Source organism: Salmo trutta, chromosome 7 (assembly GCF_901001165.1).
Source record: "Salmo trutta chromosome 7, fSalTru1.1, whole genome shotgun sequence".
NCBI classification, from domain to species: Eukaryota; Metazoa; Chordata; class Actinopteri; order Salmoniformes; family Salmonidae; genus Salmo; species Salmo trutta.
In genome coordinates this window covers 51,208,474-51,280,562 of record NC_042963.1, presented here as the reverse complement: position 1 = coordinate 51,280,562, position 72,089 = coordinate 51,208,474, and the positions used below count along the sequence as shown (strand labels likewise).

Below are 72,089 nucleotides of genomic sequence, written 5' to 3'. Positions count from 1 at the left end.
GAGAAGATTAATTGTGTGTCATCTGCGTAGCAATGATAGGAGAGACCATGTGAGGATATGACAGAGCCAAGTGACTTGGTGTATAGCGAGAATAGGAGAGGGCCTAGAACTGAGCCCTGGGGAACACCAGTGGTGATAGCACATGGTGCGGAGACGGATTCTCGCCACGCCACCTGGTAGGAGCGAACTGTCAGGTAGGACGCAATCCAAGAGTGAGCCGTGCCGGAGATGCCCAACTCGGAGAGGGTGGAGAGGAGGATCTGATGGTTCACAGTATCAAAGGCAGCAGATAGGCCTAGAAGGATGAGAGCAGAGGAGAGAGAGTTAGCTTTAGCAGTGCGGAGAGCCTCCGTGACACAGAGAAGAGCAGTCTCAGTTGAATGACCAGTCTTGAAACCTGACTGATTTGGATCAAGAAGGTCATTCTGAGAGAGATAGCAAGAGAGCTGGCCAAGGACGGCACGCTCAAGAGTTTTGTAGAGAAAAGAAAGAAGGGATACTGGTCTGTAGTTGTTGACATCGGAGGGATCGAGTGTAGGTTTTTTGAGAAGGGGTGCAACTCTCGCTCTCTTGAAGACGGAAGGGACGTAGCCAGTGGTCAAGGCTGAGTTGATGAGCGAGGTGAGGTAGGGGAGAAGGTCTCCAGAAATGGTCTGGAGAAGAGAGGAGGGGATAGGGTCAAGCGGGCAGGTTGTTGGGCGGCCGGCCGTCACAAGTTGCAAGATTTCATCTGGAGAGAGAGGGGAGAAAGAGGTCAAAGCTTGCGGTAGGGCAATGTGAGCAGGACCAGGGGTGTCGTTTGACTTAACAAACGAGGATTGGATGTCGTCAACCTTCTTTCCAAAATGGTTGACGAAGTCATCCACAGAGAGGGAGGAGGGGGGGAGGAGGATTCAGGAGGGAGGAGAAGGTGGTAAAGAGCTTCCTAGGGTTAGAGGCAGATGCTTGGAATTTAGAGTGGTAGAAAGTGGCTTTAGCAGCAGAAACAGAGGAAGAAAATGTAGAGAGGAGGGAGTGAAAAGATGCCAGGTCCGCAGGGAGGCTAGTTTTCCTCCATTTCTGGTCAGCTGCCCGGAGCCCTGTCCTGTGAGCTCGCAATGAGTCGTCAAGCCACGGAGCAGGAGGGGAGGACCGAGCCGGCCGGGAGGATAGGGGACATAGAGAGTCAAAGGATGCAGGAAGGGAGGAGAGGAGGGTTGAGGAAGCAGAATCAGGAGATTGGTTGGAGAAGGATTGCGCAGAGGGAAGAGATGATAGGATGGAAGAGGAGAGAGTAGCAGGAGAGAGATAGCGAAGGTTGCGACGGCGCAATACCATCTGAGTAGGGGCAGAGTGAGTAGTGTTGGAGGAGAGCGAGAGGGAAAAGGATACAAGGTAGTGGTCGGAGACTTGGAGGGGAGATTAGTAGAAGAACAGCATCTAGTAAAGATGAGGTCAAGCGTATTGCCTGCCTTGTGAGTAGGGGGGGACAGTGAGAGGGGGAGGTCAAAAGAGGAGAGGAGTGGAAAGAAGGAGGCAGAGAGAAATGAGTCAAAGGTAGACGTAGGGAGGTTAAAGTCACCCAGAACTGTGAGGGGTGAGCCATCCTCAGGAAAGGAACTTATCAAGGCGTCAAGCTCATTGATGAACTCTCCAAGGGAACATGGAGGGCGATAAATGATAAGGATGTTAAGCTTGAACGGGCTAGTGACTGTGACAGCATGGAATTCAAAGGAGGAGATAGACAGATGGGTCAGGGGAGAAAGAGAGAATGTCCACTTGGGAGAGATGAGGATTCCAGTGCCACCACCCCGCTGACCAGATGCTCTCGGGGTATGCAAGAACACGTGGTCAGACGAGGAGAGAGCAGTAGGAGTAGCAGTGTTTTCTGTGGTAATCCATGTTTCCGTCAGCGCCAAGAAGTCGAGGGACTGGAGGGTAGCATAGGCTGAGATGAACCCCTGCCTTGTTGGCTGCAGACTGGCAGTTCCAGAGGCTGCCGGAGACCTGGAACTCCACGTGGGTCGTGCACGTTGGGACCACCACGTTAGAGTGGCAATGGCCACGCGGTGTGAAGCGTTTGTGTGGCCTGTGCAGAGAGGAGAGAACAGGGATAGACAGACACATAGTTGACAGGCCACAGGAGAGGCTACGCTAATGCAAAGGAGATTGGAATGAAAATTAACTAAACAACTGGGGAAGCGAGAGAGCACTAACCATTCACTGAAACACTCAAATATAACTTTTCCAACTTCCACTTTAGAAATTATAATTGATGTAAACTACAGTGGTTCAATGTTTCCAGGAATAGGCTCAAACTTAGTTTATTCAGCTAGATAACTTGGTACAGTATTCTTCCGTGAAACCCACCCAGTGCACTGTATCCTATGACGCCGTAGCTAACTAGCATGCTAGCATCCAATAACACACGGTTAGCACCAATACTTGGTTACAACAAACTACCAATGGATCATTCGTGTCCGTGTCTAGTTCCTTTCATAACACAGAAGTAATTAAACGTTGGCTAGCTAACACAAAGTCAGTCCTGCTAGCTACACAAGTGGGCTACACATCTCAAATGTTCAGAAAGTTAACCTTTCGTTGCAAACATCTTATTGACTAGAAATGATACAGTACTGCTAGCTGGTAGAGTTGGCTAGCTAGCAATGGCTGCGTTTACCTTTATCTTTAATACAAAGACAACTATGTAGCTAGCTAACATTACACTAATCAAAACGTTCCGTTGTAATGTATTTCGTTTCTACAGTACTGCTAGTTGGTAAAGTTGGTTAGCTAGCAGTGGCTGTGGTGTTGTGGTGTTCACTGCGAATGAGTACAGCTGGCTAGCTAACCTTGTTAGTTTCTCAAAGCTACACCTTTATCCTTGATACAAAGACAGCAAAGACAACTATGTAGCTAGCTAGCTAGCTAATCAAATCAAATCGTTCCGTTGTAATGTAATGAAATGTAATATTACCCGCGAAGCGAAGTACAGCACGACTACTCACTCCAGCATCCAAATGGATGGCAAGGGAGAGCTTTGTACGCGTCTCAGTGTTTTGGAGTTAAGGTGGTCTAGAGTTTTTTTCCCTTTGGTTGCACATGTGACATGTTGGTAGAAATTATGTAAAACGGATTGAAGTTTACCTGCATTAAAGTCCCTGGCCAGTAGGAGGGTCGCTTCTGGATGAACATTTTCTTGTTTCTTTATGGCCTTATAAAGCTGGCTGAGTGCGGTCTTTGTGCCAGCATCAGTTTGTGGTGGTAAATAGACGGCTACGAAAAATATAGATGAAAACTCTCTTGGTAGATAGTGTGGTCTACAGCTTAACATGAGGTACTCTACCTCAGACGAGCAATACCTCGAGACTACCTTAATATTAGACATTGTGTACCAGCTGTTATTGACAAATAGACACACAAACCCACCCCTCCTCTTACCAGACGTAGCTGTTCTGTTCTGCCGATGCACGGAAAACCCAGCCAACTGTATATTATCTGTGTCGTCGTTCGGACACGACGCAGTGAAACATAAGATATTACAGTTTTTAATGTCCCGTTGGTAGGATAGTCTTGAACGGAGCTCATCCAGTTTATTCTCCAGTGATTGCATGTTGGTCAATAGAACGGATGGTAGAGGTCTGTTACCCACTCGCCGAAAATTCTCACAAGGCACCTTGATCTCCGCCCCCTGTATTTCCTTATTTTCTTAATGCGAATGACAGGGATTTGGGCCTTCTCTGGGAGCAACATTATATAATTTGCGTCAGACTCATTAAAGAAAATATATTTGTCCAGTTCGAAGTGAGTAATCGCTGTTCTGATATCCAAAAGCTCTTTTCGGTCATAAGAAACGGTAGCATCAACATTATGCACAAAATAAGTTCCAAATAATGCAAAAAAACACTCAATAGCCCATAAGGAGCCCGTAAAACGGCAGTCATCCCCAGTCCAAAGCCATTCTTTCAATTTAGTCTTCTCAACTTGTTCAACATTCACACCATTCATTTCCAGATTCAGCTGAGGTCTAGAACTTGGGTTATGATTTGTACCAAATACAATGCTCTTAGTTTTAGAGATGTTCAGGACCAGTTTATTACTTGCCACCCATTCCAAAACAGACTGCAACTCTTTGTTAACTTCATTAGCTGTGGTTGCTGATGCGTATATGTGTCACGCCCTGACCATAGAGAGCCCTTGGTTCTCTATGGTGTAGTAGGTCAGGGCGTGACTAGGGGGTGATCTATCATATCTATTTCTATGTTGGTGCTAATGTGGTTCCCAATTAGAGGCAGCTGTTTATCGTTGCCTCTGATTGGGAACCATATTTAGGTAGCTATTTCCCCACCTGTGTTTTGTGGGATATTGATTGTTTGTTAGTGTGTTTGGGCACTACGTCCTCACGGTCTTTGTAAGTTTTGTTATTTTGTTTTGTTAGTTTCACTTAAATAAATATGTGGAACTATACTAATGCTACGCCTTGGTCCGCTCATTTCCAAGACCGTGACAGAATATCCCAGCCACGCAGGACCAAGCAGCGTGAAAATGAGGTAAAGGAGTTTTGGTTTTGGGAGGACATGAGAGGACACGAGACCCTTCCTTGGCTGGAGTCGCCAAGGAGCATAAAGGGACAGCAACGACGCCGGGGACCGCGGCCGCAGAAACCCTAAGAGTTTTTGGGGGGTCGGCACATGGAGCGGTCGGCGGAGCAGCGGGGAGTGACAGAGCCCGAATGGCAAACTCTGGAGGAGTTTAACGAGGGATACCGGAGAGAGATTTTGGCGAGGAGTATGCTGCAGCGCAGGCGCGCTGAAGAGCGCCTTCTCAGCCCGGTACCATCTGTGCCGGCTCCACGCACCAGGCCACCAGTGCGCCTCCCCAGCCCGGTACATCCTGTGCCTGCTCCCTGCACTCGACCTGAAGAGCCAGAGACCGTCAGGGAGGCAATGGAGAAGTTGGGAGAGAGAGATGAGAGAGATGTTGTGCAAGTGTGTTCTGCTCAACATCCGACCAGAGGATCCGGTTAGCAGACTGGTGCAACCTGGGCCGGCTCCACGCATCTGGCCTCCAGTTCGCCTCCCCTGTCCGGTACGTCCTGTGTCTCCTCCTCGCATTCGCCCTGAAGTGCGTGTCCCCAGTCCGGTACGTCCTGTGCCTGCTCCCGGCACTTGCCCTGAAGAGCGTGTCACCAGTCCGGTGCAACCTGTGCCGGCTCCACGCATCAGACCTCCAGTGCGCCATCCCAGTCCGGTCCGTCCTGTGCCTGCTCCCCGCACTCTCCCTGAAGTGCGTGTCACCAGTCCGGTGCCACCTGTACCGGCTCGACGCACTAGGTCTCCAGTGCACATTCAAAGTCCAGAGCTTCTGGTGACGGTTCACAGTCCAGAGCTTCCGGCGACGGTTCACAGCCCGGAGCTTCCGGCGACGGTTCACCGTCTGGAGCTTCCGGCGACGGTCCACGGTCCGGAACCTCCTGCGCCGGTCCACGGTCTGGAACCTCCTGCGACGGTCCACGGTCCGGAACCTCCAGCGACGGTCCACGGTCCGGAACCTCCAGGGACGGTCAACGGTCCGGACCTTCCAGGGACGCTCAACGACACGGAGCTTCCAGGGATGCTCAACGGTCCAGAGCTTCCCGGGAAGGTCAACGGCCCGGAGCTTCCAGTGATGGTCAACGGTCCGGAGAGTCCAGGCATGTTGTCCAGTCCCGCTTCATGGCAGGAGCTTTCCTCTGCGCCGGTGCCCAGTCCAGGCACGGTGTCCAGTCCTGCTCCATGGCTGGAGCCTTCTTCTGCGCTGGTGCCCAGTCCAGGCACGGCGTCCAGTCCAGCTCCAGGGCAGGAGCCTTCCTCTGCGCCGGTGCCCAGTCCAGGCACGGCGTCCAGTCCAGCTCCAGGGCAGGAGCCTTCCTCTGCGCCGGTGGCCAGTCCAGGCACGGCGTCCAGTCCCGCTCCATGGCGGGAGCCTTTCTCTGCGCCGGGGCCCAGTCCAGGCACTGCGTCCTGTCCAGCTCCATGGCCGGAGCCCACCTTTGCGCCAGTGCCCAGTCCAGGCACGGCGTCCAACCCAGCTCCATGGCCGGAGCCCTCCTTTGCACCGATGTCCAGGCACGACCTGCACCGGAGCCGCCACCGACACTAATCACCCCCCCCACCCTCCCCATTTGGTTTCAGGTTTTGCGGCCGGAGTCCCACCTTTGGGGGGGTACTGTCATGCCCTGATGATGTAGTAGGTCAGGGCGTGACTAGGGGGTGATCTAGTATATCTATTTCTATGTTGGTGCTAATGTGGTTCCCAATTAGAGGCAGCTGTTTATCGTTGCCTCTGATTGGGAACCATATTTAGGTAGCTATTTCCCCACTTGTGTTTTGTGGGATATTCATTGTTTGTTAGTGTGTTTGGGCACTACGTCCTCACGGTCTTTATAAGTTTTGTTATTTTGTTTTGTGGCAAACTCTGGAGGAGTTTAACGAGGGATACCGGAGAGAGATTTTGGCGAGGAGTATGCTGCAGCGCAGGCGCGCTGAAGAGCGCCTTCTCAGCCCGGTACCATCTGTGCCGGCTCCACGCACCAGGCCTCCAGTGCGCCTCCCCAGCCCGGTACATCCTGTGCCTGCTCCCTGCACTCGACCTGAAGAGCCAGAGACCGTCAGGGAGGCAATGGAGAAGTTGGGAGAGAGAGATGAGAGAGATGTTGTGCAAGTGTGTTCTGCTCAACATCCGACCAGAGGATCCGGTTAGCAGATTGGTGCAACCTGGGCCGGCTCCACGCATCTGGCCTCCAGTGCGCCTCCCCTGTCCGGTACGTCCTGTGTCTCCTCCTCGCATTCGCCCTGAAGTGCGTGTCCCCAGTCCGGTACGTCCTGTGCCTGCTCCCCGCACTTGCCCTGAAGAGCGTGTCACCAGTCCGGTGCAACCTGTGCCGGCTCCACGCATCAGACCTCCAGTGCGCCATCCCAGTCCGGTCCGTCCTGTGCCTGCTCCCCGCACTCTCCCTGAAGTGCGTGTCACCAGTCCGGTGCCACCTGTACCGGCTCGACGCACTAGGTCTCCAGTGCACATTCAAAGTCCAGAGCTTCTGGTGACGGTTCACAGTCCAGAGCTTCCGGCGACAGTTCACAGCCCGGAGCTTCCGGCGACGGTTCACCGTCTGGAGCTTCCGGCGACGGTCCACGGTCCGGAACCTCCTGCGACGGTCCACGGTCCGGAACCTCCAGCGACGGTCCACGGTCCGGAACCTCCAGGGACGGTCAACGGTCCGGAGCTTCCAGGGACGCTCAACGACACGGAGCTTCCAGGGATGCTCAACGGTCCAGAGCTTCCCGGGAAGGTCAACGGCCCGGAGCTTCCAGTGATGGTCAACGGTCCGGAGAGTCCAGGCATGTTGTCCAGTCCCGCTTCATGGCAGGAGCCTTCCTCTGCGCCGGTGCCCAGTCCAGGCACGGTGTCCAGTCCTGCTCCATGGCTGGAGCCTTCTTCTGCGCTGGTGCCCAGTCCAGGCACGGCGTCCAGTCCAGCTCCAGGGCAGGAGCCTTCCTCTGCGCCGGTGCCCAGTCCAGGCACGGCGTCCAGTCCAGCTCCAGGGCAGGAGCCTTCCTCTGCGCCGGTGGCCAGTCCAGGCACGGCGTCCAGTCCCGCTCCATGGCGGGAGCCTTTCTCTGCGCCGGGGCCCAGTCCAGGCACTGCGTCCAGTCCAGCTCCATGGCCGGAGCCCACCTTTGCGCCAGTGCCCAGTCCAGGCACGGCGTCCAACCCAGCTCCACGGCCGGAGCCCTCCTTTGCACCGATGTCCAGGCACGACCTGCACCGGAGCCGCCACCGACACTAATCACCCCCCCCACCCTCCCCATTTGGTTTCAGGTTTTGCGGCCGGAGTCCCACCTTTGGGGGGGTACTGTCATGCCCTGACCATAGAGAGCCCTTGGTTCTCTATGGTGTAGTAGGTCAGGGCGTGACTAGGGGGTGATCTAGTATATCTATTTCTATGTTGGTGCTAATGTGGTTCCCAATTAGAGGCAGCTGTTTATCGTTGCCTCTGATTGGGAACCATATTTAGGTAGCTATTTCCCCACTTGTGTTTTGTGGGATATTCATTGTTTGTTAGTGTGTTTGGGCACTACGTCCTCACGGTCTTTATAAGTTTTGTTATTTTGTTTTGTTAGTTTCACTTAAATAAATATGTGGAACTATAGTCACGCTGCGCCTTGGTCCGCTCATTTCCAAGACCGTGACAATATGGTTGAATCATCTGCATACATGGACACACATGCTTTGTTTAATGCCAGTGGCAGGTTATTGGTAAAAATAGAAAATAGTAGAGGACCTAGAGAGCTGCCCTGCGGTACACCACACTTAACATGTTTGACATTAGAGAAGCTTCCATTAAAGAAACCCCCCTGAGTTCTCTTAGATAGCTTTGAATCCATGATATGGCAGAGGTTGAAAAGCCATAACGCATAGGTTTATGGTCAATAATATCAAAGGCTGCACTGAAATCTAACAGTACAGCTCCCACAATCTTCTTATTATCAATTTCTTTCAACCAATCATCAGTCATTTGTGTCAGTGCAGTACATGTTGAGTGCTCTTCTCTGTAAGCATGCTGGAAGTCTGTTGTTAATTTGTTTACCGAGAAATGGCATGATAGGTCTGCTGTTAGAACCAGTAAAGGCCGCTTTACCACTCTTGGGTAGCGGAATGACTTTGGCTTCCCTCCAAGCCTGAGGACAAAGACTTTCCTCTATGCTCAAATTAAAGATATGACAGATAGGAGGGCCTATAGAGTCAGCTACTATCCCTAGTTGGAAGAATGGATGGATGGTGGATTGGAAGAATGAATGAATTGTGGAATGGAAGAATGGATGGATGGTGGATTGGAAGAATGGATGGATGGTGATTGGAAGAATGGATGGATGGTGATTGGAAAAATGGATGGATTACATTTACGTCATTTAGCAGACGCTCTTATCCAGAGCGACTAACAGTAGTGAATGCATACATTTCATACATTTATTTTTATTTTTTTTCTCTTCGTACTTGGCCCCCCCGTGGGAATCGAACCCACAACCCTGGTGTTGCAAACACCATGCTCTACCAACTGAGCTACGGGGAAGGTGGATGGTGGATTGGCGATTGGGTTAGGGTTACTTGCAGTGAGTGAGCAAATTGCTATAAAAAAACAACAATGCCCATGGATTTCAGTTCAACTGAGAGAGAGAGAGATTGGATTGAGAGAGAAGAAAAGGAAAGAGAACGACCAGAAGAAACACCAGTCCTTTTACTGTTCCCCATAAAGCAGCAGGGAGGGTTTAGCTCAGGAAGGCTTTCAGCTCCTGTGCTGTGCATCCTTCAGTGGCAACAGCCTGATAGCCTGCTGAGATGAGCTACGGTCTGACTAACCGACTGACTGACTGTACGGCTTCCTTCCTCTCTGTGCCATGTCCCAGTTCACTGCACAGTACAGTGTGAACCGCCACTGACTGGGTGGAGGCTACATTAAGCATTAGTCAAAACAGGCTACTTTTTAAAATGAGCTTGTCTGATGACAAGCTTGGACTCATTGAACGGCTGGCATAATTTTCCAATCCAAGCCATGTTGTTGGTGATTTTTTTTTCTCCAACAAAGTGGTTGACCTTGCAAAAATGCATGGGTGGATGGGTGTTTTTGACCGTACAGGTGCAAATGTAAATATTCTAATCTTATAACATTGATAATACTTAATACCAGCTAAATAGAGTTAATAACAAAACGTTTTAGACTACTTGTAGGAATCAGAGGAGAAAGGAGGAGTATTCTAGGCAGGAATACTTTTATCTTAACTATAGCCTATTCATTCATAACCAAATGTTTTACAGGCAAAATGTCCCATGTCAGATATTTCCAGCATAGAAAATAATGATATAATGTACCTGCCTGGGTTTCCTGGGTTCTGGACTGGTTCTGACTCTGAACAACATGCTTTTGTCCCACTAAAACCTCCTTGGATCACTGTCTCCAATAGCCTGACATTTATGACAATTTAAAATAAATTCATCTACAAGTTAGACATGAGGGATTGGCCTTCGAGGATTGACTTACATACAACTGATCATTTATACATCAAATGGCAAAGACAGAAATGGAGAAACCGCAAAACTCATTCTCAGCTACCGCAGATCAGTAGAATGAGTTACAGAGGAGTGCATGGATATGTCTCAAATGGCAACGTATTCCATACATAGTGCACTACTTTACAGAGGGCCTTGGTCAAAAGTAGTGCACTATATAGGGAATAGGGTGCCATTTGGTATGCAGCCCATGTTATGGTAACCCTGAACAGGCATTAGGTAATGTTCAGGATGTACGGTTTTCAGAGTTTCAGAGTGAGACTTGAAGAGTGACCTGTTTTTTAAATCCTGGTCTGCCAAGCCAACCCATTGTGTATTGTACCTTGTTGGAGTCTTAGGTAAAACACACACTGAAATCAATGACATTCTGTGGAAGTTATATACATCGTACCAAAAGCAATTAATTAAGATTGTCTGTCATGTGTGTGTGTGTGTGTGTGTGTGTGTGTGTGTGTGTGTGTGTGTGTGTGTGTGTGTGTGTGTGTGATCGAGAAAGACTGCAGTATTTTCAAAGTGCTACAGTATCTTGGAATATCTTCGAATGGTCTTCCTTAAAATTCTGATAAACTCTTGTCATTAAACAGCAAACATAAGGACAGAATAGTTTTTCCAATTACAGTGAGTAAAATGCATTGTTTAACAGATTGTTTTTTAAGGTGGTTTTCTTAGAAAAGGAAGAGAAAGAACAGAAATATGCCCAGGTTTTCTCATTCTACAACTCCCCATCTAGTTTAAACAAAGACAAACATTTGAAAAAGTGGTCTATCAAATACATAATGAGAAAGGTTTAGCACACTGCATAATCTACTCCCGAGTGGCACAGCGGTCTAAGGCACTGCATCTCAGTGCAAGAGGCATCACTACAGTCCCGTTCGAATCCAGGGTGTATCACATCTGGCCGTGATTGGGGAGTCCCATAGGGCGGCGCCCAATGTCGTCCGGGTTTGGCCGGTGTAGGCTGTCATTGTAAATAAGAGTTTGTTCTTAACTGAGTTGCCTAGTTCAATAAAGTTAAATGTTTTTTTTTTAAATATATACTGTACTAGTAAACAATGATGAGTATTTCCTTTCTCTGCTGAGAAAATTAAAAGTTACTAAACAATCGTATTCTCGATAATAATGACTTTGCTATTTCCCCTAAAACGCTGCCAGGGAAAGTTGAAACATGTCAAAGTAGGATTTGTATTCACATTTTGCTATCCACTTCAGATTTAATCCATACTTTAGAACATATACTATAGATTAAGTACCACAGTAAAGCTTTTGTCATACTCGTGATATATTGTCTGATATACCACGGCTGTCAGCCAATCAGCATTCAGGGCTCAAACTACCCTGGTTATAACATAGATTAAGTACCACAATGCCAATATATCTGCATAAACCTGTGGAGAAATGGTGACAACATCATTCAAAGGGTTAGGATAGAGAACAGGCTGTTAGGAGAGGCCAGGGGGAATACAGTACAGGCAATTATTTTATATTTCAACCCCAATTTTTTTTGGTGCTGTTTGGAGACTAAGATTGATGGGTGTGAATGATTTGTAGAACAACAGCAGCAAAACGATATTCTTACTGCCCATAGTGAGACGTTGTACAGTACAGCAGCATACCTCAAATGAACTAAGTGCAGTTGCCTGTAATTTACTTCTGAGAGACCACAGAGAGGGAAAGTAAAACTCTGCTAAAACCCATTTATCACCTTTAAGGTTTTCTAAACTAACAAACCAAGAATTAATATGCTTAGAAATGGCCAAGCTATCCAAGCACTGGCTAAACCATAAAGAAACCTTAATCAAACACATCATAAGCCCTTTATGTTGTTTTTCACAGTATAGGCTATGTACACAGTGGTTAGATTAAACATGGTTTAAATACGGTGAATGGTAATCTTTTGCTTTTTCATAGACAGACTGACAGTCATGTTTTACATGCAAGCCAACTGTACAGGTATGTGATAATAATAATAATAATAATAATAAGAAGAAGAAGAAGAAGAAGAAATGTGGAATATAGAACGGTTGTAATGAGCAAAGCCTGGATTTACTGAAGGATGACACAATGGGTGTTCCAAATATAGGACTGTGCAGGGGAAGTATACAAGTATAGAAATATATTCCAGATTAGAACAGGTCCTAAAATCAAAACATGAGGGAGTCTGGATTAGTGCTGAATAAAACGAGGGTGTTACTTTGGCTTCAACATGGGGTATGAGCTGTTTTGGAAGAGCACAGTCTGTAGGCCTAAGTGTGTGACGTTCAACAACTGTAGGTAGGATGAAAAACGGACAACTAGCTAATGTTGTTCTGTGTTGAGAGAGCAATTTAGCATGAATCAAAAGCAGCTTTCCTGGCTCGGATTCTGCATGCTGGTCTGAGCCTGCCAGAAAATGGGGGGATTTTATTTGCAGGTAAAAGTCAGAATTTACAGAATGGAATTAAATTAGGTATTTTTTTCCTACCGAATGTGAACGTGTTATTAGTTAGCGTTGGGGATGCAGACCAGTTGGAAACCATAGCAAGCAGATTTTGGGGACGATGAGAGGGGGGGACCTACTCCCAAACTTAAGGTACTTTACAGTACTTTACACTTAATTTATGCATTAATTGAATTTTTGCTTGTTTGCTGAATTGGTTGCTTGTAAACTGCATTAAGAACTCCACCACCCACCAGGTACATACCCTCCTGTGTTCCTTTTACTAAGGTCTGCTAAGCTACAGCACTTAGAAAAATCTGCTTTCTGACTTTTATTCATGAAGAGAGATGCATGTTATTAAATCCAGATTTTGCGCACTATCAGGTTGCACATTGACATATTTCATGCTGTGTTTTATATGGCCGACTAGTAATATACACCAAACAGAGCCTTCGGAAAGCATTCAGACCTTTTCACTTTTTCCACATTTTGTTACATTACAGCCTTATTCTAAAATTGATTCAATTAAATGTTTTCCTCATCAATCTACACACAATAAACCATAATAACAAAGCGAAAACAGGTTTTTTGAAATGTGTGCAAATTTATCAAAATAAAAAACTGAAATACCTTATTTACATAAGTATTCAGACCCTTTGCTATGAGACTAGAAATTGAGCTCAGGTGCATCCTGTTTCCATTGATCAACCTTGAAATGTTTCTACAACTGGACTGGAGTCCACCTGTGGTAAATTCAATTGATTGGACATGATTTGGAAAGGCACACACCTGTCTATATAAGGTCCCTCAGTTGACAGTGCATGCCAGAGCAAAAACCAAGCCATGAGGTCGAAGGAATTGTCCGCAGAGCTCCGAGACAGGATTGTGTCGAGGCACAGATCTGGGGAAGGGTGCCAAAACATTTCTGCAGCATTGAAGGTCCCCAAGAACACAGTGGCCTCCATCATTCTTAAATAGAAGACGTTTGGAACCACCAAGACTCTTCCTAGAGCTGGCCAAACTGAGCAATCGGGTGAGAAGGGCCTTGGTCAGGGAGGTGACCAAGAACCTGATGGTCACTCTGACAGAGTTCCAGAGTTCCTCTGTGAAGATGGGAGAACCTTCCAGAAGGACAACCATCTCTGCAGGACTCCACGAATCAGGCCTTTATGGTAGAGTGGCCAGATGGAAGTCACTCCCCAGTAAAAGGCACATGACAGCCCACTTGGAGTTTGCCAAAAGGCACCCAAATGACTCTCAGACCATCAGAAACAAGATTCTCTGATCTGATGAAACCAAGATTGAACTATTTGGCCTGAATGCCAAGCGTCATGTCTGCAGGAAACCAGGCATTACTTATCACCTGGCCAATACCCTCCCTACGGTGAAGCGTGGTAGAGGCAGCATGTCACACCCTGATCTGTTTCACCTGTTCTTGTTATTGTCTCCACCCCCTCCAGGTGTCGCTTGTTTCCCCCAGTGTATTTATCCCTGTGTTTCCTGTCTCTCTGTGCTAGTTCCTCTTGCATGTTTCCAAGTCAACCAGCGTTTTTTTCCCGTTCTCCTGCCTTTGCTATTCTCCTTTTTCTAGTCCTCCCGGTTTTGACCCTTGCCTGTTTCTGGACCCTGTACCCGCCTGCCTGACCATTCTGCCTGTCTTGACCTTGAGACTGTCTGCCACTCTGTCCCTCCTGGACTCTGATCTGGTTTTGACCTTTCGCCTGTCCATGACCATTCTCTTGCCAACTCCTTTTGGATTATTAAACATCTTAAACTCCAACCATCTGCATCCTGTGTCTGCATCTGGGTCTCGCCTTGTGTCATGATACAGCATCATGCTGTGGGGATGTTTTTCAGCATCAGGGACTGCGAGACTTGTCAAGATCGAGGGAAAGATGAATGTACAGACAGATCCTTGATGAAAACCTGCTCCACAGCACTGAAGACCTCAGACTGCGGCTAAGGTTCACCTTCCAACAGGACAATGACCCTAAGCACACAGCCAAGTCAATGCAAGAGTGGCTTCGGGACAAGTCTCTGAATGTCCTTGAGTGGAACAGCCATAGCCCGGACTTTAATCCTAGCAAATATCTCTGGAGAGACCTGAAAATAGCTATGCAGAAACGCTCCCCATCCAACCTGACAGAGCTTATTAAGAGGATCTGCAGATAAGAATGGGAGAAACTCCCCAAATACAGGTGTGCCAAGCTTGTAGCTTCATACCAAAGAAGACTCAAGGCTGTATTCGCTGTTAAAGGTGCTTCAACAAAGTACTGAGTAAAGGTTCTGAATGTAAATGTGATATGTCAGGTATTTATTTTTAATACATTTGCAAACATTTCTAAAAACCTGTCTGTAACAAAATGTGAAAAAGTGAAGGGGTCTGAATACCTTACGAATGCACTGTATATACAAAAGTATGTGGACACCCCTTCAAATTAGTGGATTTGGCTACTTCAGCAACACCCGTTGCTGCAATCTCCATAGACAAACATTGGCAGTAGAATGGCCTTACTGAAAAGCTCAGTGGCTTTCAATGTGGCACCGTCATAGGATGCCACCTTTCCAACAAGTCAGTTCGTAAAATGTTTGCCTTGCTAGAGCCGTCCCGGTCAACTGTGAAGTGGAAATGTCTAGGAGCAACAACGGCTCAGCCATGAAGTGTTAGGCCACACAAGCTCACAGAACGGGACCACAGAGTGCTTTAAAATGAAATATATATATATTTAATTAAGCAAGTCAGTTAAGAACAAATTCTTATTTACAATGACGGCCTACACCGGCCAAACCCAGACGATGCTGGGCCAATTGTGCGCCGACCTATGGGACTCCCAATCTCAGCCGGTTGTGATGCAGCCTGGAATAAAACAGGGTGTCTGTAGTGACACCTCAAGCACTGAGGTGAAGTGCCTTAGACCACTGCGCCACTCGGGAGCCCAGTGCTGAAGTCCTTTGCGTGTAAAAATTGTCTTTCCTCCGTTGCAACCCTCACTACTGAGTTCCAAACTGCCTTTGGAAGCAACGTCAGCACAAGAACTGTTCGTCTGGAGCTTCATGAAATGGGTTTCCATGGCTGAGTAGCCATGGATTACCATACGCAATGCTAAGCGTTGGCTGGAGTGGTATAAAGCTCACCGGCAGTGGAAACAGTCCAACGGACACATTTGTGTTTGGCGGATGGCAGGAGAACGCTACCTGACGGAAATGCATAGTACCAACTGTAAAGTTTGGTGGAGGCGGAATAATGGTCTGGGGCTGTTTTCCATGGTTCGGGCTAGACCCCTTAGTTCCAGTGAAGGGAAATCTTAACTCTACAGCATACAATGACATTCTAGACGATTCTGTGCTTCCAACTTTGTGGCAACAGTTTGGGGAAGGCCCTTTCCTGTATCAGCATGACAATGCCCCCGTGCACAAAGCGAGGTCCATAGAGAAATGGTTTGTCGAGATCGGTGTGGAAGAACTTGACTGGCCTGCACAGAGCCCCGACTTCAACCCCATTGGACACCTTTGGGATGAATTGGAACGCCGACTGTGAGCCAGGCCTAATCACCCAACATCAGTGTCCGACCTCACTAATGCTCTTGTAGCTGAATGGAAGCAAGTCCAACGTCTAGTGGAAAACCTTCCCAGAAGAGTGCAGGCTGTTATAGAAGCAAAAGGGGGACCAACTCCATATTAATGCCCATGATTTTGGAATGAGATGTTCGACGAGCAGGTGTCCACATACTTTTGGTCATGTAGTGTATTTGGGACTTTCTGACCTTAAATGTATACTGTTCTAAATCATCACATGATCATTCTATTTTTATCTGGTAAAATATACTATCTATTTTTAACTAAGGTCTGTATATTTAGATCAATACATTTAGATAATATAATAATATACTCATGTTTATGCAGTAATAAAAAATTTATTGATTATTACACTGTTGCAATATTTCGATGCAGCGATGCAGCGGAAGCCTTATTAAGCTTCTGATTAATGCTGTCTTTGAAAGAGACTTGTTATCCCCTATCGGCTCCATAAAAACATATTTAAATTGTAGTTCAAAACATCTCTGACAAGAGAAAACTGTATACCGTCCTACATTTTTACATGTATCCAAATCTTCAAACTCTCTGAGAATCTCTCATGGCCGTCTACTGGCTGTATTATTGACCAGGGTTGGGGTCAATTCCATTTCAATTCAGTCGTTTTAGAAAGCAAACTGAAATTCTGTGAATTGAAATGGAATTGACTCCAACCCTGTGGTCTAACTTTACTCTATTGAATAAAGACTAGATTCTTCTCTGGCCACTGTGACCATTACATGGCAGCCTGGTTGACTGAGGTGGTCAAGGTTACTGTAAGGCCTGTAGTGTGGGTTGTGTGTGGTTGGGTTTCTCTGAGGTTTCGGTCACATTCCCAGGGGACGGTGGTGAGGCCCTGAGACCTGTTTACCTTGGAGGCCAAGGGGAACTCCTGCATGGGGGCTTTTGTTGGTGGGCCGGACACTTGTCCTTGAGATGATTATGTCACTATAAACTAATGCAAAGGTGTCATCAGAATCCATAATATTTCATACTGTTTACATACTGTACCTGTTTAGATGTCAAGGGACAACGATGACAGGGCTTTGTAGTCATAATGCTGTCATATAACACAATTATATTATCGTCTGTACTATCGCCTATTCTTTGTTACAGTGTTGCTTGGGCGCCACCTTCTTGTTAGTGCTGGTCTGTGTGTGTGTCTGTGTGTGTGTCATCAGGACTGGACTGAGATGGGCAGGGGGAGGGGTGGGAGGAGGGGGGGGGGGGGGGGGTTGCAGCTTCACCCACTAACTAGGGAGGGGCTGTACTCTCACTTACTCACACATGCTAACACACATAAACATATGGTCGCTTGGAGTGGTCAGGCAAGGCAGCAGCGTGCATCACACTCTCTCACCTCCCCCTGCTCTTGCTCCAGCCATACAGACATGATGCTACAGGAGAGCACTTCACAGGACTGTTACCGGACCTATCGGCGTAACAGAAGCTGATGTGCCTCAGTCTGATGTGACTCACTTTTTTCCCTCATTTTATCGCTCCGTTTTCATTGGGATTTGAGATAAATAATTACCTAAATATACAGGAGGTATTGGGAGGTAGCTGGCTAGACCAGTCTCAACAGGGTTTCCCCATGGTACCCTCTCGCTGAAGGTCTTACTCTGAACCATATAGAATTGGGCAGAATAAATACGAGTTTCTAATTTTTTGTGAAGATATCTCTATTTTGGATCTTAGAACGTTTGGAAAGAAATCTCTATTTGGGATCTTTGGAAAGTTTGCAAAGATATCTATTTTTGAGGAATTTGCAGACTGGAGAAAACCTTTTTGTGGATAACTTGCTTTGCAAATCTACTCCATGTGAGTATTTTTCATTTGGTTTATTTGATGTTTATTTGGAAGTACCAGAAAAGCCTCTCTCTGCTTTGATAAATTCTTTACTAGGTATATCAGTACTATTCTAGGTATTTCAGTATTAGTCTAGGTATTTCAGTACTATTCTAGGTATTTCAGTATTAGTCTAGGTATTTCAGTATTAGTCTAGGTATATCAGTACTATTCTAGGTATTTCAGTATTAGTCTAGGTATATCAGTATTAGTCTAGGTATATCAGTACTATTGTAGGTATATCAGTACTATTCTAGGTATTTCAGTATTATTCTAGGTATTTCAGTATTAGTCTAGGTATATCAGTACTATTCTAGGTATATCAGTACTATTCTGGGTATATCAGTACTATTCTAGGTATTTCAGTATTAGTCTAGGTATTTCAGTACTATTCTAGGTATTTCAGTATTAGTCTAGGTATATCAGTACTATTCTAGGTATTTCAGTATTAGTCTAGGTATTTCAGTATTAGTCTAGGTATATCAGTACTATTGTAGGTATATCAGTACTATTCTAGGTATTTCAGTATTATTCTAGGTATTTCAGTATTAGTCTAGGTATATCAGTACTATTCTAGGTATATCAGTACTATTCTGGGTATTTCCGTATTATTCTAGGTATTTCAGTATTAGTCTAGGTATTTCAGTATTATTCTAGGTATTTCAGTATTACCAGGTGGTCTTGTTTAGTAGACAGAATTGATGTCGGGCACGGGAATCAAAGGTGGCTCAGAAAGTTGTTGAGTTGGTCAGCAACTAGATTCATGCTGCCAAGTAAAAACCACCTGATAAGTAGCAGTAAGGTAAGATGTAAACTTCTGAGGGGGTTTTCTGTACCACTTACAGTACTGCACAAAATATCATTTCTCAACACATATCATACTCAACAAATGAAATGGGCATTAAGTGTTCCATTTAAATGTTTTTATTGTTGTTTTCAATTCATGTTTGCAGGGGGCCATTTCAAATAAATGATTGGTATTACATATTTTACAACACCTTAATAAACCATGCTATTTACATAGTTGATACTGTACATACTTTAGTTCCTGGTGAATAGCGATACAATGAAGGATGGAACATTGTCTGTTGCGTGTTCTAGAGTTCCAGACTTCCAATTCCAGAATGCTGTGTTCCAGAGGCATGCTCCAGCAGTGGAGTCTAGCTGTGTTCCTGCTGTACTCCTCTGTCCCTCTCTACGGGAGACCCATCGATGCTCTCACTAACAGAATGTAAGTCTCTGTTGATCAGTAGTTTACAAACTGTAGATTATTTCCGTTTCACTGTCTATTAATTATCATATTACCTCCTTTTCGAATATGAAATGGTACAAGAAGAGGTAGATCAATAAATGACATCTTTTAAACAAATCACTGGAATCGCATCTAAGTTTGATCAAACAGAGGACTGCTTTACTCCATTTATTGTTTGTTGATTTGAGATAAGAGGTCTAGATATGCAGACAAGAATATGTATGTTACAGAAGAACATCAAATGACATACTACATATAAGTGGTACAACTTGAAAATAAATGGAACATGCAAATATATTTTTATTCAATACATTATATTATATATTTTATGGAATATATTTTATGGAATATAATATGTTTATGGAATATATGAAATTATTGGTCAACTGTCTGTATATTAGACCTGCATGTACCGTATTTGAGTTGTCTCATGTAAAAACAAACGTTTTCATGAATTCACGCCTACATGAATCCTAACTCCCTGTGTTAAAGTTTGGATTGACATTGTTGGTGAGGGTGACATGTTTTGTGGTTAACAGGATCCGCCCCTTTTCTTCAATTTTCGCCTAAAATGACATCCCCAAATCTAACTAACTGTCTGTAGCTCAGGACCTGAAGCAAGGATATGCATATTCTTGGTACCATTTGAAAGGAAACACTTTGAAGTTTGTGGAAATGTGAAAGGAATGTAGGACAATACAACACAATAGATCTGGTAAAAGATAATGCCATGAAAAAACCAACCGTTCTTTTGTATTTTTTTTTGTACCATCATCTTTGAAATGCAAGAGAAAGGCCATAATGTATTATTCCAGCCCAGGAGCAATTTTGATTTTGGCCACTAAATGGCAGTAGTATATGTGCAAAGTTTTAGACTGATCCAATGAACCATTGCATTTCTGTTCAAAATGTTGTATCAAGACTGCCCAAATGTGCCTAATTTGTTTATTAATAACTTTTCATGTTCAAAATTGTGCAATCTCCTCAAACATTAGCATGGTATTCTTTCACTGTAATAGCTACTGTAAATTGGACAGTGCAGTTAGATTAACAACAATTACATTTTTCTGCAAATATCAGATATGTCTATGTCCTGGGAAATGTTCTTGTTACTTACAACCTCATGCTAATCGCATTAGCCTACATTAGCGCAACCATCCCGTGGACATTCACCGATCCCGAAGAAGTTTTAAATATATGCCTCATAGCATGGTCTTTTCTTACGTTATAGTGTTCACATAGAACAGCTCCCAGCTTCCACTGTACATGTCTTGTTTATGCTGCCACCTATTGAGGTCTACTGGAACATGACCTTGACTGTCATTCAACAATCAACACCTCACAAGTAGGTTGTTTAGAGTTACTATACTGTACAGTATGTAGGTACCACTGTACACAAGACAGCTGTAAGAGAAAGGGATAGGTTGATAGGTAAGGATGTAAATACTATCTCTGCAAAGAGTCAGTCTCCTACTGAGACTCAATTAGTAAGCTATTGTCAGCTCACTATGGAGCTCCTGAAGGGGTATTGCAAAGAGACCAATTCCATTTAATTGACTTAATTGAAATGGAACTGTTTTCCATTGCCATCTACTCTTAAAAAAGAGAGTGAGTCCAGTTGAAACAATCTCCTTCTCCCCTCTCCATTCAGGAGGAGGTCAGTGAGCCACGCCCAGCTGATGCACGATAAGGGCCGTTCCCTGCATGAGTTCAAGAGACGCCACTGGATCCAGGAACTACTAGACCAAGTCCACACGTCCGACAGCGAGCGAGCCCCGGCTCCCCAGAGCAGGACCAACGAGTGTCACAGCACCTTCAGCGGAAGTGCTCTGTCCCCCCCCAAACCCTCTGGAGGGACCAAGAACCTCCCCCTCAGCTTCCGGCTGGGAGGGGAGGGGAGCAACCTCCCCCAGGAGACTAACAAATCTGTGGCCTACAAACACCAACCTCTGAAGGTGGTCACCAAGAGGAAAAAGAAGGTGAAGGGCGAGAGAGGGAGACGGAAGGAGAGCGAGAAGAGGAGGCGGAGGGCTCGCTCTGTAGTCACAAGTCTTACGACACAAAGAGAGGAGTTACAGAGGACACAAGACACTGGGTGACAAACGTACTTCATGATGTAGCCTTTGGGGGTGGAGCTGCACTAAGAACTCTGACTGACAAAGATTCCAGCATCACTGACTGGGACTCAGCCTAATGTCTCAAAGACTCGGTTGAAACAACTGGTCTCTCCATACCATGGCCATTGGCTTGTATTGTTTTAATCTGATGCTTTTTCCTTGTGCCTTGATATACAGTAATATGTTGCTACTTTTATTATAACACATAACTTCTGTATGCATATTTATTAGGTAAATAATATGAAGATCATCAGCAATGTTAAATGAATCTTTAACTCATCCCTAGTTAGATAACAATGTAAGATATGTGCCCTTCAGGAGCAATTTACTGTATGTCCCTAATACCCTTTAAATCAACTTCAATCACATGTCCATGTGTAAAGTAGAACATAGGGCAAAACAGTAAATGTTACGCAGTAAAATATTTATTGTCTGTACATATTTAAATTCACAAAATGAGGGAGGATCATTCTTTTTGTTTTACTGCTCGGTAGCTTTTTAGATAGTCGATATTGTGAATCCATCATTTGTTATCTGTAGTTAGTATTATTAGATCCATAATTTATTTCATTTGAACTGTGTATTTATTTTGGGAATGTTTTACCGTGCTGCTGATTGTTTCATATTTTATAATAACATAAAATGCACTTTAGATATGATGATGATATCCATATGTTTTGTTAAGTTACATTATTATAAGTGTTCTCATTTGTGGTTGATTTTAATTAAGAAAGAAAATGTTCCTTTGTTGATAAACCCCTTATTTTGTATCTTCTTCTTGGTTTCTAATATTATCATCTCATTGACCAATAAGTTATTGGATCGTCCATCAAATTCTCTCTAGTTTTAAAGTAATTAAAAAAAAGCCAGAATTGAAACTGTTGGTATGATTACAGCCTTGTTAAGATTCATGTCATGTTTAGCATTTGGACTGAGAGCACAATCATTAAAAAAATAATAATAATAATCAAACCAAAGATTAAAATCTTCATGAAAACATTGTGTTCTCTCTTTATGTGATGTACTACAATCAAATACTCTATCTTATTATTCTCTCTCATTGAACGTGGAGTTATCAAAGATAAATGAATCTATGTATTTGTTGACTGTTCACTGAGAACAAGGTACCTTACAAGGTTGTTCATGTCACACTAGAGAACCATATGATGTATTTTAACAGCCTCTTTCTGACTAAATGGACTGTATATTATGGGCTTGCATCCCAAATGGCATCCTATTCCTTGTATAGTGCTGGGCCCAGGCCAAAGGTAGTGCACTGTATAGGAAGTAGGGGGCCATTTGGGACACAGTATGGATCTGCTGGTAATGGAGGAGAGGAGAGAGAGTACCAGGCAGCAGAGTTAGTAGACTAGCTACATCCTGTCCTAAGAGCCTTGGGCTCAGGCCATTAGCGAGACAGTCATAAACATAGTAGAATGTCCTGATAAAAGACTCCGTCAGAAGACTGGAGCTCCACAGCTATGAAGAAATCAATGTAAGAATGGACAGTGGCATTAATAACTCACTCACTGAGAGGGAGAGAGAAGGGAGGAGGGAGAGAGGAGGGAGAGAGGAGGGAGGAGGAAGAGAGGAGGGAGAGAGGGAGGGAGGAGGAAGAGAAGAGGGAGAGAAGGAGGGAGTGAGGGAGGGAGGAGGAACAGAGGGAGGGAGAGAAGAGGGAGAGAAGGAGGGAGAGAGGAGGGAGGAGGAAGAGAGGGAGAGAGGGAGGGAGGAGGAAGAGAGGGAGGGAGAGAAGAGGGAGAGAAGGAGGGAGAGAGGAGGGAGGAGGAAGAGAGGGAGAGAGGAGGGAGAGAGGGAGGGAGGAGGAAGAGAAGAGGGAGAGAAGGAGGGAGGAGGAAGAGAGGGAGGGTGAGAAGAGGGAGAGAAGGAGGGAGAGAGGAGGGAGGAGGAAGAGAGGGAGAGAGGAGGGAGAGAGGGAGGGAAGAGGAAGAGAGGGAGGGAGAGAAGGAGGGAGTGAGAGAGGGAGAGAGAGAACACACAACAGAACAGACAACAGAACAGGAAGGATCCTTGTTCTATGAAAGGTCGGAGAAGGTCTGTGATACTGTAGGTGTTTTCCTTCTTGTTATAAGATCTCTCAATTTATCACTGCCATTCAGCCACTATAATAGCCTACAGTAATTGCCATAGAAACTGGCAATGTCCCAAAAAAATCTGAAAATATACATTCATACAGTCGTAAACCTCTGTGGAATTCAAAACACTGAAGTGTGCGTCTGTATCTTTAAACTCAGTCGACCAGAATCAGTTTGACCTGTGAGTGATGTTCACCTTTCTTTGCTCCGTAGTCCGCAATCAAAGTTTAATACAGAGAGTCAAGGATCAAATCAAATCACATTTTTATTCTCACACGCAATACAGTTTTCTTAAACAATTTTCATCATCATGGGGGCCTTCTAAATGAAATTCACGGATTGGCTGCAGAATTCACCCATGTCGGAGAACTGCAATTTATCTTGGTACACATGAACTTCACTCAATAAACTAACAGTGTGGTGAGTACACCACAAGAGCAGAACAGAGTCATCCAAACTATTATTTCAGAAACAGAACATGTCAATGTAGTTTTAAATACTATAATAATAGTGATTTAGTCCGTTTCTTTCCAGTAATTGTGGTTATAAAACCTAAATCAAGCTAATTATATTCCAAGTATATAAAGTGTATTTCGTCTTCACCAAAAAAGAGGCCTGTTTTTGCAGGGCGAAATGGAATGATCCCAAACATGAACTAAGCCTTCCCTGTATCTCACAACAGGCTGTCCCCAACATGCCCTGTATCTCACAACAGGCTGTCCCCAACACGTCCTCCCTGATCTTCTCCCGTAGCTGCGTCGGTTTCTATGCCAACCTGATGGTGTTCTCTCTTTTCGCCAAGTAAAACATCCCGAGGAAGAACCGGCTGGAGATCGTGCTGCTCAGCATGGCCTTGGCAGACTTCCTCAGCATGCTGCTCATCCCCTTCACAATGCACTCAGGTAGGTTATTTATCCCATATTTTACCAGGTAACATGACTGAGAAGAACTTGTCATTTACAGAAACGACCTGGGGAACAGTTAAAGGGGAGGGGGGGTGAATGAGCCAATTGGAAGCTGGGGATGATTAGATGGCCATGATGGACAAATTGGGAATTTAGTCTTTGGACACTGTGTTAACTAACCTCCAAACGAGCTTCAATGCCATACAACACTCCTTCTGTGGCCTCCAACTGCTCTTAAACGCTAGCAAAACCAAATGCATACTTTTCAACCGTTCGCTGCCCGCTCCTGCCCGCCCGACTAGCATCACTACTCTGGACGGTTCTGACCTAGAATACGTGGACAACTACAAATACCTAGGTGTCTGGCTAGACTGTAAACGCTCCTTTCAGACTCATATCAAACATCTCCAATCCAAAATCAAATCTAGAATCGACTTTCTATTTCGCAACAAAGCCTCCTTCACTCACGCCGCCAAACTTACCCTAGTAAAACTAGTAAACTGGATGCAGTCTATCACAGTGCCATCCGTTTTGTTACCAAAGCACCTTATACCACCCACCACTGAGACCTGTATGCTCTAGTCGGCTGGCCCTCGCTACATATTCGTCACCAGACCAACTGGCTCCAGGTCATCTATAAGTCTATGCTAGATAAAGCTTCGCCTTATCTCAGCTCACTGGTCACCCGTAGCACGCGCTCCAACAGGTATATCTCACTGGTCATCCCCAAAGCCAACACCCCCTTTGGCTGCCTTTCTTTCCAGTTCTCTGCTGCCAGTGACTGGAACGAATTGCAAAAATCGCTGAAGTTTGAGACTTACATTTCCATCCCTAACTTTAAACATCAGCTATCTGAGCAGCTAACCGATCGCTGCAGCTGTACATAGTCCATCTGTAAATAGCCCACCCAATCTACCTTCCTCATCCCCATATTGTTTTTATTTACTTTGCTGCTCTTTTGCACACCAGTATCACTACTTACACACCATCATCTGCTCATCATCATCTGCTCATCTGCTAAATTGTAATTACTTTGTTACTATGGCCTATTTATTGCCATACCTCCTCATGCCATTTGCACACACTGTATATAGACTTTTTTTCCTATTGTGTTATTGACTGTACGCTTGTTTATTCCATGTGTAACTCTGTGTTGTTGTTTCCTTCGCACTGCTTTGCTTTATCTTGGCCAGGTCACAGTTGTAAATTACAACTTGTTCTCAACTAGCCTACCTGGTTAAATAAAGGTGAAATAAAATTAAAAATCAAAAAGTCAGGACACCAGGATTAACACCCCTACTCTTACAGTGAGTGCCATGGGATCTTCAGTGACCACAGAGAGTCAGGACACCCATTTAACATCTCATCCGAAAAGACAGCACCCTACAAAGGGCAATGCCCCAATCACTGCCATGGGATATTTTTTTTTAGACAAGAGGAAAGAGTGCCTCCTACTGGCCCTCCAACACCACTTCCAGCAGCATCTGGTCTCCCATCCAGGACCAACCCTGCGTAGCTTCAGAGGAAAGCCAGAAGTGGGATGCAGGGTGGTATGCTTCTGGCTGTTAGAGGTCAGAGAGCATGGCTCTGGCAGACCTCCTCACCTTGCTGCTCATCCCCTTCACCCTGCAGTCAGGTAGGTTGCCGGTTTGAATCCCAGGTCTGACTGGAAAATTTTGGTGGGCCAACAACCTCAGGGTTGCCAGTTTGAATCCAGGAAAGAATAAACATAAAAAACTGTGGAGGTGGGGGATGTGAGCCAGTTACTATACTGGAGGGTTGAGATGGGGATGTGAGCCAGTTACTATACTGGAGGGTTGAGATGGGGATGTGAACCAGTTACTATACTGGAGGGTTGGGATGTGAGCCAGTTACTATACTGGAGGGTTGAGATGGGGATGTGAGCCAGTTACTATACTAGAGGGTTGAGATGGGGATGTGAGCCAGTTACTATACTGGAGGGTTGAGATGGGGATGTGAACCAGTTACTATACTGGAGGGTTGAGATGGGGATGTGAGCCAGTTACTATACTGGAGGGTTGAGATGTGAGCCAGTTACTATACTGGAGGGTTGAGATGGGGATGTGAACCAGTTACTATACTGGAGGGTTGGGATGTGGGCCAGTTACTATACTGGAGGATTGAGATGGGGATGTATGCCAGTTACTATACTGGAGGGTTGGGATGTGAACCAGTTACTATACTGGAGGATTGAGATGGGGATGTTAGCCATTTACTATACTGGAGGGTTGAGATGGGGATGTGAACCAGTTACTATACTGGAGGGTTGGGATGTGGGCCAGTTACTATACTGGAGGGTTGAGATGGGGATGTGAGCCAGTAACTATACTGGAGGGTTGGGATGTGAGCCAGTTACTATACTGGAGGGTTGGGATGGTAATGGGGATGTGGGCCAGTTACTATACTGGAGGGTTGGGATGGGGATGTGAACCAGTTACTATACTGGAGGGTTGGGATGTGGGTCAGTTACTATACTGGAGGATTGAGATGGGGATGTTAGCCAGTTACTATACTGGAGGGTTGAGATGGGGATGTGAGACAGTTACTATACTGGAGGGTTGGGATGTGAGCCAGTTACTTTACTGGAGGGTTGGGATGTGAGCCAGTTACTATACTGGAGGGTTGGGATGTGAGCCAGTTACTATACTGGAGGGTTGGGATGTGGGCCAGTTACTATACTGGAGGGTTGAGATGTGAGCCAGTTACTATACTGGAGGGTTGGGATGGGGATGTGGGCCAGTTACTATACTGGAGGATTGAGATGGGGATGTTAGCCAGTTACTATACTGGAGGGTTGAGATGGGGATGTGAGCCAGTTACTATACTGGAGGGTTGGGATGTGAGCCAGTTACTATACTGGAGGGTTGGGATGTGAGCCAGTTACTATACTGGAGGGTTGGGATGTGGGCCAGTTACTATACTGGAGGGTTGGGATGTGAGCCAGTTACTATACTGGAGGGTTGAGATGGGGATGTGTACCAGTTACTATACTGGATGGTTGGGATGGGGATGTGGGCCAGTTACTATACTGGAGGGTTGAGATGGGGATGTGAACCAGTTACTATACTGGAGGGTTGAGATGGGGATGTGGGCCAGTTACTATACTGGAGGGTTGGGATGGGGATGTGAACCAGTTACTATACTGGAGGGTTGAGATGGGGATGTTAGCCAGTTACTATACTGGAGGGTTGGGATGGGGATGTGGACAAGTTACTATACTGGAGGGTTGGGATGTGAGCCAGTTACTATACTGGAGGGTTGGGATGTGGGCCAGTTACTATACTGGAGGGTTGAGATGGGGATGTGAGCCAGTTACTATACTGGAGGGTTGGGATGTGAGCCAGTTACTATACTGGAGGGTTGAGATGGGGATGTGAACCAGTTACTATACTGGAGGGTTGGGATGTGAGCCAGTTACTATACTGGAGGGTTGGGATGTGAGCCAGTTACTATACTGGAGGATTGAGATGTTTGCCAGTTACTATACTGGAGGGTTGAGATGGGGAATTGAGACAGTTACTATACTGGAGGGTTGAGATGGGGATGTGAGCCAGTTACTATACTGTAAGGTTGAGATGGGGATGTGGGCCAGTTACTATACTGGAGGGTTGGGATGTGAGCCAGTTACTATACTGGAGGGTTGAGATGGGGATGTGAACCAGTTACTATACTGGAGGGTTGAGATGGGGATGTGACCAGTTACTATACTGGAGGGTTGGGATGGGGATGTGAGCCAGTTACTATACTGGAGGGTTGGGATGTTAGCCAGTTACTATACTAGAGGGTTGAGATGGGGATGTGAGCCAGTTACTATACTGGAGGGTTGAGATGTGAGCCAGTTACTATACTGGAGGGTTGAGATGGGGATGTGAACCAGTTACTATACTGGAGGGTTGGGATGTGGGCCAGTTACTATACTGGAGGGTTGAGATGGGGATGTGAGCCAGTTACTATACTGGAGGGTTGGGATGTGAACCAGTTACTATACTGGAGGATTGAGATGGGGATGTTAGCCATTTACTATACTGGAGGGTTGAGATGGGGATGTGAACCAGTTACTATACTGGAGGGTTGGGATGTGGGCCAGTTACTATACTGGAGGGTTGAGATGGGGATGTGAGCCAGTTACTATACTGGAGGGTTGGGATGTGAACCAGTTACTATACTGGAGGATTGAGATGGGGATGTTAGCCATTTACTATACTGGAGGGTTGAGATGGGGATGTGAGCCAGTTACTATACTGGAGGGTTGAGATGGGGATGTGAACCAGTTACATTACTGGAGGGTTGGGATGGGGATGTGAACCAGTTACTATACTGGAGGGTTGAGATGGGGATGTGAACCAGTTACTATACTGGAGGGTTGAGATGGGGATGTGAACCAGTTACTATACTGGAGGGTTGGGATGTGGGTCAGTTACTATACTGGAGGATTGAGATGGGGATGTTAGCCAGTTACTATACTGGAGGGTTGAGATGGGGATGTGAGCCAGTTACTATACTGGAGGGTTGGGAGGTGAGCCAGTTACTATACTGGAGGGTTGGGATGTGAGCCAGTTACTATACTGGAGGGTTGGGATGTGAGCCAGTTACTATACTGGAGGGTTGGGATGTGGGCCAGTTACTATACTGGAGGGTTGGGATGTGAGCCAGTTACTATACTGGAGGGTTGGGATGGGGATGTGGGCCAGTTACTATACTGGAGGATTGAGATGGGGATGTTAGCCAGTTACTATACTAGAGGGTTGAGATGGGGATGTGAGCCAGTTACTATACTGGAGGGTTGGGATGTGAGCCAGATACTATACTGGAGGGTTAGGATGTAAGCCAGTTACTATACTGCAGGGTTGGGATGTGAGCCAGTTACTATACTGGAGAGTTGGGATGTGGGCCAGTTACTATACTGGAGGGCTGGGATGTGAGCCAGTTACTATACTGGAGGGTTGAGATGGGGATGTGTACCAGTTACTATACTGGAGGGTTGGGATGGGGATGTGGGCCAGTTACTATACTGGAGGGTTGAGATGGGGATGTGGGCCAGTTACTATACTGGAGGGTTGAGATGGGGATGTGAGCCAGTTACTATACTGGAGGGTTGGGATGTGAACCAGTTACTATACTGGAGGGTTGAGATGGGGATGTGGGCCAGTTACTATACTGGAGGGTTGGGATGGGGATGTGAACCAGTTACTATACTGGAGGGTTGGGATGGGGATGTGTACCAGTTACTATACTGGAGGGTTGGGATGTGAGCCAGTTACTATACTGGAGGGTTGAGATGGGGATGTGAACCAGTTACTATACTGGAGGGTTGAGATGGGGATGTGAACCAGTTACTATACTAGGGGGTTGGGATGTGGGTCAGTTACTATACTGGAGGATTGAGATGGGGATGTTAGCCAGTTACTATACTGGAGGGTTGAGATGGGGATGTGAACCAGTTACTATACTGGAGGGTTGGGATGTGAGCCAGTTACTTTACTGGAGGGTTGGGATGTGAGCCAGTTACTATACTGGAGGGTTGGGATGTGAGCCAGTTACTATACTGGAGGGTTGGGATGTGGGCCAGTTACTATACTGGAGGGTTGGGATGTGAGCCAGTTACTATACTGGAGGGTTGGGATGGGGATGTGGGCCAGTTACTATACTGGAGGATTGAGATGGGGATGTTAGCCAGTTACTATACTGGAGGGTTGAGATGGGGATGTGAGCCAGTTACTATACTGGAGGGTTGGGATGTGAGCCAGTTACTATACTGGAGGGTTGGGATGTGAACCAGTTACTATACTGGAGGGTTGGGATGTGAGCCAGTTACTATACTGGAGGGTTGGGATGTGGGCCAGTTACTATACTGGAGGGTTGAGATGGGGATGTGTACCAGTTACTATACTGGAGGGTTGGGATGGGGATGTGGGCCAGTTACTATACTGGAGGGTTGAGATGGGGATGTGGGCCAGTTACTATACTGGAGGGTTGAGATGGGGATGTGAGCCAGTTACTATACTGGAGGGTTGGGATGTGAACCAGTTACTATACTGGAGGGTTGAGATGGGGATGTGGGCCAGTTACTATACTGGAGGGTTGGGATGGGGATGTGAACCAGTTACTATACTGGAGGGTTGAGATGGGGATGTTAGCCAGTTACTATACTGGAGGGTTGGGATGGGGATGTGGGCCAGTTACTATACTGGAGGGTTGGGATGTGAGCCAGTTACTATACTGGGGTGTTGGGATGTGGGCCATTTACTATACTGGAGGGTTGAGATGGGGATGTGAGCCAGTTACTATACTGGAGGGTTGGGATGTGAGCCAGTTACTATACTGGAGGGTTGAGATGGGGATGTGTACCAGTTACTATACTGGAGGGTTGGGATGTGAGCCAGTTACTATACTGGAGGGTTGAGATGGGGATGTGAACCAGTTACTATACTGGAGGGTTGGGATGTGAGCCAGTTACTATACTGGAGGGTTGGGATGTGAGCCAGTTACTATACTGGAGGATTGAGATGTTAGCCAGTTACTATACTGGAGGGTTGAGATGGGGAAGTGAGCCAGTTACTATACTGGAGGGTTGAGATGGGGATGTGAGCCAGTTACTATACTGGAAGGTTGAGATGGGGATGTGGGCCAGTTACTATACTGGAGGGTTGGGATGTGAGCCAGTTACTATACTGGAGGGTTGAGATGGGGATGTGAACCAGTTACTATACTGGAGGGTTGAGATGGGGATGTGGGCCAGTTACTATACTGGAGGGTTGGGATGTGAGCCAGTTACTATACTGGAGGGTTGAGATGGGGATGTGAACCAGTTACTATACTGGAGGGTTGAGATGGGGATGTGACCAGTTACTATACTGGAGGGTTGGGATGGGGATGTGAGCCAGTTACTATACTGGAGGGTTGAGATGGGGATGTGGGCCAGTTACTATACTGGAGGGTTGGGATGTGAGCCAGTTACTATACTGGAGGGTTGAGATGGGGATGTGAACCAGTTACTATACTGGAGGGTTGGGATGTGAGCCAGTTACTATACTGGAGGGTTGAGATGGGGATGTGAGCCAGTTACTATACTGGAGGGTTGAGATGTGAGCCAGTTACTATACTGGAGGGTTGAGATGGGGATGTGAACCAGTTACTATACTGGAGGGTTGGGATGTGGGCCAGTTACTATACTGGAGGATTGAGATGGGGATGTTAGCCAGTTACTATACTGGAGGGTTGGGATGTGAACCAGTTACTATACTGGAGGATTGAGATGGGGATGTTAGCCATTTACTATACTGGAGGATTGAGATGGGGATGTGAGCCAGTTACTATACTGGACAGTTGAGATGGGGATGTGAGCCAGTTACTATACTGGAGGGTTGGGATGTGAGCCAGTTACTTTACTGGAGGGTTGGGATGTGAGCCAGTTACTATACTGGAGGGTTGGGATGTGAGCCAGTTACTATACTGGAGGGTTGGGATGTGGGCCAGTTACTATACTGGAGGGTTGGGATGTGAGCCAGTTACTATACTGGAGGGTTGGGATGGGGATGTGGGCCAGTTACTATACTGGAGGATTGAGATGGGGATGTTAGCCAGTTACTATACTGGAGGGTTGAGATGGGGATGTGAGCCAGTTACTATACTGGAGGGTTGGGATGTGAACCAGTTACTATACTGGAGGGTCGGGATGTGAGCCAGTTACTATACTGGAGGGTTGGGATGTGAGCCAGTTACTATACTGGAGGGTTGAGATGGGGATGTGTACCAGTTACTATACTGGAGGGTTGGGTCGGGGATGTGGGCCAGTTACTATACTGGAGGGTTGAGATGGGGATGTGGGCCAGTTACTATACTGGAGGGTTGAGATGGGGATGTGAGCCAGTTACTATACTGGAGGGTTGGGATGTGAACCAGTTACTATACTGGAGGGTTGAGATGGGGATGTGGGCCAGTTACTATACTGGAGGGTTGGGATGGGGATGTGAACCAGTTACTATACTGGAGGGTTGAGATGGGGATGTTAGCCAGTTACTATACTGGAGGGTTGGGATGGGGATGTGGGCCAGTTACTATACTGGAGGTTTGGGATGTGAGCCAGTTACTATACTGGAGGGTTGGGATGTGGGCCAGTTACTATACTGGAGGGTTGAGATGGGGATGTGAGCCAGTTACTATACTGGAGGGTTGGGATGTGAGCCAGTTACTATACTGGAGGGTTGAGATGGGGATGTGTACCAGTTACTATACTGGAGGGTTGGGATGTGAGCCAGTTACTATACTGGAGGGTTGAGATGGGGATGTGAACCAGTTACTATACTGGAGGGTTGGGATGTGAGCCAGTTACTATACTGGAGGGTTGGGATGTGAGCCAGTTACTATACTGGAGGATTGAGATGTTAGCCAGTTACTATACTGGAGGGTTGAGATGGGGAAGTGAGCCAGTTACTATACTGGAGGGTTGAGATGGGGATGTGAGCCAGTTACTATACTGGAAGGTTGAGATGGGGATGTGGGCCAGTTACTATACTGGAGGGTTGGGATGTGAGCCAGTTACTATACTGGAGGGTTGAGATGGGGATGTGAACCAGTTACTATACTGGAGGGTTGAGATGGGGATGTGACCAGTTACTATACTGGAGGGTTGGGATGGGGATGTGAGCCAGTTACTATACTGGAGGGTTGAGATGGGGCTGTTAACCAGTTACTATACTGGAGGGTTGAGATGTGAGCCAGTTACTATACTGGAGGGTTGGGATGTTAGCCAGTTACTATACTAGAGGGTTGAGATGGGGATGTGAGCCAGTTACTATACTAGAGGGTTGAGATGGGGATGTGAGCCAGTTACTATACTGGAGGGTTGAGATGGGGATGTGAACCAGTTACTATACTGGAGGGTTGGGATGTGAGCCAGTTACTATACTGGAGGGTTGAGATGGGGATGTGAGCCAGTTACTATACTGGAGGGTTGAGATGTGAGCCAGTTACTATACTGGAGGGTTGAGATGGGGATGTGAACCAGTTACTATACTGGAGGGTTGGGATGTGGGCCAGTTACTATACTGGAGGATTGAGATGGGGATGTTAGCCAGTTACTATACTGGAGGGTTGGGATGTGAACCAGTTACTATACTGGAGGATTGAGATGGGGATGTTAGCCATTTACTATACTGGAGGGTTGAGATGGGGATGTGAACCAGTTACTATACTGGAGGGTTGGGATGTGGGCCAGTTACTATACTGGAGGGTTGAGATGGGGATGTGAGCCAGTTACTATACTGGAGGGTTGGGATGTGAACCAGTTACTATACTGGAGGATTGAGATGGGGATGTTAGCCATTTACTATACTGGAGGGATGAGATGGGGATGTGAGCCAGTTACTATACTAGAGGGTTGGGATGGGGATGTGAACCAGTTACTATACTGGAGGGTTGAGATGGGGATGTGAGCCAGTTACTATACTGGAGGGTTGAGATGTGAGCCAGTTACTATACTGGAGGGTTGAGATGGGGATGTGAACCAGTTACTATACTGGAGGGTTGGGATGTGGGCCAGTTACTATACTGGAGGATTGAGATGGGGATGTTAGCCAGTTACTATACTGGAGGGTTGGGATGTGAACCAGTTACTATACTGGAGGATTGAGATGGGGATGTTAGCCATTTACTATACTGGAGGGTTGAGATGGGGATGTGAACCAGTTACTATACTGGAGGGTTGGGATGTGGGCCAGTTACTATACTGGAGGGTTGAGATGGGGATGTGAGCCAGTTACTATACTGGAGGGTTGGGATGTGAACCAGTTACTATACTGGAGGATTGAGATGGGGATGTTAGCCATTTACTATACTGGAGGGTTGAGATGGGGATGTGAGCCAGTTACTATACTAGAGGGTTGGGATGGGGATGTGAACCAGTTACTATACTGGAGGGTTGAGATGGGGATGTGAGCCAGTTACTATACTGGAGGGTTGAGATGTGAGCCAGTTACTATACTTGAGGGTTGAGATGGGGATGTGAACCAGTTACTATACTGGAGGGTTGGGATGTGGGCCAGTTACTATACTGGAGGATTGAGATGGGGATGTTAGCCAGTTACTATACTGGAGGGTTGGGATGTGAACCAGTTACTATACTGGAGGATTGAGATGGGGATGATAGCCATTTACTATACTGGAGGGTTGAGATGGGGATGTGAACCAGTTACTATACTGGAGGGTTGAGATGGGGATGTGAGCCAGTTACTATACTGGAGGGTTGGGATGTGGGTCAGTTACTATACTGGAGGATTGAGATGGGGATGTTAGCCAGTTACTATACTGGACGGTTGAGATGGGGATGTGAGCCAGTTACTATACTGGAGGGTTGGGATGTGAGCCAGTTACTTTACTGGAGGGTTGGGATGTGAGCCAGTTACTATACTGGAGGGTTGGGATGTGAGCCAGTTACTATACTGGAGGGTTGGGATGTGGGCCAGTTACTATACTGGAGGGTTGGGATGTGAGCCAGTTACTATACTGGAGGGTTGGGATGGGGATGTGGGCCAGTTACTATACTGGAGGATTGAGATGGGGATGTTAGCCAGTTACTATACTGGAGGGTTGAGATGGGGATGTGAGCCAGTTACTATACTGGAGGGTTGGGATGTGAGCCAGTTACTATACTGGAGGGTTGGGATGTGAACCAGTTACTATACTGGAGGGTTGGGATGTGGGCCAGTTACTATACTGGAGGGTTGGGATGTGAGCCAGTTACTATACTGGAGGGTTGGGATGGGGATGTGGGCCAGTTACTATACTGGAGGATTGAGATGGGGATGTTAGCCAGTTACTATACTGGAGGGTTGAGATGGGGATGTGAGCCAGTTACTATACTGGAGGGTTGGGATGTGAGCCAGTTACTATACTGGAGGGTTGGGATGTGAACCAGTTACTATACTGGAGGGTTGGGATGTGAGCCAGTTACTATACTGGAGGGTTGGGATGTGGGCCAGTTACTATACTGGAGGGTTGAGATGGGGATGTGTACCAGTTACTATACTGGAGGGTTGGGATGGGGATGTGGGCCAGTTACTATACTGGAGGGTTGAGATGGGGATGTGGGCCAGTTACTATACTGGAGGGTTGAGATGGGGATGTGAGCCAGTTACTATACTGGAGGGTTGGGATGTGAACCAGTTACTATACTGGAGGGTTGAGATGGGGATGTGGGCCAGTTACTATACTGGAGGGTTGGGATGGGGATGTGAACCAGTTACTATACTGGAGGGTTGAGATGGGGATGTTAGCCAGTTACTATACTGGAGGGTTGGGATGGGGATGTGGGCCAGTTACTATACTGGAGGGTTGGGATGTGAGCCAGTTACTATACTGGAGGGTTGGGATGTGGGCCAGTTACTATACTGGAGGGTTGAGATGGGGATGTGAGCCAGTTACTATACTGGAGGGTTGGGATGTGAGCCAGTTACTATACTGGAGGGTTGAGATGGGGATGTGTACCAGTTACTATACTGGAGGGTTGGGATGTGAGCCAGTTACTATACTGGAGGGTTGAGATGGGGATGTGAACCAGTTACTATACTGGAGGGTTGGGATGTGAGCCAGTTACTATACTGGAGGGTTGGGATGTGAGCCAGTTACTATACTGGAGGATTGAGATGTTAGCCAGTTACTATACTGGAGGGTTGAGATGGGGAAGTGAGCCAGTTACTATACTGGAGGGTTGAGATGGGGATGTGAGCCAGTTACTATACTGGAAGGTTGAGATGGGGATGTGGGCCAGTTACTATACTGGAGGGTTGGGATGTGAGCCAGTTACTATACTGGAGGGTTGAGATGGGGATGTGAACCAGTTACTATACTGGAGGGTTGAGATGGGGATGTGGGCCAGTTACTATACTGGAGGGTTGGGATGTGAGCCAGTTACTATACTGGAGGGTTGAGATGGGGATGTGAACCAGTTACTATACTGGAGGGTTGAGATGGGGATGTGACCAGTTACTATACTGGAGGGTTGGGATGGGGATGTGAGCCAGTTACTATACTGGAGGGTTGAGATGGGGATGTGGGCCAGTTACTATACTGGAGGGTTGGGATGTGAGCCAGTTACTATACTGGAGGGTTGAGATGGGGATGTGAACCAGTTACTATACTGGAGGGTTGGGATGTGAGCCAGTTACTATACTGGAGGGTTGAGATGGGGATGTGAGCCAGTTACTATACTGGAGGGTTGAGATGTGAGCCAGTTACTATACTGGAGGGTTGAGATGGGGATGTGAACCAGTTACTATACTGGAGGGTTGGGATGTGGGCCAGTTACTATACTGGAGGATTGAGATGGGGATGTTAGCCAGTTACTATACTGGAGGGTTGGGATGTGAACCAGTTACTATACTGGAGGATTGAGATGGGGATGTTAGCCATTTACTATACTGGAGGATTGAGATGGGGATGTGAGCCAGTTACTATACTGGACAGTTGAGATGGGGATGTGAGCCAGTTACTATACTGGAGGGTTGGGATGTGAGCCAGTTACTTTACTGGAGGGTTGGGATGTGAGCCAGTTACTATACTGGAGGGTTGGGATGTGAGCCAGTTACTATACTGGAGGGTTGGGATGTGGGCCAGTTACTATACTGGAGGGTTGGGATGTGAGCCAGTTACTATACTGGAGGGTTGGGATGGGGATGTGGGCCAGTTACTATACTGGAGGATTGAGATGGGGATGTTAGCCAGTTACTATACTGGAGGGTTGAGATGGGGATGTGAGCCAGTTACTATACTGGAGGGTTGGGATGTGAACCAGTTACTATACTGGAGGGTCGGGATGTGAGCCAGTTACTATACTGGAGGGTTGGGATGTGAGCCAGTTACTATACTGGAGGGTTGAGATGGGGATGTGTACCAGTTACTATACTGGAGGGTTGGGTCGGGGATGTGGGCCAGTTACTATACTGGAGGGTTGAGATGGGGATGTGGGCCAGTTACTATACTGGAGGGTTGAGATGGGGATGTGAGCCAGTTACTATACTGGAGGGTTGGGATGTGAACCAGTTACTATACTGGAGGGTTGAGATGGGGATGTGGGCCAGTTACTATACTGGAGGGTTGGGATGGGGATGTGAACCAGTTACTATACTGGAGGGTTGAGATGGGGATGTTAGCCAGTTACTATACTGGAGGGTTGGGATGGGGATGTGGGCCAGTTACTATACTGGAGGTTTGGGATGTGAGCCAGTTACTATACTGGAGGGTTGGGATGTGGGCCAGTTACTATACTGGAGGGTTGAGATGGGGATGTGAGCCAGTTACTATACTGGAGGGTTGGGATGTGAGCCAGTTACTATACTGGAGGGTTGAGATGGGGATGTGTACCAGTTACTATACTGGAGGGTTGGGATGTGAGCCAGTTACTATACTGGAGGGTTGAGATGGGGATGTGAACCAGTTACTATACTGGAGGGTTGGGATGTGAGCCAGTTACTATACTGGAGGGTTGGGATGTGAGCCAGTTACTATACTGGAGGATTGAGATGTTAGCCAGTTACTATACTGGAGGGTTGAGATGGGGAAGTGAGCCAGTTACTATACTGGAGGGTTGAGATGGGGATGTGAGCCAGTTACTATACTGGAAGGTTGAGATGGGGATGTGGGCCAGTTACTATACTGGAGGGTTGGGATGTGAGCCAGTTACTATACTGGAGGGTTGAGATGGGGATGTGAACCAGTTACTATACTGGAGGGTTGAGATGGGGATGTGACCAGTTACTATACTGGAGGGTTGGGATGGGGATGTGAGCCAGTTACTATACTGGAGGGTTGAGATGGGGCTGTTAACCAGTTACTATACTGGAGGGTTGAGATGTGAGCCAGTTACTATACTGGAGGGTTGGGATGTTAGCCAGTTACTATACTAGAGGGTTGAGATGGGGATGTGAGCCAGTTACTATACTAGAGGGTTGAGATGGGGATGTGAGCCAGTTACTATACTGGAGGGTTGAGATGGGGATGTGAACCAGTTACTATACTGGAGGGTTGGGATGTGAGCCAGTTACTATACTGGAGGGTTGAGATGGGGATGTGAGCCAGTTACTATACTGGAGGGTTGAGATGTGAGCCAGTTACTATACTGGAGGGTTGAGATGGGGATGTGAACCAGTTACTATACTGGAGGGTTGGGATGTGGGCCAGTTACTATACTGGAGGATTGAGATGGGGATGTTAGCCAGTTACTATACTGGAGGGTTGGGATGTGAACCAGTTACTATACTGGAGGATTGAGATGGGGATGTTAGCCATTTACTATACTGGAGGGTTGAGATGGGGATGTGAACCAGTTACTATACTGGAGGGTTGGGATGTGGGCCAGTTACTATACTGGAGGGTTGAGATGGGGATGTGAGCCAGTTACTATACTGGAGGGTTGGGATGTGAACCAGTTACTATACTGGAGGATTGAGATGGGGATGTTAGCCATTTACTATACTGGAGGGATGAGATGGGGATGTGAGCCAGTTACTATACTAGAGGGTTGGGATGGGGATGTGAACCAGTTACTATACTGGAGGGTTGAGATGGGGATGTGAGCCAGTTACTATACTGGAGGGTTGAGATGTGAGCCAGTTACTATACTGGAGGGTTGAGATGGGGATGTGAACCAGTTACTATACTGGAGGGTTGGGATGTGGGCCAGTTACTATACTGGAGGATTGAGATGGGGATGTTAGCCAGTTACTATACTGGAGGGTTGGGATGTGAACCAGTTACTATACTGGAGGATTGAGATGGGGATGTTAGCCATTTACTATACTGGAGGGTTGAGATGGGGATGTGAACCAGTTACTATACTGGAGGGTTGGGATGTGGGCCAGTTACTATACTGGAGGGTTGAGATGGGGATGTGAGCCAGTTACTATACTGGAGGGTTGGGATGTGAACCAGTTACTATACTGGAGGATTGAGATGGGGATGTTAGCCATTTACTATACTGGAGGGTTGAGATGGGGATGTGAGCCAGTTACTATACTAGAGGGTTGGGATGGGGATGTGAACCAGTTACTATACTGGAGGGTTGAGATGGGGATGTGAGCCAGTTACTATACTGGAGGGTTGAGATGTGAGCCAGTTACTATACTTGAGGGTTGAGATGGGGATGTGAACCAGTTACTATACTGGAGGGTTGGGATGTGGGCCAGTTACTATACTGGAGGATTGAGATGGGGATGTTAGCCAGTTACTATACTGGAGGGTTGGGATGTGAACCAGTTACTATACTGGAGGATTGAGATGGGGATGATAGCCATTTACTATACTGGAGGGTTGAGATGGGGATGTGAACCAGTTACTATACTGGAGGGTTGAGATGGGGATGTGAGCCAGTTACTATACTGGAGGGTTGGGATGTGGGTCAGTTACTATACTGGAGGATTGAGATGGGGATGTTAGCCAGTTACTATACTGGACGGTTGAGATGGGGATGTGAGCCAGTTACTATACTGGAGGGTTGGGATGTGAGCCAGTTACTTTACTGGAGGGTTGGGATGTGAGCCAGTTACTATACTGGAGGGTTGGGATGTGAGCCAGTTACTATACTGGAGGGTTGGGATGTGGGCCAGTTACTATACTGGAGGGTTGGGATGTGAGCCAGTTACTATACTGGAGGGTTGGGATGGGGATGTGGGCCAGTTACTATACTGGAGGATTGAGATGGGGATGTTAGCCAGTTACTATACTGGAGGGTTGAGATGGGGGATGTGAGCCAGTTACTATACTGGAGGGTTGGGATGTGAGCCAGTTACTATACTGGAGGGTTGGGATGTGAACCAGTTACTATACTGGAGGGTTGGGATGTGAGCCAGCTACTATACTGGAGGGTTGGGATGTGGGCCAGTTACTATACTGGAGGGTTGGGATGTGAGCCAGTTACTATACTGGAGGGTTGAGATGGGGATGTGTACCAGTTACTATACTGGAGGGTTGGGATGGGGATGTGGGCCAGTTACTATACTGGAGGGTTGAGATGGGGATGTGGGCCAGTTACTATACTGGAGGGTTGAGATGGGGATGTGAGCCAGTTACTATACTGGAGGGTTGGGATGTGAACCAGTTACTATACTGGAGGGTTGAGATGGGGATGTGGGCCAGTTACTATACTGGAGGGTTGGGATGGGGATGTGAACCAGTTACTATACTGGAGGGTTGAGATGGGGATGTTAGCCAGTTACTATACTGGAGGGTTGGGATGGGGATGTGGGCCAGTTACTATACTGGAGGGTTGGGATGTGAGCCAGTTACTATACTGGAAGGTTGGGATGTGGGCCAGTTACTATACTGGAGGGTTGAGATGGGGATGTGAGCCAGTTACTATACTGGAGGGTTGGGATGTGAACCAGTTACTATACTGGAGGGTTGAGATGGGGATGTGAGCCAGTTACTATACTGGAGGGTTGGGATGGGGATGTGAACCAGTTACTATACTGGAGGGTTGGGATGTGAGCCAGTTACTATACTGGAGGGTTGGGATGTGGGCCAGTTACTATACTGGAGGGATGGGGATGTGGGCCAGTTACTATACTGGAGGGTTGGGATGTGAGCCAGTTACTATACTGGAGGGTTGGGATGTGGGTCAGTTACTATACTGGAGGATTGAGATGGGGATGTTAGCCAGTTACTATACTGGACGGTTGAGATGGGGATGTGAGCCAGTTACTATACTGGAGGGTTGGGATGTGAGCCAGTTACTTTACTGGAGGGTTGGGATGTGAGCCAGTTACTATACTGGAGGGTTGGGATGTGAGCCAGTTACTATACTGGAGGGTTGGGATGTGGGCCAGTTACTATACTGGAGGGTTGGGATGTGAGCCAGTTACTATACTGGAGGGTTGGGATGGGGATGTGGGCCAGTTACTATACTGGAGGATTGAGATGGGGATGTTAGCCAGTTACTATACTGGAGGGTTGAGATGGGGATGTGAGCCAGTTACTATACTGGAGGGTTGGGATGTGAGCCAGTTACTATACTGGAGGGTTGGGATGTGAACCAGTTACTATACTGGAGGGTTGGGATGTGAGCCAGTTACTATACTGGAGGGTTGGGATGTGGGCCAGTTACTATACTGGAGGGTTGGGATGTGAGCCAGTTACTATACTGGAGGGTTGAGATGGGGATGTGTACCAGTTACTATACTGGAGGGTTGGGATGGGGATGTGGGCCAGTTACTATACTGGAGGGTTGAGATGGGGATGTGGGCCAGTTACTATACTGGAGGGTTGAGATGGGGATGTGAGCCAGTTACTATACTGGAGGGTTGGGATGTGAACCAGTTACTATACTGGAGGGTTGAGATGGGGATGTGGGCCAGTTACTATACTGGAGGGTTGGGATGGGGATGTGAACCAGTTACTATACTGGAGGGTTGAGATGGGGATGTTAGCCAGTTACTATACTGGAGGGTTGGGATGGGGATGTGGGCCAGTTACTATACTGGAGGGTTGGGATGTGAGCCAGTTACTATACTGGAAGGTTGGGATGTGGGCCAGTTACTATACTGGAGGGTTGAGATGGGGATGTGAGCCAGTTACTATACTGGAGGGTTGGGATGTGAACCAGTTACTATACTGGAGGGTTGAGATGGGGATGTGAGCCAGTTACTATACTGGAGGGTTGGGATGGGGATGTGAACCAGTTACTATACTGGAGGGTTGGGATGTGAGCCAGTTACTATACTGGAGGGTTGGGATGTGGGCCAGTTACTATACTGGAGGGATGGGGATGTGGGCCAGTTACTATACTGGAGGGTTGGGATGTGAGCCAGTTACTATACTGGAGGGTTGAGATGTGAGCCAGTTACTATACTGGAGGGTTGGGATGTGAGCCAGTTACTATATTGGAGGGTTGAGATGGGGATGCGAGTCAGTTACTATACTGGAGGGTTGGGATGTTTTTACCTTGTCAGCTCGGGGATTCAATCTAGCAACCTTTCTGTTACTGGCCCAACATTGGTAACCACTAGGATACCTGCTGCCCCAGGTTTATAGGGAATAGAGTGCCATTTCAGATGCACACAATGAGTAACAAGAGGCATTATGTTTACTTCAAAGAATGTCACTGGTAGTAACCGGGTCTGTTTAAAAAAATATATATACACTGCTCAAAAAAATAAAGGGAACACTAAAATAACACATCCTAGATCTGAATGAATGAAATAATCTTATTAAATACTTTTTTCTTTACATAGTTCAATGTGCTGACAACAAAATCACACAAAAATAATAAATGGAAATCCAATTTATCAACCCATGGAGGTCTGGATTTGGAGTCACACTCAAAATTAAAGTGGAAAACCACACTACAGGCTGATCCAACTTTGATGTAATGTCCTTAAAACAAGTCAAAATGAGGCTCAGTAGTGTGTGTGGCCTCCACGTGCCTGTATGACCTCCCTACAACGCCTGGGCATGCTCCTGATGAGGTGGCGGATGGTCTCCTGAGGGATCTCCTCCCAGACCTGGACTAAAGCATCCGCCTACTCCTGGACAGTCTGTGGTGCAACGTGGCGTTGGTGGATGGAGCGAGACATGATGTCACTGTCACGTCCTGACCAGTAATAGGGGTTATTTGTTATTGTAGTTTGGTCAGGACGTGGCAGAGGGTATTTGTTTTATGTGGTTCGGGGTGGTGGTTTGTTTAGTAGGGTATTTGATTTATGTATTCCGGGGGGTTTTGGGCACTGTTCTATGTTAGTGTATTTCTATGTTCTGTCTAGTCTTTTGTATTTCTATGTTTTGTTAATTGGGGTTGGACTCTCAATTGGAGGCAGGTGTTTTCTAGTTGCCTCTGATTGAGAGTCCTATATATAGGTATGTGTTTGTCGAGTACTTTGTGAGAGATTGTTCTGTGTATAGCCTTGTGCCTTACCAGCCTGTGATTAGTCGTTGTATTTTCTTTGGTTCGCCTTCTTGTCCGTTTATAATAAAGAAGATGAGTGCACATTTCTCCGCTGCATTTTGGTCTAAATCCGACGTCAACCGTTACAGTCCCAGATGTGCTCAATTGGATTCAGGTCTGGGGAACGGGCGGTCCATAGCATCAATGCCTTCCTCTTGCAGGAACTGCTGACACACTCCAGCCACATGAGGTCTAGCATTGTCTTGCATTAGGAGGAACCCAGGGCCAACCGCACCAGCATATGGTCTCACAAGGGGTCTGAGGATCTCATCTCGGTACTTAATGGCAGTCAGGCTACCTCTGGCGAGCACATGGAGGGCTGTGCGGCCCCCCCCAAAGAAATGCCACCCCACACCATGACTGACCCACTGCCAAACCGGTCATGCTGGAGGATGTTGCAGGCAGCAGAACGTTCTCCACGGCGTCTCCAGACTCTGTCACGTCTGTCACATGCTCAGTGTGAACCTGCTTTCATCTGTGAAGAGCACAGGGCGCCAGTGGCGAATTTGCCAATCTTGGTGTTCTCTGGCAAATGCCAAACGTCCTGCACGGTGTTGGGCTGTAAGCACAACCCCCACCTGTGGACGTCGGGCCCTCATACCACCCTCATGGAGTTTGTTTCTGACCGTTTGAGCAGACACATGCACATTTGTGGCCTGCTGGAGGTCATTTTGCAGGGCTCTGGCAGTGCTCCTCCTGCTCCTCCTTGCACAAAGGCGGAGGTAGCGGTCCTGCTGCTGGGTTGTTGCCCTCCTACGGCCTCCTCCATGTCTCCTGATGTACTGGCCTGTCTCCTGGTAGCGCCTCCATGCTCTGGACACTACGCTGACAGACACAGCAAACCTTCTTGCCACAGCTCGCATTGATGTGCCATCCTGGATGAGCTGCACTACCTGAGCCACTTGTGTGTGTTGTAGACTCCGTCTCAAGCTACCACTAGAGTGAAAGCACCGCCAGCATTCAAAAGTGACCAAAACATCAGCCAGGAAGCATAGGAACTGAGAAGTGGTCTGTGGTCCCCACCTGCAGAACCACTCCTTTATTGGGGGTGTCTTGCTAATTGCCTGTAATTTCCACCTGTTGTCTATTCCATTTGCACAACAGCATGTGAAATTTATTGTCAATCAGTGTTGCTTCCTAAGTGGACAGTTTGATTTCACAGAAGTGTGATTGACTTGGAGTTACATTGTGTTGTTTAAGTGTTGCCTTTATTTTTTTGAGCAGTGTATAATAAAACAAATAGCATTGTACTGTTATTTAATTTTCTAAAACAAAATGGTGCCCAATTAATGAGAACACACAAACATTACAATCCAACAGGTGGTCCTGAGCCAGTACATTCTCTACTTCTTTGTCCCCATGCTGTTGATCGCTTCCAACTACACCCGCCTGGCCTGCTTCCTCCATAAGAGCCCTGTTATGTCTGTAGTTAGCACCCAACAGCATGCGGCGAGCCTCCCTCATGGTCTTCCTGGCAGCCGGAGCCTTCTCTTGTCTGCTGGCTGCACAGGTATGATGATGATGATGACTTCATTTTTCCATTAGGAAATAATTTTTGCATCCTTTTCTTAAATGGCATCTTATTCCCAATATAGTGCACTACATTTGACCAGGGCCCATAGGGCCCTAAATAGGGAATAACTATTCTGATGACTCTTCTTCATTAGGCACATCTTGGAGCTGTGTGTGTACGTCTCCATCGCCACGGCCAGTCCTGGGAGATTTACACTTCGTCTGCAGCATGCTTCAGTACCTCCACCCCTGTGTTAACACGGTGCTGCACGTGCTGCTGTCTGAGAGGAACCGCCACTGCAGGGGTGCCTGGCTGTTTAACTGCAACAGGAACAGAGTGCAGCCGCAGGTCGTCAGCGTCACCACAGAGACCATGTAGACCTCACACACTGGCCACCAGGGGGAGCTGGCTTTGCTTTGGCATGGGGCTAAGGCTAATCTCTAGTCTGGGTACCAGTCTGTTTAGCTATCATTCCACTCCTTACCACTCCTGTCACGCTAAACTTGTTGGCATATGACACTGAGTACAAGCAGTGGAATGTTCTCTAAACAGACTGGTACTCAGGATAAACCAAGCAGTGGAATGTTCTCTAAACAGACTGGTACCCAGGATAGACCAAGCAGTGGAATGTTCTCTAAACAGACTGGTACTCAGGATAAACCAAGTAGTGGAATGTTCTCTAAACTGACTGGTACACAGGATACCAGCATGCCACCCTGCATACCACTGCTGGCTTACTTTAGAAGCTAAGCAGGGTTGTTCCTGGTTGGTCCCTGGATGGGAGACCAGATGCTTCTGGAAGTGGTGTTGGAGGGCCAGTAGGAAGCACTCTTTCCTCAGGTCTAAGAAAATATCCCAATGCCCCAAGGCAGTGACACTGCCCTGTGTAGGGTGCTGTCTTTCAGAGGGGACGTTAAACAGGTGTCCTGACTCTCTGTGGTCACTAAAGATCCCATGGCACATATTGTAAGAGTAGAGGTGTTAACCCTGGTGTCCTGGCTAAATTCCCAAGCTGTCCCTCATACCATCATGGCCACCTAATCATCCCCAGCTCACAATTTGCTCATTCATCCCCTGTAACTATTCCCAAGGTTGTTGCTGTAAATGAGAATGTGTTCTCAATCAACTTACCTGGTAAAATAATGGTAAATAAATGATAGACCAAGCAGTGGAATATTCTTTAAATAAATATTGTGTGTGTGCTGGCCAGCTACTCAAATAACATATGGTATATTTATGTATCATCTGTCACAAGAGAATAGACAACAGACTGGCTGCTATTTAGGGGTAGGGGAATCTTGTTAAAAACCTTTCTTTCTACTCTTGTGAATTGAGTGCTTTTTTGTGGACAACAGAGAGGATTTTTGCATCTACAGTATGTTTCTACTTCACTGTATGTGAAAATCCTATCATGAGCTTTATATCGTAGTCCAGTAATAACAATTGATCAATAAGAAAACTTGGCGTCATATACAGTTGAAGTTTACATACACCTTAGCCAAATACATTTAAACTCCGTTGTTCACAATTCCTGACATTTAATTCTAATAAAAATTCCCTGTCAGGGAAGATCACAACTTTATTTTTAGAATGTGAAATGTCAGAATAAGAGTAGAGAGAAGGATTTATTTCAGCTTTTACTTCTTTCATCACATTCCCAGTGGGTCAGAAGTTTACATACACTCAATTAGTATTTGGTAGTATTGCCTTTAAATTGTTTAACTTCGGTCAAATGTTTCAGGTAGCCTTCCACAAGTTTCCCACAATAAGTTGGGTGAATTTTGGCCCATTCCTCCTGATAGAGCTGGTGTAACTGAGTCAGGTTTGTAGGCCTCCTTGCTCGCACACACTTTTTCAGTTTTGCCCACAAATTGTCTATGGGATTGAGGTCAGGGCTTTGTGATGGCCACTCCAATACCTTGACTTTGTTGTCCTTAAGCCATTTTGCCACAACTTTGGAAGTATGCTTGAGGTCATTGTCCATTTGGAAGACCAATTTGCTACCAAGCTTTGCTACCAAGCTTTAACCTGACTGATGTCTTGAGATGTTGCTTCAATATATCCACATAATTTTCCTCCCTCATGATGCCATCTATTTTGTGAAGTGCACCAGTCCCTCCTGCAGCAAAGCACCCCCACAACATGATGCTGCCGTGCTTCACGGTTGGGATGGTGTTCTTCGGCTTGCAAGCCTCCCCCTTTTTCCCCCAAACACAACAATGGTCATTATGGCCAAAGAGTTCCATTTTTGTTTCATCAGACCAGAGGACATTTCGCCAAAAAGTACAATCTTTGTCCAAATGTGCAGTTGCCAACCGTAGTCTGGCTTATTTTATGGCGGTTTTGGAGCAGTGGCTTCTTCCTTGCTGAGCGGCCTTTCAGGTTATGTCGATATAGGACTCGTTTTACTGTGCATATAGATACTTTTGTACCTGTATCCTCCAGCATCTTCACAAGGTCCTTTGCTGTTGTTCTGGGATTGATTTGCACTTTTCGCACCAAAGTACATTCATCTCAAGGAGACAGAACGTGTCTCCTTCCTGAGCGGTATGACGGCTGCGTGATCCCATGGTGTTTATACTTGCGTACTATTGTTTGTACAGATGAATGTGGTACCTTCAGGAGTTTGGAAATTGCTCCCATGGATGAACCAGACTTGTGGAGGTCTACCATTTTTTCTGAGGTCTTGGCTGACTTTTTAAAAATTTTCCCATGATGTCAAGCAAAGAGGCACTGAGTTTGAAGGTAGGCCTTGAAATACATCCCCAGGTACACCTCCAATTGACTCAAATGATGTCAATTAGCCTATCAGAAGATTCTAAAGCCATAACACAATTTTCTGGAATTTTCCAAGCTGTTTAAAGGCACAGTCAACTAGTTTTAATGCCTCCAACCTACGTGTATGTAAACTTCCAACTTCAACTGTAATTATTGTGTGATGTTTTTAACACTTAAAATAACTTCATACGGTCTGAATATGAATATTGATACAGTACATAGTATTACATTGCAATGCAGTACATTAGCTCACATTCATCGGTGAGGTTCCTGATGTGGTCTTGTTGTGTTGATGATGTACCGATCTGTTTCTTTTCATTTCTTCAGTTACTTTCCGCTTCTTCTTTTTGTGTTTCATTCTTGCCGGATCAGAATGACATGTGCTGTATATAGGATAAAAAGGGGGTAACATTTTATTGTTTTAATGTTAAACTTGTTTTATTGTTGTAACGACTGTCTTTTGGAAGAAGAGGACCAAGGTGCAGTGTGGAATTTGTTCATCTTTTATTTTGGATGAAAAAAATACACTTCATAAAGAAAAAACAAACGACAGCCAAACAGTCCTGTCAGGTATCCTAACACACTAAACAGAAATTAACTACCCACAAACCCCAAACGAAAACAGGCTGGCTAAGTATGACTCCCAATCAGCGACAACGATGTACAGCTGTCCCTGATTGAGAGCCATACCAGGCCAAAACAAAGAAATACAACGCATAGAAAAAAGGACATAGAATGCCCACCCAAATCACACCCTGACCAACCTAAATAGAGACATAGAAAAGGCTCTCTCAGGTCAGGGCGTGACAATTGTCAGGCACTAACAGTATTCTGTACTGACTATTTATATATTGTAAACTGGAATTAAAATTCCGTTGTGTTCAGACAGGAATTTCATTGAAATTTCATTACATTAATTTGATTAATCAATTTAAACTTTTCGTTTGAGTCAGTTGTTTTGTATGCTGAAGTTACTTTTGGAACACAAACAGATCTGGGATCAGGCTAATGAAATGCCACTCACCTTTGGAAACAGGCTCCTGAGTCTGAGTCGGTCCCCAGGTGGGTGAATATGGGGCAGGGTGGTCGCAGGAACAGCCATTCCATCCCTGCTGACATGCTGGGTAGCTCCTCGGGCTCAGAGACAAACTCCCTTACAGGAACCGGAGGCAGTGGAGGGAATCTATGAACAGAGATTCAATACATCCATCCTAAGGAAAAATGGTTTGGCATGTCACCAGGGTTGGGATCAATTCAATTTTAATTTAGGAAATATTCAGGAAGTAAAATTAAGTGAAAAACAAAGGGAGAATTGGAATTGGATTTTCATGCTTATTTCCTCAATTGAAATGGAATTGACCCCAACCCTGCATGTCACAACATGGTAGTGAATATACTGTTGATGAAATGTGTACACCTCTTAATAAATGGCAGTTTGTTTCATCCTCAGCCTCCTGTAATGTACCTGTACCTCCTAACTCTTCACTCACCTTGGACAACCGCCATCTATGTTTTATCTTGTGTGACAATGTGCGTACGGATAACAGCCTTTGTTGTTAGCCATTTTTGTTAGGAATATGGGGACAATCTGGTGTCTGTCCAACTGTAGGTTTACCTCTTTGTACGACTGACTCTTGGAGAGTTTATTGTAATAGAGTACTCTAAGAGTATCTTAATGTGAGAGGAATAACATATCAAACAGGCTTTGTTGGTGGATATTTGACTGTCTATTTGAGGTAATCCTTTGAGATACTAAACTGGGTGAAATTAAATAAGACAACAACAGATAAAGCTTGTAAACATGATTACAACACACAAATGACAGCACGTTTAATGAGTGATCTTGGACAGGTAGAGCTAGGGTTACTGTGTGAGATCTGTCTGTGGAGAATAAAGGCCATGTATTTTCTAGTGGCTGTCACTGATATCCTTGGTCTTCCTGAGTCCTGTTGTTGTCCTCCCAGCTCTGTCCTCCTTCAGACCTAGACCGTACCACAGCCGGCACTTACACTGGTGTCCCTGAGCTGTGCTGCACTTCCCCTGACTACACACACACACACACACACACACACACACACACATCTATAATATCTACTATTGTATGTTTACTGTAGGTACGTCAACATTTGTACATCTACGTATCCATATTTATGTATATCTGTGGGTAACTATGTGTCTTTACCTGTTGGGTGGGAGTTGCAGGCTGGATAGGGCAGTGTAGGATGTGGATCCTCTCCCTGTTGAGAGAGAGATATGAATTTAGAAGAAATAGAATGCTTTTCACTTACAGTATGTCAAAGAGAGCAGAAATGCCAATTCCTAAAACCGACAACAACATCTCAGACAATGGCAATTTGACTGGTACGCTTCGCATTCAATTGCATTGCCCTTTCTAGTCATTTTGATTCAATGGCTGTAACAGTTCCATCTACCACTCTCTGCTTCCACTGGACTGGGGACATTAACACTAACAGTACCAGTACCAACATGCTGTCTACCACTCTCTACTTCCACTGGACTGGGGACATTAACACTAACAGTACCAGTACCAACATACTGTCTACCACTCTCTACTTCCACTGGACTGGGGACATTAACACTAACAGTACCAACATACTGTCTACCACTCTCTACTTCCACTGGACTGGGGACATTAACACTAACAGTACCAACATGCTGTCTACCACTCTCTGCTTCCACTGGACTGGGGACATTAACACTAACAGTACCAACATGCTGTCTACCACTCTCTACTTCCACTGGACTGGGGACATTAACACTAACAGTACCAACATGCTGTCTACCACTCTCTGCTTCTACTGGACTGGGGACATTAACACTAACAGTACCAACATGCTGTCTACCACTCTCTACTTCCACTGGACTGGGGACATTAACACTAACAGTACCAACATGCTGTCTACCACTCTCTACTTCCACTGGACTGGGGACATTAACACTAACAGTACCAACATGCTGTCTACCACTCTCTACTTACACTGGACTGGGGACATTAACACTAACAGTACCAACATGCTGTCTACCACTCTCTACTTCCACTGGACTGGGGACATTAACACTAACAGTACCAACATGCTGTCTACCACTCTCTGCTTCCACTGGACTGGGGACATTAACACTAACAGTACCAGTACCAACATGCTGTCTACCACTCTCTGCTTCCACTGGACTGGGGACATTAACACTAACAGTACCAACATGCTGTCTACCACTCTCTGCTTCCACTGGACTGGGGACATTAACACTAACAGTACCAGTACCAACATGCTGTCTACCACTCTCTGCTTCCACTGGACTGGGGACATTAACACTAACAGTACCAACATGCTGTCTACCACTCTCTGCTTCCACTGGACTGGGGACATTAACACTAACAGTACCAGTACCAACATGCTGTCTACCACTCTCTACTTCCACTGGACTGGGGGCATTAACACTAACAGTACCAGTACCAACATGCTGTCTACCACTCTCTACTTCCACTGGACTGGGGACATTAACACTAACAGTACCAACATGCTGTCTACCACTCTCTGCTTCCACTGGACTGGGGACATTAACACTAACAGTACCAGTACCAACATGCTGTCTACCACTCTCTACTTCCACTGGACTGGGGACATTAACACTAACAGTACCAACATGCTGTCTACCACTCTCTGCTTACACTGGACTGGGGAGAGCCTTCTGATGGACTTGTCTCCTGCAGGCAGGTTAGCCAGGCCGGGTAGTCGCCCCTCGTCTCTCTTGTCCCGGGGCAGCTGTGAGTGTGGCAGGCGGGTGGCCTGGGGGCACTGGCAAGGACCCCAGTCGTAGCCTACAGTGCAACATGGACAAGATGGGATGGATGGATACTGATTAGTAATGAGAGGCAGGTATGTGGTGTTACAGAGAGAAGTATTGAAGGCAGAGAAGAGAAGCAAAGAGAAGAGAGGAAAAGAGAGGAAGAGAGGAAAAGAGAGAAGAAGAGAAGAAAAGAGAGGAGAAGACAGGAGAAGAGATGAGAAGAGAGGAGAACAGAAGAAGAGAAGAGAGGAGAGCAGAAGAGAAGAGAAGAGAGGAGAGGAGAGGAGAGGAGAGGAGAGGAGAGGAGAGGAGAGGAGAGGAGAGGAGAGGAGAGGAGAGGAGAGGAGAGGAGAGGAGAGGAGATGAGAAGAGAGGAGAACAGAAGAAGAGAAGAGAGGAGAGCAGAAGAGAAGAGAAGAGAAGAGAGGAGAACAGAAGAGAGGAGAACAGAAGAGAAGACCTTGAGAAGACCTACTCTACCATTGAGGGTCAACTGCATCCTGCTCCTCACATAATCAGCCATCAGGTGCTGCAGGTACTCCGACTGTAAAATCGAAACCAAGACAAGCCAATCCTTCAAATGACGTACTGTAGTGTAAAACAAAGTGTTGTCGGCTTTGACTTGTCAATGAGAGTTCTACCTTCGATGTCATGGCCGGCTTCTTGGTGTCAAAGACAAGGTATAGGACAGATACCTGGAGGAAACACGCACGGAGGACGGTGATACATGCTCTGAACATGTATCATCATGATAAAGGAATAACTGAGGGACGCAGAAATAAACACATGCTTAAGAGGAATGCTTAGTTACATGCACAACAGGAGAAAACAGACATTGTGGTTCAAATGAATATCATGTTGTGAATGTAGGAACGCAGTATTCTCCTACACCACTTGAGGGGGGTAAGAGAATGATGAAAAATATAACCAGTGTAACAGTCTTTCTCTCCGTTCAGAAGGAACGATAGACTGCCTTCTTATCTGGAGGACTGGGCTCAGGGGGGACCAGTTGTCTCTCCCTCCATTTTGGAGGTTCCCTCCTGGGCACTGCTGGAGGAGCCTTTAACTGGAACACAAACAGAGGCCACATAGACACTCAGGTTCTACAACTGATGTACAACACATTTGACACAATGGTTATAGCTAATACAACAGATCATTTCTGATGAACTTGACTGCAGAAAAAATGTTAACAGAACCTTAGTGGAGACACCAGTCAATGGTTGTGTAAACATTTTTGTGCAAGAGATGGAGTGAACGTGACACCACACTCTCTACACTCTTAGAAAAAAGGAAGTGGGAGGATATTTTGAGGGGTTCCAGGTAGAACCCTTTTGAGTTCCATCTAAAATCCTCTGTGGAAAGGGTTCTACATGGAACCAAAGGGGTTCTACCTGGAACTAAAAAGGGTTCTACATGGAACCCAAAATGGTTCTACCTGGAACTAAAAAGGGTTCTACATGGAACCCAAAAGGGTTCTACCTGGAACTAAAATGGGTTCTTCAAAGGGTTCTAGATGGCACCTTTTTTTCTAAGAGCGTAGCCCTCCCTCATATGTCCACCACCAGCTCCTGTTTCACCTGACATGCTTTCCTTTTCATCAGATTGGTGAGCAGGGTCAGGGTCAGGGTAAGGGTCAGGGTAAGTGTCAGGGTAAGGGTCAGGGTAAGTGTCAGGGTCAGGGTCAGGGTAAGGGTCATGGTAAGTGTAGGCTGGCAGAGGAGAAGGATTTGCTGGCTCCATGTCAGTCACACTAACAGGTGCTAATGGTCCCAAGTGGTTAGCTGATTACGGCTTTTGTCCTAACATTTTCCATCCATGCTATACACATGTTCAGGTGTGCACATTTATCAATATGTACAGTGCATTCAGAAGTATTCAAACCCCTTGACTTTTCCCACATTTTTTTTACGTTACAGCCTTATTCTAAAATTGATTAAATTGTTTTTTTCCCTGATCAATGAACACACAACACCCCATAATGACAAAGCAAAAAACGTTTTTTAGATTTTTTTGCAAAAAATAATATACAAAACTGAAATATCACATTTACATAAGTATTCAGACCCTTTACTCAGTACTTTGTTGAAGCACATTTGGTAGCGATTACAGCCTCGAGTCTTCTTGGGTTTGACGCTACAAGCTTGGCACACCTGTATTTGGGGAGTTTCTCCTATTCTTCTCTGCAGATCCTCTCAGCTCTGTCAGGTTGGATGGGGAGCGATGCTGTACAGCCATTTTCAGGTCTCTCCAGAGATATTGGATCGGGTTCAAGTCCGGGCTTTGGCTGGGTCACTCAAGAACATTCAGAGACTTGTCCCGAAGTCACCCCTGCATTGTCTTGGCTGTGTGCTTGGGGTCGTTGTCCTGCGGGAAGGTGAACCTTCGTCCCGGTCTGAGGTCTTCAGCGCTCTGGAGCAGGTTTTCATCAAGGATCTCTCTGTACTTTGCTCCGTTTATCTTTCCCTCGATCCTGACTAGTCTCTCAGTCCCTGCCTCTGAAAAACATCCACACAGCATGATGCTGCCACCACCATGCTTCACCGTAGGGATTGTGCCAGGTTTCCTCCAGACGTGACGCTTGGCATTCAGGCCAAAGAGTTCAGTCTTGGTTTCATCAGATCAGAGAATCTTGTTTCAAACCAAGCGGGCTGTCATGTGTTTTTTTACTGAGGAGTGGCTTTCTGTCTGGCCACTCTAACATAAAGGCCTGATGCTGCAGACATTTTTGGTACCCTTCCCCAGATCTGTGCCTCGACACAATCCTGTCTCAGAGCTCTACTGACAATTTCTTCAACCTCATGGCTTGGTTTTTGCTCTGGCATGCACTGTCAACTGTGGGACCTTATATAGACATGTGTGTGCCTTTCCAAATCATGTCCAATCAATTGAATTTACCACAGGTGGACTCCAATCCAGTTGTAGAAACATTTCAAGGTTGATCAATGGAAACAGGATGCACCTGAGATCAATTTCAAATCTCACAGCAAAGGGTCTGAATACTTATGTAAATAAGGAATTTCTACAAACCTGTTTTTGCTTTGTCATTATGGGGTATTGTGATGTCATTATGGGGTATTGTGATGTCATTATGGGGTATTGTGATGTCATTATGGGGTATTGTGATGTCATTATGGGGTATTGTGATGTCATTATGGGGTATTGTGTGTAGATTGATGATGACATTTTAGAATAAGGCTGTAACGTAACAAAATGTGGAAAAAGGGAAGGGGTGTGAATACTTCCAAACGCACTATACTTGGGAGTTCCTCTTCATTTTCATTGCCTATGATGTTTAAAGCATGGGACTTACAGGCTTCAGTACATATTTGCTTTTCTTCAACGTCTTTTTGACACCATTATCCTGTAACGTAAAAGGATAGCAAAAATCAAGCTTACTAAGATGAACTAACAAAGGAAACGGATCCTCACTTCTAAAGGACAGATCTGACAGTGTAGTCCATATTGAGAGAGAGAATGACACAAACATCCCAATGATGATACTCACCCCATTTTCCTCTCTCTCCCTGGCTCTGACCAGGGGAGATCTGTTCCTCTCCTTCTTGGACTTCAGCTTCTTACGGGACGTCATCTGTGTTATAGAGAGAATACAGACAGACCGGTGGGTTATTAGTCACCTCAAAACTCCTACCCAGATACAGTAATACTACTGTTACTAACAGTTACTACTACTGTTACTACCTTGTTGAAGGCCTGGAGGTGAGTAGGAGGTCCGTCCGTCTGCGAGCTGTTGGATCCACTGGTGCTGGCCTCGTGGTCGGTCAGTGAGGTATCTGTAGGCTCGTTGTCTATTGGCAGACCTGCCTCCTGTCTCATAATCTCCTGTAGCTCTCTCAAACACGCGCTGTACTGCAGAAACAACACACCAGTGAGGTCTGTTTCAGTATAGCTACTGTGCTTACACTGTGGACAAGCAGATATCGGCAGGACTACAGACAGTTGTGTCCGGTTCTGGTCCCACCTTGGTCCGGTCCGGGTCACAGTAGTCCAGTAGTGTGTCACAGAACTGAGCCCCCAACATCTCTAGATCCTGAGTGCTGAAATGGGTCCCCTTCCTCTTACCTGCAATCAAACCAAAAGTGAACATCTTTGGTCTGACTGAGTCTGACTTGTAAACCCTGAGACATGTGGAGTTCACTCTGAATGAAGTAAAGTACTTTAGTGATAATACGTCTATCAAATGTTTCCTTTCCATTCATGTAACTAACGTTTGGTAGAAACATCTAGCTCCACTGTCTCTGTCACTCTCTCTTCTGCTAGAGAGACATGGTAGAGACGCAGCGATGTGGATATCCTTACCGATGTTGGAGCCACAGAACGATGTCTCCAGGGTGAAGGAGTTGAGGACCCCCAGCCTCCACAGAGACACTCTGCCTGTTCCCTCCTTACTACGCTGTACCTTGAACTTACAGCTCCCGAACGAGAACTGAGGACACAGAAGATTAGCTGAATCTTGGAAAACCCCAACAGCCAACATGAGAAAAACCTAGGCAGTTCAGATCAAGCTAAATGCTGTTTAAACTGTGTGATCTTATCTCAGCCATTTCATCTGAACTGGGGCTGTATTCATAAAGTGTCTCAGAGTAGGACTGCAGCTCTAGGATCAGATTAGCCATTTAGATCAGAATGAATAAGATTACATGGACAGTGGGGGGCCTGATTCTAGATCAGCACTCCTACTCTGAGACACTTTGTGGATACGGAACCTCGTCTTGACTAAAACAATGAGAGAGGAAGAGTAATGAACCATGTCAGGGCAATTCTTGCTGAGCATCAGAGGGAAGACTCGTTCGTGAGGGCGTCTGTCAGCGGACCGGGGCTTCTCACAGCCGTAGGTGAAGACGTTGTGTTTACGGCTGTGTCCATGGAGATCACAGTACAGCAGCACCTTTCGTTCCTCACACAGTCTGGAGAACATATGTGGTATTATTGTTTGATCAAATTGTCTGACTGATTGGTTAACTGATTGATTGGTTAACTGATTGATTGGTTAACTGACTGATTGGTTAACTGATTGATTGGTTAACTGACTGATTGGTTAACTGACTGATTGGTTAACTGACTGATTGGTTAACTGATTGATTGGTTAACTGACTGATTGGTTAACTGATTGATTGGTTAACTGATTGATTGGTTAACTGACTGATTGGTTAACTGATTGATTGGTTAACTGATAGATTGGTTGATTGGTACCTCTGGACCATGGTGTGCGTGGCCCACACGGTAGGGAAGGAGTCTCTGAGGATGGACTTGTAGTTGCGGTTGAGGTCACGTCCGGTCAGCGAGCAGCGGTAGTTACCTACTATAACCCCGTCCGGGTTCAGCATGGGCACCAGCTTGAAGATGAAGGCATCTCGGAGCAGCGCCGCGTCTGGAGAGTCTCCCAGCAGGAAGTTCAGGATACCCCTCATCACCCAGGAGCTGTTGGTCAGTTGTATATTTGATGTATAGTATGGCACTCTATCAGAGTTATCCTACCATGCTTTATGGGATGAAAATAACACTTAACTTAGATTGTGTGGCAATAAAGAAATCAGAAATCAGAATTTGGTCAAAAGCAGTGCACTATACAGAGACCTCAACCTCAACTCTGGACCTGGAAGCTAGTTCCACTGCATTTTCAATGTTCCCCTCTAATCAGGGACTGATTTAGACCTGGGACACAAGGTGGGTGCAATTAACTATCAGGTAGAACAGAGAACCAGCAGGCTCCAGACCTCATAGGGTAAGAGTTGAATAGCCCTGATATACAGAATAGAGTGCCATTTCAGACACGTCCAAAGCCCTACCCGTTGGTCTCTACCCGTTGGGTCTCTACCCGTTGGGTCTCTACCAGTTGGTCTCTCTCTACCCGTTGGGTCTCTACCCGTTGGGTCTCTACCCGTTGGTCTCTACCCGTTGGTCTCTCTCTACCCGTTGGGTCTCTACCCGTTGGGTCTCTCTCTACCCGTTGGGTCTCTACCCGTTGGTCTCTACCAGTTGGTATCTACCCGTTGGGTCTCTCTCTACCCGTTGGTCTCTACCCGTTGGGTCTCTACCTGTTGGTCTCTACCCGTTGGGTCTCTACCCGTTGGTCTCTACCCGTTGGTCTCTACCCGTTGGTCTCTACCCGTTGGGTCTCTACCCGTTGGTCTCTACCAGTTGGTCTCTACCTGTTGGTCTCTACCCGTTGGGTCTCTACCCGTTGGTCTCTACCCGTTGGTCTCTACCAGTTGGGTCTCTACCCGTTGGGTCTCTACCCGTTGGTCTCTACCCGTTGGGTCTCTACCCGTTGGTCTCTACCCGTTGGGTCTCTCTCTACCCGTTGGGTCTCTACCCGTTGGTCTCTATCCGTTGGGTCTCTACCCGTTGGTCTCTACCCGTTGGTCTCTACCCGTTGGGTCTCTACCCGTTGGGTCTCTACCCGTTGGTCTCTACCAGTTGGTCTCTACCCGTTGGTCTCTACCCGTTGGGTCTCTACCCGTTGGTCTCTACCCGTTGGTCTCTACCAGTTGGGTCTCTACCCGTTGGGTCTCTACCCGTTGGTCTCTACCCGTTGGGTCTCTACCCGTTGGGTCTCTACCCGTTGGTCTCTACCCGTTGGGTCTCTCTCTACCCGTTGGGTCTCTACCCGTTGGTCTCTATCCGTTGGTCTCTACCCGTTGGGTCTCTACCCGTTGGGTCTCTCTCTACCCGTTGGGTCTCTACCTGTTGGTCTCTACCCGTTGGGTCTCTACCCGTTGGTCTCTACCCGTTGGGTCTCTACCCGTTGGGTCTCTCTCTACCCGTTGGGTCTCTACCCGTTGGTCTCTACCCGTTGGGTCTCTATCCGTTGGTCTCTACACGTTGGTCTCTACCCGTTGGGTCTCTACCCGTTGGTCTCTACCAGTTGGTCTCTACCCGTTGGGTCTCTCTCTACACGTTGGGTCTCTACCCGTTGGTCTCTACCTGTTGGTCTCTACCTGTTGGTCTCTACCCGTTGGGTCTCTACCCGTTGGTCTCTACCAGTTGGTCTCTACCCGTTGGGTCTCTCTCTACCCGTTGGTCTCTACCCGTTGGTCTCTACCTGTTGGTCTCTACCTGTTGGTCTCTACCCGTTGGTCTCTAACCGTTGGGTCTCTACCCGTTGGTCTCTACCAGTTGGTCTCTACCTGTTGGTCTCTACCCGTTGGTCTCTACCAGTTGGTCTCTACCCGTTGGGTCTCTACCCGTTGGGTCTCTACCCGTTGGTCTCTACCCGTTGGGTCTCTACCCGTTGGTCTCTACCCGTTGGTCTCTACCAGTTGGGTCTCTACCCGTTGGGTCTCTACCCGTTGGGTCTCTCTCTACCCGTTGGGTCTCTACCTGTTGGTCTCTACCCGTTGGGTCTCTACCCGTTGGGTCTCTACCCGTTGGTCTCTACCCGTTGGGTCTCTACCCGTTGGGTCTCTACCCGTTGGGTCTCTCTCTACCCGTTGGTCTCTACCCGTTGGTCTCTACCCGTTGGGTCTCTACCCGTTGGGTCTCTACCAGTTGGTTTCTACCCGTTGGGTCTCTACCCGTTGGTCTCTACCCGTTGGTCTCTACCAGTTGGTCTCTACCCGTTGGTCTCTACCCGTTGGGTCTCTACCCGTTGGTCTCTACCCGTTGGTCTCTACCCGTTGGGTCTCTACCCGTTGGGTCTCTACCCGTTGGTCTCTACCCGTTGGGTCTCTACCCGTTGGGTCTCTCTCTACCCATTGGTCTCTACCCGTTGGGTCTCTACCCGTTGGGTCTCTCTCTACCCGTTGGGTCTCTCTCTACCCGTTGGGTCTCTCTCTACCCGTTGGGTCTCTCTCTACCCGTTGGTCTCTACCCGTTGGTCTCTACCCGTTGGGTCTCTACCAGTTGGTTTCTACCCGTTGGGTCTCTACCCGTTGGTCTCTACCCGTTGGGTCTCTACCCGTTGGTCTCTACCAGTTGGTCTCTACCCGTTGGTCTCTACCCGTTGGGTCTCTACCCGTTGGGTCTCTACCCGTTGGTCTCTACCCGTTGGGTCTCTACCCGTTGGTCTCTACCCGTTGGGTCTCTACCCGTTGGGTCTCTCTCTACCCATTGGTCTCTACCCGTTGGTCTCTACCCGTTGGGTCTCTACCCGTTGGGTCTCTACCCGTTGGGTCTCTCTCTACCCGTTGGGTCTCTCTCTACCCGTTGGGTCTCTCTCTACCCGTTGGGTCTCTCTCTACCCGTTGGTCTCTACCCGTTGGTCTCTACCAGTTGGTCTCTACCTGTTGGTCTCTACCCGTTGGTCTCTACCCGTTGGTCTCTACCAGTTGGTCTCTACCCGTTGGTCTCTACCCGTAAGGTCTCTACCCGTTGGGTCTCTACCCGTTGGTCTCTACCCGTTGGGTCTCTACCCGTTGGTCTCTACCCGTTGGTCTCTACCAGTTGGGTCTCTACCCGTTGGGTCTCTACCCGTTGGTCTCTACCCGTTGGTCTCTACCCGTTGGGTCTCTACCCGTTGGTCTCTACCCGTTGGGTCTCTACCCGTTGGTCTCTACCCGTTGGGTCTCTATCCGTTGGTCTCTACACGTTGGTCTCTACCCGTGGGTCTCTACCCGTTGGGTCTCTACCCGTTGGGTCTCTCTCTACCCGTTGGGTCTCTACCCGTTGGTCTCTACCCGTTGGGTCTCTATCCGTTGGTCTCTACACGTTGGTCTCTACCCGTAAGGTCTCTACCCGTTGGGTCTCTACCCGTTGGGTCTCTACCCGGTGGGTCTCTACCCGTTGGTCTCTACCAGTTGGTCTCTACCCGTTGGGTCTCTCTCTACACGTTGGGTCTCTACCCGTTGGTCTCTACCTGTTGGTCTCTACCTGTTGGTCTCTACCCGTTGGTCTCTACCAGTTGGTCTCTACCCGTTGGTCTCTACCCGTAAGGTCTCTACCCGTTGGGTCTCTACCCGTTGGTCTCTACCCGTTGGGTCTCTACCCGTTGGTCTCTACCAGTTGGTCTCTACCTGTTGGTCTCTACCTGTTGGTCTCTACCCGTTGGTCTCTACCAGTTGGTCTCTACCCGTTGGTCTCTACCCGTTGGTCTCTACCCGTTGGGTCTCTACCCGTTGGTCTCTACCCGTTGGGTCTCTATCCGTTGGTCTCTACACGTTGGTCTCTACCCGTGGGTCTCTACCCGTTGGGTCTCTACCCGTTGGGTCTCTCTCTACCCGTTGGGTCTCTACCCGTTGGTCTCTACCCGTTGGGTCTCTATCCGTTGGTCTCTACACGTTGGTCTCTACACGTTGGTCTCTACCCGTTGGGTCTCTACCCGTTGGGTCTCTACTCGTTGGTCTCTACACGTTGGTCTCTACCCGTTGGGTCTCTACCCGTTGGTCTCTACCAGTTGGTCTCTACCCGTTGGGTCTCTCTCTACACGTTGGGTCTCTACCCGTTGGTCTCTACCCGTTGGTCTCTACCCGTTGGGTCTCTACCCGTTGGTCTCTACCCGTTGGTCTCTACCCGTTGGGTCTCTACCCGTTGGGTCTCTACCCGTTGGTCTCTACCAGTTGGTCTCTACCCGTTGGGTCTCTACCCGTTGGTCTCTACCCGTTGGGTCTCTACCCGTTGGTCTCTACCCGTTGGGTCTCTACCCGTTGGTCTCTACCCGTTGGTCTCTACCCGTTGGTCTCTACCCGTTGGGTCTCTACCCGTTGGTCTCTACCCGTTGGTCTCTACCAGTTGGTCTCTACCCGTTGGGTCTCTCTCTACCCGTTGGTCTCTACCCGTTGGTCTCTACCCGTTGGTCTCTACCCGTTGGTCTCTACCCGTTGGGTCTCTACCCGTTGGTCTCTACCCGTTGGGTCTCTACCCGTTGGGTCTCTACCTGTTGGTCTCCCCGGGGTGTATCCGGGCGGTCAGCACCACAGCAGGCTTGTGAATCCTGTCCTCACGGTGGGATGGGTTGGTCACCGTCAGCACCGGAACCAGGTTACCCGCCAGCGACCGGCACAGAGTCCGCACCTTACAGAACCGCGAGCGGTGGGGGTCCCGCTCGATCTCGGACAGGTGGGCCCACAGGTTGGAGTAGGTGTAAGGGAAGCAGTGGGCCAGGTAACAGGTGTCCTGATCAAGACAACAATAATAACAACTTCACTGTATTGTAAATACAACGCATTATATTGTGTATTTGAAAAGAAGTGTAATATATATTGATATATTCTAACATGTTGCTTAAATAAGCCAAAGAAAATGACAACAAAAGCACCATTTATACCTGATTCTAACATGTATCCTCTGTTCTGATCTTGTCCACATTCTGATTGTGCCCACATTTTTAGACACGTGTAGACGATTAAAAGATGCATTGTGATCTGATCTTCCTGACCACCTCCGGAGGTAGTCAGACAGGCATTATGATGTCTGGATATCTTACAAGTGTAAACAGATCTGGACAAACCATTTAAATAGTTATTATCCCTCCTTCTAAAATCATTGACAGGTGGCACTATTGACTTATGGCATCAATATGAAAAATGTAAATAAATACATCAAATTATTTTGAAATAATACTTGTCAAATAATTTGCATACAGGGACAGAGCAGGAAATGTATTCACAATGCGGACACAGTGGACGGATATGAGACATATTTTAATACCATGCGTAGACATATTTCTGAAACTGTGGGTACAATCAGAATGTGGACAAAGGATTAAAGTCAGTGCTGGCCCTTTTCATTTAATGATGTGATTGATTGTTGGCTCCAAGCACCGTTTCATTGATTTACACAAGACAAGAGGGTAAGAGTTGAGCACTGCGGTTCTTGCCCTTTACCTGGTCATAAGGGAAGCAAAAGGTCCAGGAGAGGGAGTAGCAGGGCTGGTTGGCATGCTGCCGTCCGTTACGTTGGTAAGAGACCTGTTGGCCCACGCGGTGCCAGCCCACCCCCTGGATCCGGGCCTCCTCCTCAGAGTAGAGCAGAGGCAGCTGCCCATCTTCATACAGACTGGTCACCTTCAAATCAATCATCTATTCATTATTATTATTTATTAATTGTTAAGCTACTGTGTGTCACATGAACATATTGTAAAATACTTTACTACAGAAAAAGAGAAGAGAATAGACGTGAGGGAAAAGAGTCCCAGTAAAAATGGTAATAACTACCTACCTTCAGCAGGTTGGTGATGGTGAAGCGGTAACGAACCCCCGCCCTCGTGTTCCTCACCCTGAAGTAGAACCACTGAGTGTGCTTCTCTGTGTACAGGTCCGTCCGCAGGGAGAGCTCATAATCAAATTCACCACTGGAATTAAATGAAATAAGATTATACAGAATGAAAATGACTGGGGACATTCATTCACTCAGAACTAGGATGTGTGACAACATGCGAGGATTGAAATCGAATCACACAACACAGAAAATAAGTTGTTGGTGAGTGAACATTCATTCACTCGTAACTTTGAATGGTTTACAATACTTATGGATGCTCTGTACTCACACCCTTGTTGCTTTCAGCAGGTTGCCACTCTCGAAGCGTCCCTCGAACAGCAGAGTGATGTCATCAGGGCCAGAGAGAGACACAGCAGCAGCGGTCAGGGAGGAGCGACGGCCTCCCACACGAGAACCCAGGAAGTAGTTATCTTTATCTGCACAGACATTTAAAACAAAGAGACACATGAAGTGTCCTGGGGATGAGCAAAACTGGGTGCAAATAGCATTTGTTTCTTTCCATGTGCACTTGATTTATATTGACTGGAGAAATGGAATCAGTGGAGTACCCCCCCCACCGCCGCCCATCTGGAGCTCCAAACAAAACAAACAGCCTTCTATTTGGACCCAGGCAGGTCTGTGGTAGAGCTCAGTGATTGACAGAGTGGACATTTTATTTTATTTGAGTTACCTCTCTGTGTGTCATACACAACGGTGCCTTCCTCTTCAGACTCCGGTCTCAGCCACTCGCTGGTGTTCATCTGAGCACACAGCGGCTCTGGGAAGGGAGGAACCCACTCTGACAACAGACAAAAGATACAGGGAAAAGAGAAGACAAAATAGAGAGTGCTGCTTTGCTTGTAAAAAATATAAATAAAAAAGGTGCTCTTTGGATCTAAGATTGAGAGATGTCACGTCCTGACCAGTAAAGGTGTTGTTTGTTATTGTAGTTTGGTCAGGACGTGGCAGGGGGTGTTTGTTTAGAGTGTTCTGGGGTTTTTGGTCTATGTTCTAGGTTAGTGTTTTTCTATGTTCAGTCTAGTTTTTCGAATTCTATGTTTAGGGTTTGTTGATTGACCTTCAATTGGAGGCAGCTGTTCCTCGTTGCCTCTGATTGAAGGTCCTATGTATAGGGGTGTTTGTGCTATGGGGGTTGGTGGGTAGTTGTCTCCATTTGTGTCTGTGCACCTGACAGGACTGTTTAGTGTCGTTTGTTGTTTCGTATACGTTTTTCCTTCTTTTATTAAATAAAGAAGATGAGTATACACGTTCCCGCTGCACCTTGGTCCAATCCTTACGACATCCGTTACAAGAGAGCTTTTCCTGAATCTCTTTTCAGTACAAGAAGTGCTCTTGTAATGTGATATTGACTCTGGTCTAAAGTCTAGCTTTCCTCTAAATGATTATACATCTCTTGAGACCTCCCATTTTTCTTAAGTCTGTAGTATTCTCACCAATATGCTGAATTTCCCCCGGGATGACCTCCCACTCGTGGGGCCAGCGTGGCAGTGTTTGGGACACATGTCCAGACACACCATACAGGTGTCGGGGCTCCCTGAGGCGAGGCACAGCCCTTCCCGACTGGATCTCAAATACCACCTGGGTGGTTCTGGGTAGTGGAGAAACACGTGACACATCTGTGTGGGAAGAAGTTTGGGTTTTAGCCAATATGGTGAGCAGTTTGGGAAGCAGTTACAATACCTGTAGCTTCACGACTAGTTTAACTACAAGTTCCATTGGTTTGGTGAAAGTTAGTTAGTTTAACTAATTTCCAAACCATGTAGTTAATTCAGTGATTTCATTGTTCTTTGAAACTTTAATGATACAATAGACTTAAACATTTCTTACAGCTCTACCTTTGACAGTGAAAACGAACAACCAAGCTATGGTCGGTGCTATGTGCCTTCCTGTACTTGGATTCTATCTTACCTTCACTCTTGTGGGAACATTCCTCCTCCGCAGGTGCCTTCACCTGTTCTTCATCCTCCAACTCCTCCTCCTCTTCATCATCAAAAGATGAGTAGCTGAAAGAGCTGTGACATGTTCTTCTATCAATGTTGTCCCTCATCTCATTGTCATCCCCTGTAAATCCTGTGGAACGGCAGGATAATTGATCTAATTTTGAATGCACATCGGGGTAATCCCACTCACCGAGACTGAAAGCTTTCATAAACATGCATGAATCTCATGCCATAATCTCAGCGTCAAGATCATACTAACCCTCATATTGCCTGTTGTAGAGAGGATACATCGTAGATGCATGTCCTTTTAGAACGGTTTGTACGTCTGTGTCTTCGTATTGTTTCCCATGGAACTGTTAGTATCATGAATATAGTTTTCTGAAATAGTCACACATAGGTTATGATTGTGAAGTCTGCTTCTAAAAAGCATAATAAACATGAGTCAGGTAAACCCAGCAGAACACACTTTTTTTTTACAGTTGCAATATCAATTTCCATAGTGGTTTGAAGGCAGATTTCCAAAATACCTCTCCTTGGAATGCTGCAGCCAGTCAACCAGACTGTAATTCAATCTGACTGCACAGAAATTCACACCGTCACTTAAAACTTGCTGGCCTGATCTCATTTAGCAGCGTTGTACATTCAAAAAGATGAGACACACTCTCCAGAAAGTCAGAGGCCAGATAAATGAATTACAATCTGACAGACGTTTTCCTGTGACATCATCACCCGTCGTGGTTTGGTTTCATTGACCAATGAACGAAGCAAAAATAAACTTTTACAACAAAAACGTGTATTAAATCCAAAAAAAACAAAAAAACAACAGGTAACGTTAAAATGCATTAATATCGTGATAACTAGGTTTAATTGGTTTAGCCAACAATTCAAGATAGCAAAAATAATGCTGACGTTTTATTCATTCAGGTCAGGATTTGATCAACATCAGGAACATAAGCATTTCGCTACACCCGCAAAAAAAACATCTTCTAAATATGTGTATGTGACACATTTGATTTGATCAGCTCACACACACACACACACACACACACACACACACATCGTCCCCTGTGAAAGAACAAAACACAACACACACCAGCCAGTGGCACGTTAACGTTAGCTAGGCTAGCTAGTTAACGTCTATCGTTACCGTTTGGTTTGGGTAAAACTAACAATAGCTAGGTTATCAATATACTTCCTATGCAGTTATTTTAAGTGAGTGCATTAGCTACCTACCGCATAGTAGAAAAGCATCATGCCTCACTCAAGCTTGTCGCCTGCCACAGCATCATCCGCAGCGTGTTGTTTCAGGTGAACACAGCGGAGAGGAAAATACACGGTCACCGTGACAACTAAATCCCACACATTCTTCTGCTTGTTAGTGGAAATATACAATATTTTCTTAGGACGAACTCTGTACTCTGCTACTCTGTATCACATGTATACCAACCAATCAGTATGTTACATAAAAACAACAAGTATCAAATTGTTGTTAATGTATACAAATGCCTCATTAAAAATGTATTGAACCCCGCACCGAAAATACTCCTGTACGAGTCGTACTAACTTTAAAAAAAAAAAAAAAACTGATATGTGAAGTAAAGCATTCTTTTAAATTACAATATTATTTATGGTTGTAGAAAATTCATTATTTCTGTTTCTTTTTTATTAAGAAGGTGTTGGGTGTCATCTCATGTTAAACATGTATTGTGGTGACAACAAATGACTAATTATCTGGCAGTAGTAATTTGATAGGAGGACCACAATGGAAATAAGTCCAAGACTTTGTGAGTTATCTTCAATGATTCTACTCATGTACATCTATGTCTTTGTCAAGTTTTATGTGTGCTTGTTTTTTTTTGTTAAATGGTCGAATTAATCAAGTGAACTAAACGAGTCCTGGGGAGGTTGTCCACCCAAAACGACCATTGTTGCAGAATAGTATGCCTTCACAGTATATATTTCTACTGGTGGGCAGGCCTATAGCGATGATTCCCTTTCCCAAAACATACTTTCATTGAGTTATTTGCTGGAGTTGTGGTCAATTCTCAAACACGCAATAAAAATGAGCCTCATGGCCAGCCAGTGATATAGGCCTACCAGAAACTGTCAGAGAACCAAGAGGATAGTGTCAGGTATCAATGAGGGTAAAGAGATAAGGTCAATTACTACAGACAAAGAAGGGTAACGTTAGAATTCTCATACCATCATCATTATATTCATTTATCTCTTACATTCATTATCTCTTGTGGTGTGAGGCCTTCCTGTTCATCAGACACTGCTGCACTCACGGTGTTCATTTGGTAATGGTCTGTAATGGCCTGCCAGGTGACACGGAAGAGGTGGTTGTTATCAGGGGTCCTGAGCCAAGAGAAGATAAAGAGACTTTGACACACGCACGCCACACCTGTGTTGTATGTAACTTGCACCACTCTAAATGATTGATTGGTTGATGTTATTCATTTTATTTGTAACATGATCTACCTCTTCTAGGAACACTAAACCCAGGGTTGGAGACATATATTTCCAGGTATTTACTTGTACAGCACCTGGTAAAATGCTTATTACAAAGTTATAGCCTATGAATTAGGCTACTTGTCATTTTGTTTCGTTTAGAGTTACAACCATTAACATTATAGTATGGACCCAAACTAAATTGCTTCACGATGAAGTGAAACGGAACAATTCTGTTAGGATCCAGACTATAGATACACCCTGGAGGACCAGAAGAAGCCTGTTGCCATGAGCTCATCACTCCATGTGTTCCATGAGTTCCATAAAAGCCACTAGAATGTGCGTCTGTTTATTTATAGGTGTCGCTAAAGTTCCCTAGCAGTGGTTTGCTTTCTGAGCTGGTTTCAGTTACAACCTACTGCTCTGGAAAATGTATCTCTCTCTCTCACACACACACACACACACACACACACACACACACACACACACACACACACACACACACACACACACACACACAGACACACACACAGACACACACACACACTCACACACACACACACACACATACAGAGGACTCTATGTGACATACTATAACGTGAGATCTATAGGTGGGATTTCATAAGACTTTCTGTGCCCGATATTCTAAGATAAGAGGATGGTAACTGATGTCATGTAATAGACATGACAGCAGACGCATGTATAGGTGGTGTTACTATGCAGACAGCATGCATGGCAAGAAATAGTGTTGCCAGACAACAGTACACTTACAAAAAAGTGTGCAATTAACCCACTGTTTGCAAGTGGAGAAACTAGACATATATAAATAATTGAACCAAGATGGTGGAAGCCACAGGCATAGGTGCTACTCAGACTGGGGCAATGTTATAAAAGGTCAATCGTGACCTGGATGTTAACCCTTGACCACATTCATTACACAGGCCAGCTTGCGACACCCATGGTTGTGTCCACTGATTTCAGTAGATTTTGGATTGGATTGTATCTTCTATTTTTATTGTTTAGAATAAGGGAATGTAGAGTACAGCAGAGCACAGAGTAAATGTTGGTGCTATACGAGGACAATATTGTCTATTCAGTATACAGTGCATTCGGAAAGTATTCAGACCCCTAGACTTTATCCCCCAAAAAATGACCTTACAGCCTTATTCCAAAATGGATAAAATAGTTTTTTTCCCTCATCAATCTACAAACAATACCCCATAATAACAATGCAAAAAAGTTAATACATTTTTTTAATTGCAAATTTATTACAAATAAAAACTTCAAATATCACATTTACATAAGAATTCAGACCCTTTCCTCAGTACTTTGTTGAAATACCTTTGGCAGCGATTACAGCCTCGAGTCTTCTTGGGTAAGACGCTTACAAGCTTGGCACACATGTATTTGTGGAGTTTCTCCCATTCTTCTCTACAGATCCTCTCAAGCTCTGTCAGGTTGGATGGGGAGCGCCGCACTCGCTGCACAGCTATTTTCAGGTCTCTCTAGAGATGTTCGATTGGGTTTCAGTCAACGCACTGGCTGGGCCACTCAAGGACATTCAGAGACTTGTCCCGAAGCCACTCCTGCGTTGTCTTGGCTGTGCTTAGGGTCGATGTCCTGTTGGAAGGTGAACCTTTGCCCCAGTCTGAGGTCCTGAGTGCTCTGGAGCAGGTTTTCATCAAGGATCTCTATTTCCTTTGCTCCATTCATCTTTCTCTCGATCCTGACTAGTCTCCAAGTCCCTGCCGCTGAAAAACATCCCCACAGCATGATGCTGCCACCACCATGCTTCACCGTAGGGGTGGTGCCAGGTTTCCTCCAGACGTGACGCTTGGCATTCAGGCCAAATAGTTCAATCTTGGTTTCATCAGACCAAGAGAATCTTGTTTCTCATGGTCTGAGAGTCCTTTAGGAGCCTTTTGGCAAACTCCAAGCCGGCTGTTATGTGCCTTTTACTGAGGAGTGGCTTCCGTCTGGCCACTCTACCAAAAAGGCCTGATTGGTAGAGTGCTGCAGAGATGGTTGCCCTTCTGGAAGGTTCTCCCATCTCCACAGAGGAACTCTGTCAGAGTGACCATCACATTCTTGATCACCTCCCTGACCAAGGCCCTTCTTGCCCGATTGCTCAGTTTGGCCTGGCGGCCAGCTCTAGGAAGAGTTTTGGTGGTTCCAAACTTCTTCCATTTAAGAATGATGGAGGCCACTGTGTTTTTGGGGACCTTCAATGCTGCAGACATGTTTTGGTACTGTTCCCCAGATCTGTGCCTCAACACAATCCTGTCTTGGAGCTCTACGGACAATTCCTCCAACCTCATGGCTTGGTCTTTGCTCTGACATGCACTGTCAACTGTGGAACCTTATATTTAACCTTTATTTAATTAGGCAAGTCATTTAAGAATACATTCTTATTTACAATGACAGCCTACCCCGGCCAAACCCTCCCCTAACCCGGACGATGCTGGGCCCTATGGCACTCCCGATCATGGCCGGTTGTGATACAGCCCGGGATCGAACCTGGGCGTGTAGTTACACCTCTAGCACTGCAGTGCCTTAGACCGCTGCGCCACTCGGGAGGCCCTTAAATGTTCGATTGGGTTTTATAAACAGGTGTGTGCCTTTCCAAATCATGTCCAATCAATTGAATTTACCACAGGTGGAGTCCAATCAAGTTGTAGAAACATCTTAAGGATGATCAATGGAAACAGGATGCACCTAAGCTCAATTTCAAGTCTCATAGCAAAGGGTCTGAATACTTATGAAAATAAGGTATTTCTGTTTTTTATTTTATTAATTTGCAAACATCTCTAAAAACCTGTTTTCGCGTTGTCATTATGAGGTATTGTGTGTAGATTGACGAGGAATAACAATTATTTAATACATTTCAGAATAAGGCTGTAACATAACAAAATGTGGAAGAAGTTGAGGTGTCTGAATACTTCCCGAATGCTCTGTAAGTTCTTCTGTGGCAAGCTCGACCCCCACCAGTCTAGTCAATACCACAACTCTCTCCCTCCAAAAATTTCCCCCAACTTTTTATTTGTTTTTAATCACAAGGGAAAAGTTTGAAAACAGAAGTAAATTTGCTTACCGCCCCAATAGATCCACAGACGATGCAGTCGCCATCACACTGCACACTGCCCGATTCCATCTGGACAAGAGGAATGTAAGAATGCTGTTCATTGACTATAGCTCAGCCTTCAACACCATAGTACCCTCCAAGCTCATCATCAAGCTCGGGGAACTGGGTCTGAACCCTGTCCTGTGCAACTGGGTGCTGGACTTCCTTATGGGCAACCCCAAAGTGGTGAAGGTAGGAAACAACACCTCCACTTTATTCATCCACAACACAGGGGCCCCACAAGGATGCGTGCTCAGCCGCCTCCTGTAATCCCTGTTCACCCATGACTGCGTGGCCACACACACCTCCAACTCAATCATAAAGTTTGCAGATGACACAACTATAGTAGTGTCACGTCCTGACCAGTAAAGGGGCTGTTTGTTATTGTAGTTTGGTCAGGGCGTGGCAGGGAGTGTTTGTTTAGGGTGTTTCGGGGTTGTTTGGGTTATGTTCTATGTTAGTGTATTTCTATGTTATTTCTAGTAGGTCTATTTCTATGTGTTGTTTATTGGGTTGACCTTCAATTGGAGGCAGCTGCTTCTCGTTGCCTCTGATTGAAGGTCCTATTTATAGGGGTGTTTGTTCTATGGGGGTTTGTGGGTAGTTGTTTCCTGTTTAGTGTTTGTTGCACCTGACAGGACTGTTTGGAGTCGTTTGTTTTGTATACGTGTTTATTTAGTTTTTCCTTCTTCAAAATAAAAAAAGAAGACGAGTATACATTTTCCCGCTGCGTTTTGGTCCACTCCTTACGACAATCATGACAGTACTACCCACCACAAACGGACCAAGCAGCGGAGGAAGGAGCAGCAGGAGGAATATAATGATTCATGGACATGGGAGGAGATCCTGGACGGGGCAGGACCATGGCACCAGGCTGGGGAGTACCAGCGCCCTAAGGAGGAGCTGGAGGCAGCCAAGGCGGAAAGGCGCCATTACGAGGCGTTATACGCGCCGATTGGCAAGTGCGAGAGGCAGCCCCAAGAAACATTTTTTTGGGGGCACACGGGGAGAGTGGCTAGGTCAGGTAATAGACCTAAGCCAACTCCCCGTGCTTATTATGGGGAGCAACGGATCATGAGAGCACCGGTGTATGCGGAAGTGCGCACGATATCGCCCATGCACACGCACAGTCCGGTGCGAGCGATCCCAGCCCCTCGCAAGTGCCGTGCTAGAGTGGGCATCCAGCCGGGTAGGAGTATGCCTGCACAGCACATCTGGCCACCAGTGCGCCTCCAAGGCCCAGTGCTCTACGCACGGCAGCCATCAGGCCTCTGCACAGCCCAGTTCGCCCTGTGCCAGCACTCCGCTCGTGCAGGGCTACTGTTACCATCCAGCCAGGACGCGTTGAGCAGGCGGTGCGCTCCAGACCGCCGGTGCCTACTCATGACCCAGTGTATCCAGTTCCCGCTCCTCGCACTAGCCTTGAGGTGCGTGTTTCCAGTATGGCGTCTCCAAAGCCAGCACCACGCACCAGGCCTCCAGTGCGTCAGCCCAGTACAGTACGTCCTGTTCCCGCTCCTCGCACTAGCCTTGGGGTGCGTGTCTCCAGTATACATTTTCCCGCTGCGTTTTGGTCCACTCCTTACGACAATCGTGACAAGTAGGCCTGATTACCAACAATGACGAGACAGCCTACAGGGAGGAGGTGAGGGTCCTGGGGGATTGGTGCCAGGAAAATAACCTCTCCCTCAACGTCAACAAAACAAAGGAGCTGATCGTGGACTTCAGGAAAAAGCAGAGGGAGCATGCCCCTATCCACATTGACAGGACCGCAGTGGAGAAGGTAGAAAGCTTCAAATTCCTCGGAGTACACATCGCTGACGATCTGAAATGGTCCACCAACACAGACAGTGGGGTGAAGAAGGTGCAACAGCACCTCTTCTACCTCAGGAGGCTGAAGAAATGTGGCTTGGCCCATAGACACTCACAAACTTTTACAGATACACAATTAAGAACATCCTGTCAGACTGTATCACCGCCTGGTACGGCAACTGCACCGCCTGCAAATTTTCTGGGTGGCCATTTGATTAGCTGATCAGGAGTCTTATGGCTTGGG

At 46.5% G+C, this 72,089-nt stretch overlaps 2 protein-coding genes across 10 annotated transcripts; one reads left to right on the top strand and one right to left on the bottom strand.

Moving 5' to 3' along the window:
- The first annotated feature begins 17,442 nt into the window (after positions 1-17,442).
- Positions 17,443-22,291, top strand: LOC115197631 (parathyroid hormone-related protein-like). 2 transcript variants are annotated; one of them, XM_029759344.1, is made up of 3 exons: positions 17,443-17,896; positions 19,025-19,154; positions 20,827-22,291. In XM_029759344.1, exons 2-3 carry the CDS (start codon positions 19,048-19,050, stop codon positions 21,272-21,274), a joined length of 555 nt encoding a protein of 184 aa, XP_029615204.1. In that variant the 5' UTR covers positions 17,443-17,896; positions 19,025-19,047; the 3' UTR covers positions 21,275-22,291. The 2 variants fall into 2 exon arrangements, with proteins under 2 accessions (XP_029615204.1, XP_029615203.1); XM_029759343.1 differs by lacking the exon at positions 17,443-17,896 and having other exon boundaries at positions 18,965-19,154.
- Positions 22,292-23,638: 1,347 nt separating this feature from the next.
- On the bottom strand, positions 23,639-65,992 carry LOC115197630 (cytosolic carboxypeptidase 2). 8 transcript variants are annotated; one of them, XM_029759334.1, is made up of 24 exons: positions 65,695-65,992; positions 64,721-64,839; positions 64,430-64,591; positions 63,955-64,137; positions 63,192-63,299; positions 62,790-62,937; positions 62,462-62,594; positions 62,128-62,322; positions 61,179-61,417; positions 56,558-56,785; positions 56,112-56,271; positions 55,664-55,790; positions 55,326-55,426; positions 55,046-55,213; positions 54,852-54,935; positions 54,657-54,707; positions 52,317-52,409; positions 51,985-52,038; positions 51,824-51,887; positions 51,225-51,374; positions 49,719-49,773; positions 48,561-48,719; positions 47,790-47,919; positions 23,639-24,273 (listed from the first exon to the last, which is right to left on the bottom strand). In XM_029759334.1, the coding sequence occupies exons 2-24, from the start codon at positions 64,749-64,751 to the stop codon at positions 24,154-24,156; spliced, it is 2,943 nt and encodes a 980-aa protein (XP_029615194.1). In that variant the 5' UTR covers positions 64,752-64,839; positions 65,695-65,992; the 3' UTR covers positions 23,639-24,153. The 8 variants fall into 8 exon arrangements, with proteins under 8 accessions (XP_029615194.1, XP_029615196.1, XP_029615197.1 ...); XM_029759336.1 differs by having other exon boundaries at positions 62,128-62,307; XM_029759337.1 differs by having other exon boundaries at positions 63,192-63,278.
- Positions 65,993-72,089: the final 6,097 nt, after the last annotated feature.

Bases quoted from the DNA above. Each gene is read 5' to 3' on its own strand.
- LOC115197631 (XM_029759343.1), top strand. From the start codon at position 18,997: ATGGAACATTGTCTGTTGCGTGTTCTAGAGTTCCAGACTTCCAATTCC. The intron at 19,155-20,826 runs GTAAGTCTCTGT...CTCTCCATTCAG, and splicing joins GATGCTCTCACTAACAGAAT to GAGGAGGTCAGTGAGCCACG.
- LOC115197630 (XM_029759334.1), bottom strand. From the start codon at position 64,751: ATGTATCCTCTCTACAACAGGCAATATGAGG. The intron at 64,592-64,720 runs GTTAGTATGATC...GCCGTTCCACAG, and splicing joins CTACAACAGGCAATATGAGG to GATTTACAGGGGATGACAAT. The intron at 48,720-49,718 runs GTAAAGACACAT...CTCTGTTCATAG, and splicing joins CTGCAACTCCCACCCAACAG to ATTCCCTCCACTGCCTCCGG.